The sequence below is a fragment of the Schistosoma mansoni genome, chromosome 5, assembly GCF_000237925.1.
Source record: "Schistosoma mansoni strain Puerto Rico chromosome 5, complete genome".
Lineage (NCBI taxonomy): Eukaryota > Metazoa > Platyhelminthes > Trematoda > Strigeidida > Schistosomatidae > Schistosoma > Schistosoma mansoni.
Genome location: NC_031499.1, coordinates 68,921 through 135,380, shown reverse-complemented (window position 1 = coordinate 135,380; position 66,460 = coordinate 68,921). Strand labels below are relative to the sequence as shown.

The following is a 66,460-nucleotide window of genomic DNA, read 5'->3' as shown; positions in this document are numbered from 1 at the left end:
GAATATCGAACAGATCATCGATACCTGTTAAAGCCGAGGACAACAAATGCGCATCAGTTAGTCGTACACCATAGGCTGACCCGTGCGGTGGTGGCCTCACTAACATCTCTGTACACATTCTTATTAATATATTTACGTAATAGCGTACTTTGTGTTACACAGTCTTCAAAGTAACCATAGTACATTGATATGTTGAAGGAATAATCCACGTTAGATGCTGATCACGAAGTGTGACTTCGAAGTTAGCTGGTTGGTCACACCGTTCCCGTCTAATTATAGTAGGCCTCCGATCATTCGACAGAGATCATCAACGTTGACGGTCTGGAGGACTTTCAGAATTCAGCCTGATCGTTGACTTGGTGTACTGAAAAGTGAAGTGCCTGAAACGACACCTCTCTTGGCACGGATATCGTTCATTCTGCTAAAATGAGGAGGGGCAGCTTTAATCCTGGAAAATCCGCCTGGCGTGATGTTCTTAAGTTCTCCAAGTCGATGCACACTAATAGAAACTTGGACGCTGGCTCCCACCACACAAATTTTCAAGGGAGTTCGACGAAACGACCCTTTAAGCTATCAACCGGTCCCACTTCTCTCTACACCCTCAAAAATTATGGAGTTCCTGATAGGTGACGGCCTACACAACTACTTACTATCGATAAACTTTGTTTCACCTTCAAGAGCACGTTTTCAGAGGTCACTCGTGTATAACCAATCTTCTGACCGTGGTGGACAGATGAACAACCATCCTTGATCGCAAGGGGAAGGTTTAAGTCGTACACCTTGACTTCTCAAAAACTGTTGATAGGATCAATCATATATATGTCTTTTTAAGAAGCTGAAACGATCAGATATCACTTACTTACTTTACCTACTTACGCCTGTTACTCCCAATGGAGCATAGGCCGCCGATCAACATTCTCCTTGGATCAGATATAAAATCAACTTTAATTGATCGGCTCACTCCGTATCTTAAACGTCGATATTTTGAGGTTTACTTCACTTTCAGGCTATGATATGTACTAGTAGTGTCCGGCAGTGTTCAATGCTAAAAATACTAGGGAGAAAATTCGAATGAGAAACAGCTAGATTAGGATATTTGTTTCAGGTAAATTAATCAATTAACTAACTGGTTAATTGAGCAAATATTTGGGCAGAGTGAGGTGGTTATGGAAAGAATAACAGATTTCACATAATGGGGCTCTGAATATTCTAGCAGTGGATCACCTAGGTAGGTAGCGGCAAAGAAATCCACAAAATCAATATCTCTGTAAGTCTTCGGCATTTGATGCCGACCGGGTTTGTTTTGTCGAATTCACCTAGCTCAAGGCGCCCGGGCATGCATGCCCACAAGATAACGAAAGGCTACGCCGTGCTACACATCTACTACGTCTGCTAGCCAACTTAGACTAATCACTTCTCGATATATCGATAGCCTCCCAACTATAGCTTTGAACCGCTTTATTTCTAACTTCTGACTTGACTGGTTAGGTATACTTCGATCATAAAGATATCACTTGTAAAGGCATTGTCAAATTCCGAATACCTGTGGGAACTTTAGATTTAGCAAGGTAAAGCTAAATATATATAAATTAGAGTGGAAAACTGTCCTTAAACCCTGATAATATACCAAGCTTCTTCTTGAAGGACTCCAAGGATGTTAAATGAACAACATTAACCGGGAGGCTATTTCAGTAAATGAATACTCTTGATGAGTACGTGATTAGAAAGTTCAGTGCGACAGTATAAATATATCGATATTTTTTCACTCATTTCAGGTTATTCTGCTACGATTGTGAATCTTTGAGAAATCGAGATTACTTCCTCTTGATATTGAGTGTGGGTTTAAAGGTAACAAGACGATGATAATAAGCGCGATAGCAATAACTCGATGATATGTAATGACAGCAATAGACAAGATACGAGATACGAATATAGTTCAGCAAGTTCAAGCAGGAGAAGGCAGTCCGTAGGTGAATGTGCATTTAACTGGTCTCCTCGACATGTTTTCAACCTCTTCATTTGTGAAGACATTCCGTATGGATTAACCCTCAAAGACAACAAGTGTGGGTACTTTAGTTGCCTCGTGGAGCGTAGTAGTGAGGTCCTGGTGAGATACACGTGTTGTGGTGGCTTGTTGTATTTATTAGGTTGAGTGCCACTATCAGATAACCTTTTATTCTTTTATTTCTCGGTGAGAAAACTTTTTTCTCAGCCTGATTACACACTTTGTTGCTTGTTTATGCATTTGGTCTAAGGAATTTATGTTTTATGGATGGTGTGCAACAAAATTATGAAAGTTGGGGTGAAGCCTTGAGTAAGTTTTAAACAGTGTCAGAAACAAAGCTGAGGCAATTGTGCTAATTTTTCTCCGTATAAAAGAAAGATTTATATTAGCTTAGGCTGCATCCCTTATGTAGTTCGAGCTGGTGTCCAAGCTCTCTTTATTCCTAGATCGCAATCTGAATACATATTTTTAAAAGCGTTTTTATAAAGGATGCAATTTGTTTGTGTCACTTGGGTCTGATTATTCATAACATGAACTTTTGACATTAAATTTTAAACTAGTGTTCACTGCCCAATCCTCTGTTGTTGCAAGGTGATCTCGGGGCTCCAATAAATCCTCGTCGTCCCTTACAGACATCCATATCTTGGCATCGTCAGTGTTGATGAGGGTCAGTGAGTCAGTGTTATCTGGAAAGCAAGTACTAAAGACTTTAGAGAAAATGGGACCTCAAATGGTTCTCTGACGTTTCCGGAGCTGGTTTTGGGTTTCATGTAGAACATTGTTTTCCTTCATTTATTCCATCATTCTGTCATTGATCAATCCTTTCATTACTTAGAGATTTTAGAACTTTTAGCTTCTTGCTTTCTTTTAGAGGTTTCTGTGACTCCAGTGAGTGCTTGCACGGTGTATTGAATGCTTCTGCACACTGTTTTGGAACTAAATTTTGGATGTCGTCGCATCTCAGTGACGTTCTAGCCTGTAAGTGCTCTGTTTTATTGGTATTAACCAAGGAGTAAGACGGCTATTTTCAAAATCACAAGCTGATACCAGGGTCATAAGGTATTTTGCGCTCGTAGGTCAATGGTCTGATTCACTGTTGAAGTTGACAGTGCAGATTTCCATTACCTCTAGTTTGGCTACGTACTTTAAGAGAACAGAAACACTGACTTGAAAATTTTTATCTAGTCATAAACGCTTTGAGTTGTTTCAGTTTGGCTTGTATTTGGTCTACTAACTTGATTTGAAAACATCTTCAATCGTACGACACTTTGTCGTTACATCTCCTTCTCAATGCGGTATAACAGCTGTGGTCAGAATCCTATGGAGTGTATCGGATATGATTCTTCATGGCTATGTGGTCTGCCCTTCTTGAAGAACCTCATTTGTGGAAGTGTTAAGTACGACTGCTCTATGATCACTACACATAACTTGTGCTTGGACTGGGGGCTAGTCATTTGACGACAGATAATCTAGCCTTCCAGCCTTTACGTCATTCCCCCACTTCATGGAGTCTTTAACATGTTCAGTCATTCATGAACCTATGATGGCCAGGACTAACACAGGCCATCAAGCCTCCTGTCCTTTCCAAACTGAAACTGAAAATGAAAACTTGCTTGTCAGACTGTGGTGACGTCGGTTGTAACCACAAAACCAAGCAAAGCTGGTTAACGAAACGTCAGAAAATCTAATTTTTCTACTCATTGGGATATTACAGATATAATAGTTTATTTAAAAGATTCGACCCAATGCTTAATTTATTTGAAATTATCAAATCAAAACTTGGTAATCATACCTACAAAAAACTGTTTTTTTTATAATAATTATATAAGTGTGAGCATGTTCAATTTTTTTATAATATATAGTACAAGGGAAGATCGAGAAAAAGCTTGTGTCTTACGTGTAATAAACGTTCAAATGTTCCGGAAATCATACTTTTCTTCGAGAACGCGTTGCCTTGAGTTTATTTTCAGACGCTGACGAAGTATCAACGAGCGTGCCGGCTGTCAGATGAGGTACTATAAATGTAGGAGCAATGTCGTTCGATTGTACTGAAGGAAGATAGACATGGATGGGATTTCCTTCGGAATACGCTGCTTTGAGGCGATCAATACTGATGCTATTGTTCGTGCCGTTCCTATCGACTATATATTACTTACATCCACGTTGAAGAACTTTGAAAGGTCCTTCGTATGCTGATTCGAGAGGTCGTCGATGTGAGTCTCGACGAACGAAGAGATGTGTACTATGTCGTAAGACAGGCTGAATGAAAACATAAGTTGATTGTGGTCGAGTGTAAGCAGGTTTAACTGAAGGCATTGCGTTTGCAAGCCTGTTCGTGTAGGAGTTCAGATCCATGTTCATTGAAGAAGACGAAGGATCCACGAATTCTCCTGGAAGTCGGAGTGTCGTTCCATAAACGAGTTGAGATGCAGTGTATCCAATGTCAGCTTTCGCTGCATTGCGGATACCTAGCAAGACGAGTGGAAGAGCGTCTGTCTACTGTGAAATGTTCGTAGCTGATAGAGAAGCTTTTAGTTGTCGATGATCGTTCGGAAACGAGTGATTAATAGTGTGGTCAAATAACGGAAAAGTCCAGATTCGAACTGGCGTCCGCGGTCTGTAGTGATGGTTGAAGGGCAGCCGAAATTTGCTACCCATCGTTCGACGAAAGCGCGAGCCACTGTTTCAGCAGTAATGTCCTTAATCGGTACTGCTTCTGGCCATCGAGTAAAACGGTCTACGCATGTTAGGAGATATGAGTATCCGTTCGAGTCGGGTACCAAAGTCGTTCTAACAACAATAATTATAACAATTACAAAACAAACCTTCAATTTTGTAGGTTCCCGGAGCAAAAAACTCCCAAATACCAAACCAATGACAAAAGAAACCAAAATGTCCGAAAGGAATGATATAAACAAACAAGTCCAAAGGTTAAGTAAAACAAACACATCCAAAAACACAGTAAATTTGATGTACGGTAAAAAGGTTTTAATCAGCCAAATGTCTTTAGTTCTCCCGTAACACTCCCGACCAAAAGAACCTTGGTTCTTTTCACAGACAAGTAAATAGGTAGCAGGAAGCGAAGTATATACATCACAAACAATCAACAACAAGCATTCAACACACTAACAACCTCGTGATCCCTAGGACTTACACCAGTACGCCTAGGGATCCGAGTAGCTACTTACCGTCTATAGCTTCAAGAAGACACAGTTTTTTAATATCTCTCACTAGGATCCCCTTTCTTGTCCTCAGCTCTACCTGCCTCACTAATCCATCCTTACTTGGTAACACTCTCTGTACTAGACCTAAGGGCCATTTGTTTTTCTCGGAAAACTCAGAACATATCATTACTAAGTCACCCTCCCTTATGTTCCTCTCGAGTTGGGTCCACTTGTATCTACGCTGCAAAAGCGAAACATATTCCTTAGACCAACGTCTCCAAAAAACTTGTGCTAAGTAATTCGCTTGCTTCCATCTCTTAGAATACCTGTCATTAGATAGAACGTTAGTAAGTTCTGTAACGTTCTCTCTCAATAGTAACAGTTTTGCTGGTGTTATTGCATCGAGATCACTCGAGTCGTCTGTAACCGGGACCAAAGGTCGACTGTTAATTATACGCTCAGCCTCTATCATGAAAGTTTCAAGGCATTCATCTGTTAAAGGTTGTTCCTTAACAAGAGCACCCAATACTCTACGTACAGAGCGAATCATGCGCTCCCATACTCCTCCCCAATGACTGGCAGCCGGAGGACTGAAATGCCAGTCAATCCCTTTTCTTAGCAAATCAGAGTGTATACGTTCCTGCACCCAATTCTGAAGACATTTTCTTAGCTCGCGTTCAGCCCCCACCAGATTTGATCCATTATCACTGTATATCTCTTTCGGATAGCCTCTCCTGCTGATAAACCTCATCAATGCCATGATAAATGAGTCTGTGGTAAAACTATATGCAACTTCCAGATGCACAGCTCTCAACCTTAAACATGTGAATACACAACCATATCTCTTTTCGGTACTTCTACCATGTTTAACCATAATGGGTCCAAAATAATCAACACCAACTGATAAGAATGGATAGGCACCATCTTCTATTCTGCTCGGAGGTAGTGGTGCCATCAGTTGTTGGATGGGGCGGGCGTTCCTTCTTTTACAATAAACACAATCCTTTATTACCCTCCTCATGGCTACACCACCCCTCAGCACCCAAAATTTTTCTCGAACTGTTGCCATTACCTGTGTAGCCCCAACATGTCCTTCCAAAATATGATAATACTGTAGAATCAAATTTGTAATTTTATGCTTCGATGGTAATATTATAGGATGCTTCCTCGACTCGGGCCAGGAACTAATTTGAAGTCGGCCGCCGACACATAATAATCCGTTTATCATCATTGGATTTAAAGTTCGTAACGGTGAATTTGTTATTTTCACCTTGCTAATGGTATCAGACGACAACATTTCAATCTCTTTCCGAAATAGTATGCGTTGGACATATCGAATTAGATTTAAACAAGCTAAATTTAACTCATCAACTCTGAGCCTACCCATCTGTAGAGACAGATCTGTTCTACCAGAATGCATTATCAATAAATATAGCTTAAATCGGGTCAACCATGCAACAGCCTTAAGTAATCTAGTCCAATCTGAATAATAATTGATAAGTAGATCGACAGTGGATTCTTCAACCATCACATGCGTGGACATTGTTCTCTTTAATTCCAAAAGGTGGGGTTCAGGACCTTGTATATCAACAGCAGGCCAACACTCCTTCGGCTTCTTGAGAAAACTTGGACCCTCCTCCCATACCTTGACATCATCGATGTTAAACTTAACCCCTCTGGATGCGAAGTCTGCTATGTTTTCTTTAGAAGGTACGAATCTCCATTGGTCCACTTTAGTAAGACTATGAATAGTCGAAATCTGATTTGCTATGAATGTTTTAAACTGGCTTTTCTCATTTCTAATATAGTGCAAGACAATCATGGAATCCGTCCAAAATTTAACCTCTGAAAACTTAATATCTAATTCTGACTGCAGCTGGGATCCCATGCGAGCTGCTAAAACTGCTGCCGTAAGTTCCAAGCGTGGTAGAGTTTGGACCTTTAACGGGGCTACTCTTGCCTTAGCCGTAACAAGACGAGAACATACCTCAGTGTCAGAAATGTAAGAGCGGACGTATGCCACTGCCCCATATCCATTTTCCGAGGCATCACTGAAAATATGAAGTCCCAGGAGCGAACGATCTGATTGTGGAAACAATACACAACGTGGAAAACAAACGTTCTCAACCCTCTGAAATTCACTTAAAATCTCTAATCAGCGTTTGCTCTCATCATTTGGAATCTCTTCGTCCCATCCTAGTCCCAATTTACCCAAACGTTGAAGTAACTGCTTCATGGGAAGTATAAACGGTGCTAACAATCCCAAGGGGTCGTAAAGTGAGGCTACACTCGATAATATACCTCGCCTAGTGAGGGGACGTTTTGGTATGTGGACTTTAAATTCAAACGAATCGACCATAGTATTCCAAAATAATCCCAACGTGCGTTCCGTAGGAAGTCTTTCAAAGTCAATCTCTCTTACGGCTTCTGCTCTCTCTTCTGGATGAATTGATTCGAGAACTTGCAAACAGTTACTTATCCACTTCGTAAGTCTGAACCCACCTTTTCTGAGAAGCAAACCAAGGGTCTTTGCCAGCTCAATTGCATCCTGTACATTATCAATGGAGGCTAAATAGTCGTCGACATAGAAACTATTATCTACGACTTCCTGGATATCTCTATTAAATTCCTTACCGAATATATCCACCGTCTTCTTAAGAGCGAAATTAGCGCAAAAGGGGGAGGACACGGCTCCAAACGGATGAACTGTTAAACAATATTCCTTAGCCGTTCGTTTCATATCACCATCTTCCCACCACAATAGACGAAACGCTCCCCTATCTTGTCTCGGTATCCTTACTTGAAGAAACATCTCTTCGATATCAGCGGCTAATGCTATGTTACCTAATCTGAATCGTAGAAGTACACCAAATAAACTATTGACGGTATTTGGTCCTCTTAAAAGCTGATCATTAAGAGAAAATCCTTGATAGACAGCTGCACAATCAAAAACAATTCTGAGTTTTCCAGGCTTTTTAGGGTTGATAACGGGATGATGAGGAATATACCAACAAACAGCATCACGGTCAAATCCCTCCTTGCTAGCTTCAATGATGTAGCCCTTACTTAAATGTTTATTCATCACAGCTTGATATTTCTGCAGAAGACTATTATCTTTCATAAACCTTTTCCTTAAACACTCTAGTCTGCGTTCAGCCAGTTCCAAATTATTCGGTAGACTTGGCCTATCATACTTCCACGGTAGACCAACTTGAAAATGGCCGCCTTCCAGTTTAAAGGAATTACTAACTATTTCTAGAGCTCTTTTATCTTCGACAGAATATCCATTACGAGACGTATCTGTATCCTCGAACTCATGATTATATAATCTTTCTATATCTCGCAAAATATCATTAGAACAATGGCACCACTGAACTTGATGTAGAGACCTTGATGCCCCCTTGGGACCTATAATCATCCAACCGAGATGGGTTCGCACAGCAAACGGATGCTTCCTGTCCCCCAGACGTTGTTCCAAGACCCAATGTGCATCTGGAGCATCACACCCAATCAATACCCCCACAAAATTACTTTGCAACCTCGGAAGGGTTATGTCCTTTAAACGTTTCCACCTTTTCAGTTGGGGTTCGGTTAAAGGTGCTGCATGATCAATCGGAAGTTTCTTGGTCGTGTAAACTTTGTTGATCCTTATAGAACCCTGTTCATCTAATGAAAATACCTCTAAATCTTCACAATTGGTAGTTCCGTTCACAGTCGCCACTCTTATCGAAGTCTCTTTACCTTTGATACCCAACTGATTAATTAATTCTTCACATGCAAGAGAAGTGTCTGAACCACTATCTAGAAGTGCATGTGTTTCCAAACATCCTTTGGGACCGTATAGTCTGACTGGAACGATGCCCAAACAAACCCTTGAGGAGTTCTCATCCTTAGCTAGGTTCATCACATAGTTATCAGTACCATCAATATGCAATAATGAATTATGTCTAACCTTGCAGTTCTCGACGTCGCACTTGAAGCCTGAGTTGCATGACATAGCTATGTGACCTTTCCTCAAACATAAGTAACATAGACCACGTCTTCTTATCTCCTGCCTCCTTTCTCTTACACTCATTTTTGCCAACCTTGGACAATCTGTCGCCTCATGATCACCTAAGCAAATTGCACAACTTGATACCTTGACTGAGTCATTTGGGTCTCGTCTGATTGCATGAAAGCGTGATCTATCAGCTTGGCCTTCAGAATTCCCTTTAACGGACCTTGAGTTACACTGTACTCATCTACCATAACGGGTTCGGGCAATTCTGGCCCTCTCTTCTACAAAGGCCACAAATTCTTCGAAGCTCGGCTCTTTCCCATGCATCATGATCTTATCAGCGACTTCAGCCCACTTATTTTGCAATTCTAGTGGCAGACATGAAACTATTATCTCCAAATTAGCCGTAGAATTAACGTCAGACATGTATCCCATTTCCTTCAACGTTATACATACATTACGTAACTTAATGGCAAAGTCAGTTAATACGTCAGCTGACCTTCCGACAGACTTATGGTTTAATAACTCAGCAATTAGTTCCCGCGCAACAAGGTGCTCTTTACCAAATAAATCATATAAAATTCGTTTAGCCCTATCATAGCCTAAATGGCTGGGCAAAGAAATGCAAGACTCAATTGCCGTTCTGGCCTTTCCTTTGCAATAATATAACAAATACGACAGTAATTGGCCCTTATCTGACAGTTTACTCTCTATAAGACTATTGAATTGACTAATGAAACGGTAATACTGACCCGGTTGTCCATCAAAGTACATCATATCGATCTTAGGTAAAGCCATGTTACCGACCAATATATGTAAAGTGTCCCTCAGTTCATCAACCCAATCGATTTTTGAAATGTTACATACTTCTCCTGAGTGATTATTACCCCCCGTTTCACCATTCAAATAATTTTCCACCTTAGCATTTATTTCACATTTATCTACGGGCAATCGTTCATCGTCCTTGATGACGTTGCATTCTAATTCGGCCATATCAACCTCTTCTTGAAGATCTAACATCTTAAGTTGCCGTTCCAACTCAAGTCTCTTTTCTAAATTCTTTTTCCTCAGTAATGCTTTGTCTAACTTTAATCTAGAAGTACTTAGCTGGCTAGAGGACATACTATTAAGACTAATATCATCACATTTATCATCGTTAACGTCATACATACCACAAACAGCTCTGGAAATTTTACCGTCCAATTCGTCGTTTTCCTTCTGTCTTTTGCTTCGAGTTTCCATAGTACACCTTCGTTCAGTAGAACCAGAATTTGGACCCAAATTACTGTCCAGACTAATCCAGTGTGAACACAGAACCAATAATTGAAGAACTTTATGTTACGTCCAATTATGAGTTTTTGCCCGTTCCAACTATTGAAGTACTGGCCGTCGATATTCGCAAATTACGAACCCAAGTAGGCAAGAGAACCAAAACTCCAAATAAGATACCAAGTTTATTCGCAATTCACAAATAATCGACCAAAGTCGTTCTAACAACAATAATTATAACAATTACAAAACAAACCTTCAATTTTGTAGGTTCCCGGAGCAAAAAACTCCCAAATACCAAACCAATGACAAAAGAAACCAAAATGTCCGAAAGGAATGATATAAACAAACAAGTCCAAAGGTTAAGTAAAACAAACACATCCAAAAACACAGTAAATTTGATGTACGGTAAAAAGGTTTTAATCAGCCAAATGTCTTTAGTTCTCCCGTAACAATAAGTTTGATTGTTGCACGAACACCTGGATGAGAAAGATTGTGCAACGTATTGAAGACGTTGCGTTGATAATGTTTTGGTACGATTGGACGATCCCCACCTGTAGATGTGTCGCAAAGTAAGTTTTCCTTACCTGTTCCCATCTGTTTGATACGCAGTTTTAAAGTTGTTTAGGATAACTCGTGCTAAAGATCAGTGTCTTCTTTTTGAAGCTGGGCGAGTTTAAGAAGGTCGATTCCTTGGAAACTGTTCGAGGAACTTATTCGGGTCAAAGCGTCTGCAACTACATTGTCTGCTCCAGGGATGTGTTATATATCTGAAGTAAACTGTGAAATGTAGTCCAGTTGTAGAGATTCTCGAGGTGAGTACTTGTCTGAAGATGAACGTAAAGAGAAGGTAAGAGGTTTATGATCAGTAAAAAGTGTGAATTCTCTTCCTTCGATGGAATATTGGAAATGTTGTACAACACAATACATAGCTAGGAGTTCCCTACCGAACGTGCTGTACCTCGATTCAGTGTCTAGCAACCGTCTCGAGAAAAATCCCAAAGGTTGCCAAGAGTGGTTAACCCATTGTTGTAAGGCTCCTCCGATTGCTGAGTCGGCGATATTAATGGATACTTGAGTGTTCTGATGTGCTAGCAGGTTTGCCTTTGCGATGAGTTCCTTAATTGTGGAGAATGCTTTTCGCGCGGTGTCGTCTAGATCAATTGATTTCGCATTTTCACGAAGTTGGTCGGTTAGCGGTTTCACGAGGGACGCGCAATTAGGTATGAAACGTCTGTAGAAACTTACAAGACCGTTAAATGTGGGCAATTGTTTGATAGTGGTCGGTTCTGGGTAATCCATAATGGCCGCCACTTTGTTTCTAAGAGGTCGGATGCCTTGAGCATCAATAGTGTGTCCGAGGAAGTCTAAGGATTTGGTTCTGATTTGGCATTTTTGAATGTTTACAGTAATGCCATGCCTTTGGAGTAGTTCGAAAACAATGTCCAGATGTTGATGATGGGATTCTGTGTCCGGAGATGCTATTAGACAGTCATCAACATACGCATGTACGAAGTTGAGACCTCGGAATACGTCATCTATGAACCTTTGGAAGGTTTGAGCCGCATTTCTTAAACCGAAAGGCATTCGCGAAAATTCGTAGAGTCCGAAAAGGAGTTGTGATAGAAGTTTTCAGGATATCGTCATCAACCATAGGGATTTGGTTATAAGCTTTGACTAAGTCGATTTTCGAAAAGACAGTTGTACCTTTCAAGGTAGCTGTCAAATCGTCAATGTGAGGGAACGGGTAACGATCGGGAATGATTTTCGCATTCGGACGCCGATAATCACCAGTTGGACGCCAATCATTGCTGTCCTTTTTAGGGACCATGGGCAAAGGAGATGACCATAGGCTATTTTATGGTCGAATGATTCCTGAGTCCATCATGTGGTAGAATCCATTTTTAGCCAACCTAAGCTTTTCGGGAGCCAGTCGGCGTGCTTTCGAGAATACAGGTGGTCCTGTAGCCGAGATGTGATGTGTAACATTGCTGGTTCCACACGGCAATTTTCGGTTGCGTTGATATATCCCGAAGTATTTATCGAGTAATGGTTGATATAAGGGGTCTATAGTGTGCTTAATTGTGACTGGTGATAATTTGCAGCCAGAAAGAGGAGTTGCGCAAACAGATAACTTAGTGTTTCCGTCTATTATTCTTCGTTTGCGTGTATCATTGAGTAGATTGGGGTGTTGTAGCAGGTCTATGCCAATGATTGGCATAGAAACATCTGCAACAACGGAAATCCAGTGAGTGAGTTTGCGTAAACTCATGTTCAGGTAAACGCACCTTTTCCATATGTGGCGATCGGCTTTCCGTTGGCCGCCTGTAAGCTTACAACAAATTTGTGAAGTCTGTCGTTGGAATTCGCGGAAAGAACGCTAACTTCTGCGCCAGTGTCGACGAGGTAGCGAACTTTCGTTGTCACATCCGTGACGTATAACAGGCGGCTATGTTCGCCGGCTACGGTTGCCGTTAACACGTGCCGGCTGGGAAGTTCCCCGACTTTTTATTCGTGTCGGTGGACTTGGATTTCGGTTAGTTGCAGGGTTTCCTGCAATTATTAGAAGACTTGCCATACTGGTTATGATACCAGCACCAGTCGGGATTATCCGTTTCTCGTGGTCGAGAGACAGATCGCCTACGCGAAACACTCCTTCGTGCGGTTCTTGACCGACTACGGTCATTACGAAATCGAAGATAGTGTGTGAGTGTATGACACAATTCGGTGACGTCATTCTGGGTCGTTTGAAGTTTTTCTTTGACTGAAGAGACCTCGGCGCTAATAGATTTCGTGATTTCTAAAATGCGATCAGCAGATGCAGCCAGTTCGTCTACGGCGTTGTTTCGAAACGAGACGAGGACTGCTTGCACCTGTTTCGGGAGTTTGGATAAGAAAAGCTGTTTGAATCGGCCATCGTCGAAAGTTCTTTGGCCTATCACCTCTCTCATCCTTAGCAACATATCTGTCGCAGAACCATGTTGCAGGTCGATATTGTTAAGGAGTTGACCCAACCTTTGTCGATCGGTTAGATCTCCGCGCCTAAGAATCGACCGTTTTAGTGTTTCGTAAGGTTTCGAAACATCACTAGTAAACATATTAGGTGTTACGTACCTTTTGAATTCACATGGTAGTGCCATAACAACCACGAGGAACTGAGTGTGTGAGTCAGTAGTGCCGTGCTCGTAAAAGTTGGTTTTTGCGTAGCAGAACCAGGCTTTGATATAGCCCAGCCAAAAATACATTAGTTGAATCGAGAGGGGGATAGTCTTTAATCTAAATACTTTGGGTGTCTGTTCCGTCATTGTGAAAAAACAAGTATTATGATGAACGAAAAATATATAATTGAAATATATCTGAAAACTCGAAAAAAATATATATATATCACAATATATAAATGTGAAATAAAGCAAAACAATGATTTATGAAGTTCCAAAGAGGAACAGACTCACAGTTTATCGTTTGGTGTACCAGATCACGTCGGTCTCACCACTGAAGATACCACCAGTATTGCACTTTGACAACTCTTTACCTGTAACACCTATAATCCAATCGAGCTCATCCAGGTAAAATCAGAAGTCAGAAGCGAGGAGGTTGGAAGGTATATTTGATCGGTTATCAATATAGCGAGAAGTGACTGATCTAATCTGGCTAATTATTGGAGGAGATGCTTCCCACGCCGTTCTGAAACGTAATCTTGTACGGATGCATGACCGAGCGCCTTCAGCAAAATGAGTCCACTAAAACTAATGTGGTCGGCATCCAATGTCGAATACTTACAGAGCTACTGATTTTGGGGATTTTATTTACAGCTACTCCCATATTATGGTAAATTGGCTTAACCAAACCTATTTCCGTTGTCGTATAGCATAACCAGAGGTGACCAGAGGCACCTGATATGCCTTCATTTTTGTTGTATTTTAAGATAGAATATTCACGAGGACACTGAAAAGTTCACAAACCCAGGGCGAATTACTCGTCAGCTTAGTATTTTTTTTTCATCTACACATCAACGAGTGAAATTCATTACTGTCATCTGTCGACTCTTTTAGAAGAAAGTTCAATCAACTGAGAGACTACTATTGCCAAGACTAAACAGGGTACCTATCATATTGTACTTTCGAAAGTTAAATCGATTTGGCGATTGATTTCATCAACTGGTGCTCCTCTGCAATAGCCCCGATTTTCAGAGTGATGGAAGGGCTGCGGTTCCTGTCAGGATAATAAGCTAGGATTTTGGAGTAATATTAATCGAATTTGTAGTTAGGGGGAAACAAACGGACACAACCGTGTGTCATGAACGAAAAGACGAAATCCACCACAGTTGGTCTGTTAGAATACCACCTAAGATATCCTACTAGCAACAAGCGCTGGAACTTCAAACGGTTGAATGTGTTAGCTTTACAGGACTATTTACAACAGGTGGATTGAGATGTTCACCCTCAACTTGAAGTGGATTTTTTACTGCACACGATCTTATGTGCTACTGAGCATTCAGTTCCTCAAATGGTCCCAAAAAGCTACAAACAACCTGCAATCATCAAGGACCGCACTCGTCGTTTGCTAAGCCGCAAAAGGCACTGTTGGGCCGAATATAAACGAACCGACAATAACGACGCATACAGGCAATATAAACGCATAAGGAACATATGTTCAAAGGCAATAAGAGAAGACAGGCTTCAGTTCCAGACCAAGCTTATCGATAAATTCGTCTCCAATCCGAAAAGCTTATTCAGTTACGCAGTTTCTCTTCGACAAGGCAAAACTGGAGTTTCCCAACTGCTTGGTCCTAATAGCCCGACCAATAACGACGGTGATGCCTCCAACCTTTTGGCTGAACAATACTCCCAGACATTCCAGCTGACGCACATCAACTATACTGACGAAAGCTTCACCTGCACCTGTGCAGGACTTTCCGAAGTGGACCTGAGTGCTGACCTGGTGCTCCGTAAACTGCAGCACCTAAGAAAAGACACTTCTCCTGGTCTGGATATGGTACATTCCGCCGTTTTGAGGGAAGCAGCTTCAATCCTGGCGACACCACTTAGCGTGATGTTTGCACACTCGCTAAGCAGAGGCAGACTACCGGAAATTTGGAGGCTGGCTCACATCACACCAATTTTCAAAGGAGGTCGACACAGTGAACCCTCAAGCTACCGACCAGTGGCCCTTCTCTCCATACCTTCTAAAATTATGGAATCCCTAATATACGACGGTATACAAGAATACTTACCATCCTTAAAGTTCTTCTCACCTCAACAGCATGGTTTTAGAAAAGGTCATTCTTGTATGACCAACCTGCTGACTGCGGTGGATAGATGGGCAACCATCCTTGATCGCAAGGGGAAGGTTGACGTCACCTACCTGGATTTCTCAAAAGCTTTTGATAGGGTCAACCACGCATGTCTTATCAAGAAGCTTGGACGATTGGGTATAAAACCCCCTTTGATTGATTGGCTCTCTTCATATTTAGAAAACCGACACTTTAAGGTCAGAGTTAACTTCACTCTCTCTCAGGCTATGGAATGTCCTAGTGGGGTCCCCAAGGGCTCAATACTAGGAACTCTTCTCTTCTTGATTTACATCAATGATCTTCCTCAACAAGTTTCATCTGACTTATTGCTTTTTGCTGATGATGTGAAACTTTGGAGAGAGATACGTGACCAAAAGGATATACTAGCACTTCAGGAGGATCTGACTCGACTTCAATGTTGGGCAGACGACAACGGACTTACCTTCAACACTTCAAAGTGTAAAGAAGTCCATGGGCGACATGTTGCAGACTATAGTTATAACTTAGGTAACTCCCCTCTAGAAGTTTCCCAAGTCGAAAAAGATTTAGGAGTGTTGGTACCCTATGACCCGAAATCGTACGCGAACTGTGACAAAAACGCCTCTCAAGCAAACCTTGCACTGGTAACATTGAAGCTCTTTTTTGGCCAGTTTGATGGAAGAACGTCCCACATAATCTTTAACAGTTTTATTCGTCCCCATTTAGAGTACGGAAACATAGTATTTCCTCCCTCCCTCCCTCCCTCCCTCCCTCCCTCCAAAAGGATAAGGACACTCTGGAACGTATACAACGTCGAGCCACGAAATCAGTTCGAGGACTGAAATTCAAACCTAATGAAGATCGCCTCCAATCACTTAACCTTTACCCGTTAGAGTACAGGCGTCTTAGAGGTGACCTTCTTATGACTTACAGTATCCTTACACTTCTGTTCATCCCCTTAAACATCTACTTAAGCTTGGTCACAACACTAACCTAAGAGGTAACACCCAGAAATTGGAGACCCAACATAGCAGAACAGACTGTAGACACAACTTCTACTCCGTTAGATTTGTCAAGTGCTGGAATTCGCTGCCGACTGAGCTAGTCCAAGCGACCTCCCAGGAGTCCTTTAAGAGGAAACTTGACTTATTCTTAAGGACTAAGGATAACATATTATGATGATTTACCAAATTCATTTTTTTCCTCTATTATCGTTCATATACCTAGGTTCTTGCCTGGAGGTATTGGTGACTTACTGCTACTAGACACGGAAGCCCGTTAAGCGAAAGCTTCTTCTATTCCGTCCTCAACCATTTGAACCATTTGAACCTGCTGAGCATTGCCAAAGATTCGCAACCGTAGCAGAATAATTTGAAATGAGTGCAAAGATATCAATCAAATTAAACAGACGTGTTATAAATATATTGGCTATTGGATAAAACATGCACGTTGCATTGGAATAACATAATAAAGAGCAGTAATTGGATTTGTGCGTTACTTTTTCTTAATGAGTTGGTGTTCAACTCTTGCTAGTAGTTCTGTGCTAATATGGCGAAGTGCAGTATTTCAGGAGAAAAATTCATTAACTTTGTGTTCAGCCCTTGTGTTGGGTTGCTTGTTAGTCCTGATGTTAATGAACTGTGTTTGCGAGATAATCTGACGTTTGAGGAGTTATTAAGGCCATTTAGCCAACTGTCTAAAGATGGTTCGTTCCTAATGTTTGCCTCATTGTTATTTTTAGTAACGTTCAGAGACAATAATAACGTCGTCCATTCTGTGAAAAACTTACAGCTAAAATTTTTTGATATCAGTTCATGTCTTTCACCCAAACACATAACACAATCTTGGGTGCGATATTTTGTTAACATGTGTTCTACAGATAATACTGTCAGGTCTCAAAAATTTTGTGATGGAAGTCGGTCTGTAGTCGTTCCAAGTATGTCTTTCTGTTCACAATAGTTTAAATAAATTTTGTTGTTATTTTAGTGTTTGTTTAGAAATGTAATAAGCACACCTGGTCGTTTGTTTGACAGCTAGGCTGTTTAAATTATAGTTTAGTTGATTTGCCTATTCATGCTATAGTGTTTACTTTTAAATGACTCAAATACTTTCCTTTTTGGGATTCGCTTGTCCCTGCATAAGATATCAGTCTAATTTTCCATAGACCCTCCTAAAACTAAGCTGCATTCATAGGGTGTCGAGTTTGTTAGGTAGCTTACGATAAGTACTTCTACTGTTCACGAAAACTGGGATGATGTTCTTGTAAGATAATGCACTGCTGATCTGTTTCTGATGAAATTTGTGTAAACCTATTTTTGAATACATAAAATAAAGCAGACAGTCTTGAATTATTTTAGGATATTGTCTCCATTCAGATCATATAATCTAACATCATTTTGAAAGACCCGATCACATCGTCTTCAGAACTCTAAATCATCATGATTAGAAGTTTTTAATATGTCACTGTAAGACATTCTCAGCTACCTTCCTGCTAACACCAATAAACAATTATCTGTAGAATTGTCATTTAAGTCTTGATACTAACGGAGTAATATATGTCGTATATTTTCCATGGCGTTGAATGGGATCAACGTAGGACTCGGAAGGGTTGTGTCGTAAATATGTGTCAGGTGAGAGGATGTAAACATTTAGGTGGGTTAAAGTAAAGCGAGTTATCTTACGGTTTCTCAGGCGAGAGTACTTTATTGATGCTAACGTCACAGATGCAATTTGATAAGAGGTGATAGCCTGTCTGTTACTCACGTCCTAGGAGTGGAGTATACGTAGTTGATCTTGCTGTACTACAAATTACTAGTTAATATCTGTTACTTTTTAAACAATTTTAACTATTAAACCCTCAAGTTTCAAAACCAGTGCTTATAAGTATGCGTCAACCAAAACCTGAGTCGTTTTCTCTCTACGTAGGTCTATAGGGATATTTGTATGAGTTAAATTTCTTCATTTAAGTTTATTATTTATTTAAACAAACATTTTAAAATAACACACCAAACATATGTGCGCCACACAAATGACTTCTGTGAGGGCTGGGAACCTTTGTGCCAAGGTGATTTAACCTGGTTCTTCTGTAAGATCGGAAAAAGATAAGAGCTGATTGTTTTTGGATTATATTTATATATATAATTTAAAAAGTAGTGGTTTCTCACAGATATTTCCCATCAGAATCATTGGGTTGCTATGTTTTTGTATTTTATCATCAAAGAACAAATTGAGAAGATTCTCATCGGAATGTCATACAAACTAGTATTCTTATAAATGTGTCCTTACTGTTGAGGTTTATTGGAGACTATCGTATTTCCTCTCGGTCCATATTCTATATTTAGAAGATTCAAATAATCTACTGTGGTCAGAGAATATTAGGAATCGGAGAAAGTAACAATAGTACGAGAAACTTGCTTTACGGACCGAGAGTTAATAGAAATTGATATTTATTGCAGTCCAGATCATTTTTGAAAAGGAATAACTCACGCCTATTACCCTTTGTAGAGCATAGGTCGCATTTGTTGTATGTGGGATAAAAGATCCATGTCATATGCGAAGTTCGAATCTTCCAGCTGCATCGAATCTCTCCACCGTATTTAGTGCTTCCGCTAAGATGTGGTTCTAATAATTCAGTCAACTGCCGCAAGAAAGTGAAAGGCGAAAGTAAGCAGCCCTGTCTGACACCGGTCCTCACTTGAAATGTATCTGTGAGCTTACCTTCATACACGGCTTTGCTGTGTAGTCTGTTGTATGGATTACATATGATGGTGACAATTTTCTCATGTACACCATAGTGTTGAAGATGGTTCTATGAGGCCCAGCTATCCACAAGGAAGTTGACGTATGGTGATAATTTTCATCCGCTTGATTGTTCAATAATGACCCATAGTGTTGCGATTTAGTCCGTACATGATCGGTCTTTGGGAAAGTCATCTGGTTGAACTCACTATTGGCTGTCTTATTTTATTATTTATTATTTAAACACATAAATATTGGTACAAGGAAGCACCAGATAAATATGCGCCTCACAAATCTCATTCGATTTGTGTGAGGGCTGTGATACTGCCCAGGTGTCCAGACTGAAGCAGGTGGTTTTCTTAGGGGGCCACACCCGGAGCTTTTGACCTAAAGGTCTAGTCCACAAGGCAGTGGAGCATCGTAAGGAGATGCAGTCCCATGGTAGCCGGTGACCAACAGTTGGTTCATACACCATTCGTTCCTTCAGGATACTGGAGCCCATATGCACCATTGGTTTGGAATCAGGGTTTTCCAACTCCCCTAGGTGGACTTCCCGTGTCCATCAATCCGGTTAAAGCGCCGGACATTCGCTTTTCGTCCTCTCACTTTTGTGAACAACACCCCCGCGACGAGAAGGCAGTGAGTAGGACTTCCCTGGCAGAGGTTATATATTCGCTGGCCATATGAGAGCATTTCGAGAGGGAGATCGGACTCTCCTCACTCTCGGCCGTACCAGGGCATTTTGGGGGCTACCAGGGCACTTGGGGGCATTGGCTATCTACTTAATCCTCCATTCTGTTCATCAACACCTTGGAAGACTTTGCCAGGTACGGGTAGTATTTTGATGCCTCTATAGTTTTCACGTTTGCTGAGATCCTTCCTTAGTATCTTAGTGAGGTATCCTTTCCAGTCTGTCAGTGTTTGTTCTTCCTTTTAAATCTTCCTTAATAGGACGTGAAGTATCTTTGCAGTTACTTCTATATTTGACTTCAATGCTTCTGTTTATATGCCGTCTGATCGGGTTGCTTTGTCATTTCTGATTTGTTTGATGACTTCCATAGATTTTATGAACCTTTTACTGATGCTAGCGTGATCAATCTGGTTCTCTGTTGTGTGGTCCAGCGAAACCTGTATAACTTTGTGTATGCGTTCTTGAGGGAATGTGGTGCTACATTTAACCATGTCGTTGAAAGCATAGTGATTTACAAATATCTCATCATTTTTGATCCTTTCCTCAAGTTCATGTTGTTCCATGATATCTCCATACATCGTTCTGTCCAATTCAAACTTGACGTTTAGGTCTCCTATTAGTATTAGTGGGCCTCATGACTTCAGAAGAACCTCAGCTTTTGTTATATCTTGTGGTCGAGTGGATGCCTAGTTAATGTGTGACTTGATGAGACCGCCAATCAGGGAGCAGCGAATTGTCGGTTGGAACAGTGACACGAAACCCGTACGAGCAGACTAGAGTGCTAACCGGTCCTGCGATCTGCCTAGCCCAGCCAGTTAAGTCCAAAACACTAATAACAGCCTCAGTGATATGAATCATTGTATTTCAAACATACTGAGTTTATATACCAACCAAACAAACCATATCGACCCATAAAATAGATAATAACATTTGTACAATATTTAGCCGAATGTGGCTGTGAATAGTAATCAATAAACTGATGATAACTCAAGGATCGTATAATAATAGTTCAAAGGTCAAAATAAAGTTAGTGATAAGAGGAAACGAATATGATTAGGTTAATTACAATAGGAAATATACATATTATATTGACCAATAAATAGTCCTCAAAAGTTACCATTCGTAATTCTCTTCGGGATACAGCAGTTTTTGTCATGAGGCATCATAACCCTTCCAAATAAAGAACCTTCAACTCAGGGCAGAATATAGATAGTTAAAATGATTTTTCTATGGTTAGTGCTTTTTTGCAAGGTTTCTTCAAGGGACAGAGTTGCTAACCCCCATACTTATTACTGATTTATCCGTGCTTAAGACTGGGAGTTCATTCCCGAAGTAGGCAATAGATGTATATTCGTCAGATAAAATTTATCTAATTGTTGTAACTTGCGGCCGCCTGGATGCCCTGTTAATGTATAATGTCATAATACCGCCAATTAGAGAGCTAAGAATTATCGATCAGATCAATGACACGAAAACCGTACGAGCAGTCTAGAGCACTTATCGGTCCTGCTTTCCGCCTAGCCCAACCAGTTAAGTCCAGAACACCAATAACAGCCTCTACAATATGAATCCTTACATTTCAAATATACTGAGTTTATATACCAATCAAACAGACCACATCGTACCATAAAATAGGAAACAACATATGTACAAGACTCAGTCAAATGTGGCTGTGACTAAAGGAGATAGTAATTGATAGACGGCATAACTCAAGAATGGTAAATCGTATAACAAAAGTCCATAGGTCAAAGTAAAGCTCCTAATAGGAGGGACATGAATATGAATAGTTTAGTTATTTTACAATTATACGATAAAAATATACGCATAGTATTGGCTCATAAATAGATCCCAAAGTTACCGTTCATTACCCTTATCGGGGCATAATAATAATACTCGACATTTTTACTGATTCTTAGCAGGATGTTACTTTTTATAATATCACAATTGAACTTCACATTTTTGATTTTAGTCACTAAGATATGATTTTATTCAAATCATTCACGTGGTAAACAAATTGGCAATTTTTATTACACTATTTTTTAGCATCTCTTCCTTGGTTTGAAGCATGGCGTTATCTGTTCATAACTAATTTACAGCCATTTGAACATGAATTTAACAGTCACAATCTAGCCTGTATATTTGTTTTGACAACTTCCCATCCTGATCCGATTCGCGGTTTTACTGAACTAACTCAAAGCCAGTCCAATCAACAACATCATCTTCCAGGAAGTCGTCCGTTTTGGTTTACAGAAAATGTGCTTAAATTTTATGTATTACTACATGATGGTTCGTCGAATATCAAACAGAGCTGGTTAGTCAGTACTTTATTACCTATCTTTTTGTGTATTAACAAGTATTAACAAGGCGGATCGCGTATACCGTACTAAGAGGCCTCATAGTATTAATGCATTCGGTAGACTTGACTGCTAAACTTTTGGCTTATACCATTACATTGTCCTCGTAACCATTTTTGTGGCGGATGCCGTTAGTGGTATGAAAAACCATTCGTATGTACATACGTATAAATATTCTGTGAGTATTAACGATCGTTCACAAAGTCAACTAATGGTATAGGTCCCGCCATTTAATTCTACCAAGCAAAGTTTTTAATTTAAATTCATTGGAGAAATTGAGGCCTTCCTTTTAGTCACGTATTAATCGTAACTAATAGGAACCGAATTTACCGATTGCTAAGTTTTCATTTGAGAATGGTTTTTTGAATTGAGTTAGTAGTTCTTATAATAAGCATGAATGAATGATGTGAATCAGTCAGTCATCATCAGGCAGCTATCATCACGCGGATCCCAACCAGGTAGTCTACACCTACCAACATGGCTCAGTCCAACTGTCAGTGACTTCATGGATTTGTGCTATGTTTTGGTCTGGCCGACCCTAGCTTTCTTCCAACCTACTCCTACACCATAAAACATTGCACGTCGGGGCAGTCGGTGGTTGGGCATACGTAGCACGTGTCCCAGCTATCTCAACTGATGAAGTTTCACTACTTCATCAGTCGATTTGCCATCCTTACCTAGTACCCGTTTCCTAACAACTGCATTACTTACACGGTGATCCCAGGATATACGAGCAATGCTTCGAAGACACCTATGATCAAATACTAGCAGCCCACGAATATCTTCTACTCTCACCGGCCATGTTTCACTGACATAAAGTAGGACGGAACGGACTGCTGCACAGTAAACCCTTCCTTTAGTTGCTAGACGAATATCTCGCCTACGCCATAAATGACGCAAGTTGGCGAAAACTAGACGAGCCTTCTGTATCCGTGCTGAGATCTCGTCACACACCAGACCAAAAGGGCTGAATTACCTACTGTGTACCTGTTTTCCTACCTGTAATAAGCCTCTATGAGCTAGATAAGAAATTTGTTTCAAGCAAAATCCAACAGCCATAAAATGATTAGTGTACGTAGAACTTTAAAGAATGTGTTCAATCTAGAAGCAACCTATTGTTTTTGAATCAATATGTGTAATTTTGGTCGTTTTGTCACCCGTGTATATAATTGTACTATGGTTTAGATCAATTGTACTCTGCCTTTGGTAAGTTGCAAGGACAGTATTGTTGCCTAGGGGAACGTAACAATCCTGATAAAAGTAGGGTCATATTTGTGTCTGTTTTTTATACTCATCAATCATTTTTCAACTATTAATAATAATACTGATATAGCAACTGAATTAAAATGTTTTCCTCTCCACGGTATACCAAACGTTTCTGCGATAATATGGTCAAAAGTCTAGACTGGGTGGCCAAATTTGTACTATAACTAGATTAAATACTCGAACGATACACTATGCAAAGACCAAATCATGTTATACCAGATACCCGATTTAAAACTAAAATATTGGGCCAGAGTAAAACTAGGCAATACTTTATTCCACACCATTACAAGCAGTCACTCAGTGAGTTTGTTGTAAAAATCAATAAGAAGGAAGAAAACCACATATTTGATGGTTAGTAAGCTGTATACCTGTTTTTCTACACAGTGACCAACTCAGAACCAAACTACTGCGAACAATGTCATGTGACAGCTCATATAGTCGTGGTTATGGGGATGGAGATAAACTCCTCGTCTTCGACCCATTTAATTGTATCGTAGTCAGTAAATATGCATATATCTTCGTTTATTTAGTCACTCAGTTGTAGATATTTTGGAATAACTTCAATTATAGAATCAATCGGAGGTATAACTTTTGCTGTTGTAATTTTTCTTTCATCATGACTGACTGCGCTGCACTTGACATGTCCGCAACATGATGAAGTGGTGTTTTTGTTGTAGAAAACTCTACATTTCTCACGTAATTCAGCGGAAACTACAGAAAATGAGACACGCCCTCCATCATGGATTACGATAGTGTAACTAAGAATTCTTGCTTCATTTTGTTCGGCTGCCGGGTGAAAGGTCAAAATGGCGAACAAGAATGTAGTTTATCGTCACCCGGTTACAAAAGCATATATGGATTAGAATTCATTAGGGTTTGTCTCATGGGAATAAGTTACTTTCACTTCCATTACAGTACTAATAATGTCTATCAGAGGCTCTTTTTACCTTATTGGTCAAGCTAACTTCAGCATTAAGTATTTGGTCGGATCATTCGTCAACAAGTTCATGTGCTTTGCCGAATGGTAAAAACATTTATTGAATTACATTATCTATTTGGTGTAAAGAAACTACCAGTGTAGTGAACAAGGAAACGAGTGGGGATAATCGAATGTATTTCAGCACAAAATTACGGAATATCTCACTAAAATCTGACAACCATACAGTAAACAGTTAATTTGTGAACTATCAATCAATTGTCTCAATCTTATCCGTTCCTTCTGCAAATATCAGTCCATTGTCTGCGATTATTATTGTACATGTATTTCCATACCAATTGCGTTTCATTTCCGTTCTTCCGTTATCGATCTTCTACTGAAATACATTCAATGCCCGACCATCATTATCTACTACTTATGTGGATATAAGTAGCCAACACCACACTAGCATCTGGCTAATGAACTCCATTATTCAATAACTACTTATAGGTGGTAGTTCAGTAATATTTAGCTATCGTAAGTGTTTACTTGTTTTAAATTGTTATTATATCGTAATTGATGTTGTGACCATTTTTTCTGTAAAACAAAATGAAAACTCTTCTAGTGTTGACGAAATATTCAACCAAGTGAAAACTACATTTGGCGCTCTCAACTGTCATTTGTTAACCATCTTCACTTCATCGTCTGGAAATGAACTATTAGGTAATAACAGTTGCGTACCAAATCACTTATTATTTAACAACCCTTATCAAGCTAATGGAATAATCAGTCGACCGAACACATCTACTATCGTCCATACATCAGAAAATGAACCACACTCCGATCCTTGGCTGCATCATTTGCTACCACATGGCTATAGACCCCAACTGGATCATAAATTATTTCCACCCAGAGATACATCGATAAAGTCGTGTGATAATCAGATAACAAATGATAACAATGATCCATTGACAGTTGAAGACTCTAGGGAAGCGTGTAGCCAAGTATTTGGTAAGGAAACTGCAATTTTTGTATGGTGATCGTAATTTCCTCATACATTTTTGAATATTGTTACCGAAATCCTTGGTCCAAGTGTCTATAAGTTCTTACTGGTGCTTTATTTGTTATTTTCCTCTTAATACTTTCGTCCATCTGATATCTACGTTTCTTGTATTTGATTTCTCACATGTATGAGTTTTATTGTATTTTAACATTTTGCGTGTTTCTTTTCTCTTTGTTCATTGCACTATAAAGTATGATGACGTGAATTATTGCACAGGTTTTCCAGGTCCTATGTCTCAGTTTAAATTCCTCCCATGGTTTTAGAGAGCCCGAACTTCCTAGATTCGTGAATAATATGGAGTCAGCAATTATACATACCAGTGATGGAGTAAGTTGGAAGAAGGTTAGGGTCGGTGGCCAAATTAAAACACATCGGTTCATGTAGTAATTGGCTGTTAGCCTGTTTTACGTTGGCAGGTTCAGACTACCTATTTGGGCTCTGTACAGCATCAGGGACTAATGGTTCGAGAAATTGAATTTATTCTATGTAATACACATAAAATCTGGTACACCTAGGTACCATATGTAGAATACTCTGTACTAAATAAAGAGATAATGTGAAAAAGTTATGATAAAGTTAGTACAATCGAAGAGAGGACAGAAAATAAATGTTCAAAAATTGTTATATAATGGAAGACACTGTTCAATTCAAAATACAGCTGAGATGACCTTTCAGTTAAGAGAGTTTGGCTTCCTATTTATGAAGACTGCGAAAGAAAACAACATCAGGTTCCATACTGACTTCTGATCTGAACCCTTTTTTGATATCACCAGCCAATGAACTTCACTAACTCCAAAATACTAAACAGAGGATTAGTTACTTATGTGACAACTACGATTGTTTATTGATTGAATATGTGAAGGGTTTTTTTGTGGATAATATAGTAATTTTAATAGTTGAGATAATGAGTCAATTGAAGCTAGACCACCATGGAAAACCTGGAAGCACTGTTTGACGGCCGTTTCGTCCTATTGTGGGACTTCTCAGCAATGCGCATCCACGATCCCGCCTCGCGAGATTCGAGTCCAGGACATATCAGTCTCGCGCGCGAGCGCCTAACCTCTAGACCACTGGGCTGGCATCCAACGTTATTCATGTCTAACTTCAACCAGTTAACGAAATTGAGCAACCGTCCACCATTGTCTTTAGTGAGTTACTATCTCATAACAGACTCGGTTGAACTCCACTGGTCACTGCTTCTCACTAGAACTCTGGGAAATGCCTGTTGGAGCCACTCACTAGTGAGCATATGATTATTATCAGGAGAAATTATGAAAATATAGAGAAGGGGGGAAGAGAAGAGTATGATCAAAGACAAATAAGTAAAAATAAACAAACAAAAATAGTGTATATGGAGATACAGTTTAATTAAAATTTTCTTTTAATTACTTATCTGTAATTGTTGAAGCATAACAGCTCCAATGTTCCCAATAAATAGTTGTAGTTGGAGAATTGAAAACCTGGTGAAAATTACCAAAATAAATTTTCTTGAATTGTGCTTTGCAGGAATTAACGATTGTGATTTTAGCTGCTATCTACAGGATCTTCATACTTTGTGAATATATTTCAATTAAAATAGCGTTTTTTGGTTGTGGAATGCAAGTTATTTGTTTTTTTCTTTTTTGGACTTATCAGGTGAATCTACCTAGTTTGTTAGTTCTTTTATTCCTCATTGTGACATAAGCACGCTACTTGATAACCCATATTGTCATTCATTAGACTACTAAATTGTGATGACTGTGCTATGTTCTACCTTTTTTATCGGGATAAAGCCTTCTTAAGAAAAGATCAAGGTTAAGGATCGTAATTGTTTTGGGATGGCTTCGTGAAACACGATGAAGCCTTCAGAGGCTCTAAATGAGCCAAAGGTGTTCCATTCAATCAACGTGGCATGGCATGATCAGACAACTGCATAACTTTCCTACTTGCAGATTGGGTGGATTATAATGATGTTATAGCCCATACTAAAGAACTATAAATACCCCTATTTTCCTTTACGTTTTAGACTCTTACCCAATAAGCACTTCCTCTGCTTCCTTACGTCTTTTGATTTGCGGCTATCGGGGTTCTACACGTTCGAGTGCTGATAGTTGTACACCGTATTTTGCTGTAATCAAGAAGACATAACGGGTGGTCCATTTTCAACCAATAAGGGCTGCGGGATGAATTGGAAAGTTACTGAAAGTCTTCTGTCTAAACCTTGTATAAACCCTGGCGTTTTCACTACACCAACGTTTGCTTGTCGCTTTGAAATATCTCTTTGTTTCCTTCCAATTTTTGTTTTGCTTCACGACAAGACGAGTGAAGTAATGTGTCCAAATAATACTAGGCGATAGCAGATATAACAACGGGTATCGGTTCTAATTAAAGTTTAAGTTTTTTCAGAACTAAAATGACTAGTCCCCCATTTATTTCAGTCAATTGTTTATATTCGTTTGATAAATTGATGACTGTGTTATCTGTTCTGATTCAATTGGTGTTTATTTTCTGTTTTTAGATGTTGGTAAAACACCACTTATTGATACATCTTGTTTACCTGCTTCAAGCATAAGCTCCTATTCATCGTATACATTTTTACCCAGTCGTTACAGCGAACCACATGGACAACATTTGATACAAGCTGATCGGGATCGTATACACATGTTTGTTTATGATTTTAGTGTACGGGCTCTTCTCCCTTGGGTAGAGAAAACAATGCGTAGTCTAAACGATCAGGTGATTTTGTTTGTACCTTCTATATATTTATGTATATTATAGACATATTATTTAACGGATTCACATAAAAGATAGTTTGTTCTAGGGGCTTAATTTTGTAAGGAAATGTGTCTTGGTATCGTATGATTAGAAATTAGAGATCACTGAATCTTAGTCTTCTCACGTAAACCAGTACGAGATTAAACCCGAGGCTTTCAAGCCTTAAGGTTATCGTGATACTGTTTACTTCGTTCTTAAGAAAATTCCCCAGTCCATAATTAACAATTTCTGTGAATTTCTGACACAGTGTAACCAACTTGATTGATACTGTTCGTCTCAATGTAAATATTAAGACCGGATTATCATGCTTTTAGACATGGGGAAATATCTGGAAATTGAGTAAATTTACTCATTATTGAATGTCTAGTCATATATCAGTATTTTCAATCAATTCATTAGTACCTTATAGTAGCGGACCTTGTTTATCTATCGCAATAATTTATTGTAGTCAAACTGTAGGAAGCACTTGTTTATTCTCAGTTTGTTTTTGTATGACGATTCATCAGAAAAATGCAAATTCGAAGACAACTAAAAAAGTTTTGATATGAAGTTTCATTAAAAGTGATATATGTCTATAGGGTTACTGAGTTTGTTTTAAGCGTGATTGGTTTTTTACAGTTAAATATAAGGTAAAGGAGTTTTATATCTCTGTAGCACAACAAGAAATTTCTTTCGAATCAATTCTGATAATGCTTTGAAGTAGATTCGATTACTTTTTATGTTTAAATTGCTGTTGGCAGATGCGTTTGATCAACTTACTACTTGTCATTATTTGATTGACTTTCATAACAGATATAAACTATAAATGATATATAGGCATTTACAATATGTCCAGTCTTAGGACTTAACACATGTGCGTCATACCACACTATGTCATCACAGAGAGATGAATTTAATAAGATGGATGTCAAAGAATTTAGTTTTATAGTAATGTTTTAATGCTATAACCGAACATAAAAAACACAGTTTAGAAAGAGACAATCTAATAACGAGTTCGAAGCATGAAGTAAAATTTAAGTCAAAGTAAGTAGTAAATGCTGCTAGGCTAATACGACCTTATTTCATGTAGTTCTTATCATTTACGAATTAAAGAAAATAAGAGCAATATGAATTTATTTCTTGGCTAACTGTAGAATTCGGGGTACGCGTTTGTCCTATTCGAGACTCGTCAGCTAGATGTACCTGCATCCTGCAGTTGATGTTTACTTTAATACTGAGTTCGTGTCCCGAAGTAAACATTGACGCAGGGATGCAGGTACATCCAGCCGATAAGACCCAAATAGAATGAAACATGCATCTTGAATTCCACTGGTAGCCACCGTCCATCTCTGCTTACAATGCTTGTGATTTAATGACAATATCGAGGTAGTCTGCACAGAATGTAAATATGCAAAAAAAATTAGACTTTCAACTTTTTATCAGTAAAATCTTGACTAAGACTGTGATTGACATGTAGATATAGCCCAATAAAAAGTCAATGAGTATAACGTAGTCAACAGAATTATTCATGAAATTGATAGTTATCGGTTAACTGTCTAAATCCCCTAGAAGTGTGGACTAAGAAGAGCATTGAGATAAATTCTACAGAAAGACGGTAATGTCGTAAGTTATGCAATACAAAATACGAAAAAAGTTGAATAACTGTATAAAGCTTGAAAAAAAGTTAAAATGAGGATTTTGAAGAAAATGACGTTACATAATCAATTCTTGAAGTTATGGCTACAAAGGTAATGCAAAATTGACAACGTTATCATTATAAACTTGTCTATTCATTTACATGTATGTTTCAGAAGTACAATAAATTGAAAGAATACAAAGGAGAGTACCCTTTCACATTTAGTACATTTTACCAAGTTGAGATAGGTGTTAGAAATTGTAACTGCTTATCATTTACAGAATAATTATTGACCAAATAATTTAAATGGTACTAAGATTTACTGGTATGGCAACTCGAACTGATGTACGTACGTACGAAGTTCTACGTTGTGACTGACTGACTGAAGTCAGCTTTCTCTTTTAGGATATTCATATGGCTAACATAATATAAAGGAACAACTTTATTAAAGATAATTTAATTCTTGTACGATTGTCTTTTTATTAAACTAAATCTACATATCAATCCTAACTTTAATCAAGAGTTTGTTTTATTTAACAAAAAGTTCAATATTTGTTTATCTTGAATGATCATTATTATTGTTTCGGGGTTTTGAACAGCTAAAGAATATCTAAGAAACAAAATAAATTCATATTGTTCTGCCTAGATTATTGTTACTTTCGTCTTAGTTTAAGATCTATTGGTCGCATTTATCATGAGTACATCAACCACAAAGTCTGCATAGCAAAGCCTAACAGGTACAAATGTCACTTTATCTGTTATGTCTATTGTCACGGTCATTTGATCATAAAGTAAATCAAGGTTTCGTCTATTTCAGAGGCTTTTAATATGTATTTCTGTTATAACCCTCAAGGCCATCTCGTAGTGTTCTTCATCTCTATTTTTTTCTATCTCCCTTACTTTCACTATCATCATCGCTCATAATCACTGAGTAGAAAGTTTGTCAGTTTATTTCTATGTTGCCTTTGGTTCTCACTGTGTTTCGGGATCTTTCATAGATCTAGTGGTTTTTCGACCTTTTGAATCCACACGATTCGCTATGTACTTAGGTAGTGTTTCCTAAAATATGATTTTACTTTTTCGTCCCAAAGGAGAACTTCAAAAGATCTTCCCGTTGTTACTTCTCTTCATCCGTTAAAACACAAATAAACAACTTATTACTAGAGTTTTGACAGAGTACACTTGTTTACTTTTGGATGAGCAATAGTCTTCTATCTAACCTAAAAGTGATATGATTTATTTGTGTCCATCATTTACTCAATTTTGGTTGTTTCCAGGTAAAATTATACCTCTTTGTCTCTATATTTAGTTTTTCATGGGAAGAAGGGGTTACCCAATCATAGTCATAACGGACGGGCTCTGTCATTTCACTGGGCTACGATGCCGAAAACTCACGTACCTTTTAACTCACATTATCTATCCAAACGTTAAAATCACTTACAACTGTTACTGTACCTGAGTCTTTAGCTTTTTGGAGTAGGCCAATAGGCTTTTTGTAGAACTCTTCTTCAATGTCATCAGAGGTGCAGTTCTATGTAGCATAGACAGCCACCAAATAGATAACATGATATGTATTTATTCTTTTTGAGTTTTTACTGTCTTATTAAGTCCAAAGCCACACAAGCTATTGCTTGTTAAAATTCAATTCGAGAGTACCTTAAAAATTAGTACTACACCTTCAAAAACAAGATAACGAGAAGTTTCGGTCAAGGTTTTTAGATACGTGTGGGGTAAATCGTGCTAGTCCTCTATATTGACTAGGTGAGATCAGGTGAATGATTACACTTGCATGTAGGTTTTGGAGACGCAGTACAAGATTTGAATGATTTTCATGGGGAGAAATTCTTAACCCAATCAATTTGATATCTTCATACTTACAAAAGGAATTCGAAAGTAATGGAAAGAAATGAGGCTTTAAATGATGCGTATTGACATTCGAAATCAGTTAGTTAACAGTTCAGTAAATTAATATCACAAAAACGTAGTCAATTATTCAACTTTAGAAAAGTAACGTTTGTACTGTTTGTTTTTTCAAACTCTAAAGCAATCCAAATGTTCATTTAGTTGAATGATAAGGTTTTTTTCTATGTAGCGTGAAGCATCTCAATAATCGTGAATAATATAAAACTGCCACTGTTTATTAAATTTCACTGAAAACAGTCACTAGCATTTCAGTTCAGTGTTCATCTTCAAAAAACCATGGTGAAAATAAATCATTAACCATAAAATAACTATATAATAAAATGCACATATAATACAAGTTTGTACAATATACTTTGTATTTTAACTCCATTTGTAGATTGCGCATCGAATGCGTCTTTCACGTTCTTTCTTTAATGCCACTAAGAAATTTTTTACTCAAGCTGTTGGTGGTGGTGGCGGCAGCAACAACACTACGGTTAATAGTACAAATAACTTAACAACTTTAAAAATATATTCTAATCCATCACCTATTGAAACGTCGGCGAACAATATAAGTAATCCATGTAGTCCAACAAATCCTGTTATTGTAAATAATTCAAAGGGAGAATTATCTACCAACACTACATTGACTCCTCAAAGTATTTCATATGCAGGCCCAGTCAATCACTCCACAATTGTGTATAGCCAAGATTCACCTGAATCACAAATGCGTCGTCTAGCTGATTTAGCATTTCTGTTTCAGCAATATGAAGTAGCCTATCAGACGTATAATGTATTAAAACGTGATTTTCAAAATGATTCAGCTTGGTTACACCATGCTGGAGCTCAGGTGATTTGTGTTGATTATTTTTTTCATCTTTTTATCCTTTTTGTGTGAAAGCAAACCCAATAAATTTCAGCGTTGTGTAATTTCCTGAAGGATATTCCATCCAAATTTCTTTTAGCTCAGTACCATCAAAATTATACATAGTGTATTCTTTGTCCAAAGCTTTTGAATAAGACAAATCGACAAGACGTTTGACGTATTTGTGTATTAATCACTTATTTATAAAGCGAATACTAATGGAGGGACTGCCTAATTTGGTAAAGAATAATCCTCGACCAAATATCAAATCTAATAGAATACTAAAACTTTAGCATCGCTATTTACCCCATTATTCTGTTTGATAGTTTTCACTCCGATGTGAATTGAGGTAATTACAAACTTTAACAGGATGTTGTGTGGTTAATCGTATTAAACGTTGTTATAAGTGGACGTAACTTATCGTCCAACAATAGGTTATGTTTTTGGAATGATTATAGGACTTTGAAAACGACTAGAAAAAGGTGATATGCACTTTTCGAGTAACTATTTTTTCCCCTGAATTATAACACTCTCTGAGCTATATTGCTCAATTATAATAAGTAGTGTGGGTTGTGTTTGACGTTTTTTTAATGTATATGTTTTACTGAATAACATCACGTTTATTGACCTTATTTCTGATCGTTTAGCTAACATAACATATATCCATTATAGAAGCTGGAAGTTTAGTTAACGCTAGGACGTTTAGTGGTGTATAAAAAATTGATGATCAGATACATCTGAGCCATTTAAAAAAAACCTTGAAGTGAAACTTTATGAGCTTCTGGTCATCAAATCTGATCGTTTTGTGGATTCTAATCAGATAGTTTATGTGAGGATGGTCCACAGGTGAAGTCAAGGATGCTCTAAGAAGCCCAGAAGGAGCCCGACATGTTCCATCCAATCAGCTGTTGGAAGAATATTTCAGAATTGCCACGTGAAGCTTCCCTATTGAACAATGCTGATAACTCCCTGTCTGCGGATCGGATAACTATAATGATGATTTTGTTTCTACTAAAAACTATAAATACCTGACAATTTTGTACTATAATCGACACTGTTTGGAATAACATTCCTTCTACTTGTCTTCTGTCTTTTGATTTTGACTTGGGAGGGTTCCAGCGTTCGAGTGCTCAAGTATTGTGCGATAGACTAAGAAATCTAAGTTCGAGATACAATAGTTTATTTTCATAAATAGTTACGTAGTTCGAAATCGTGTATTGATCTTCCAATTATCAAGTTCTCCTAACAAACTTACTTCAACCAACATACCACCTTTTAGTATGTGAATTATGAACTCGTAAAACATTGTCATATACTTTCTCGCTCGTGACAGTTTAGAAGTTAAATGAAGTCATTAATTTATGCAACTACGTCATTACTCGTCCAGTACTGTTGTATGAAATTCCCGTAGTGCTCTGACGATATCCTCTACCTGTTTTCGCACTTTAAATAAGGAATACGGTTTTCGATCTTTCATAGTTTGTTTATTTCTGTTTATTTAACATTCTAGGAAATGTCTGCCTTATCTGTTTATCTTCAAGGTGCGACAAGCCAACGTCAATACCCATATCATCTCATGGATTCAGCTGTAGCTACTTACCTTCAATCACATTTGTAAGTTTTGATTGACTTCCTCAATTAGTTTGATGTATTCCTATCGTAATTTTATAACAGTGAGTCAATAAGCCATGTATCTCTTATTTTACACAGATTTCAAACTACTCTTATTACTTGAATATTTAAAATTCACTTTGTTTTTATGAAAATATAAAGAAACTTTATTGAAAGACAAATCTGACACTCAATAGTTAGAAGTTGAGTATTTGGAATTTCGGATATAGGACATACGTGTATCACGGAGAAATCTAGACTATGTTATATGGTTTAAAAAGTTTTGTGTCATAGATTAGTTTAAGATTTAGAATCACTGAAAATGGGAAGATCGGTGTACGTAGTTCCAAACCATTGGTGTTCGGTAGCAAATTTTTTTATTCCAAAAGATTGTTACCTTAGTGGTTGTGACTAAATAGCTCCCGACAGGGATGAATTTACCACGATAAAGATAATTCGTCAGAAAACGAATGTATGGTAATAATGTTTATGTGATTTTTACGGTTTACCGATTGTTTAATGATTTTAACTTATCAGAACCATTTGGCTTCGTGGTCTCAGTTTAATCGACTAAAGCTGTCCTTTGGATTTAATGTTACTAATTTGGTCAGAAACATTTGGAAAAAGGCCACTTCAACTCTCGGCAAAGTTAAAGGCGCTTTCAATAGAAGCAAGAGGTTCGGCTTGTTAATTAGTTCTTTTCAAGTGAGCATCCATTTGATATATGAACGGTGTAATTCGCCTTATTTGGGACTCAAGGCAAATGTTCCAAAAGAGACTTATCAATTGTAGTCCTATAGCTCAGTAGGGAGATTTAAACAAAAAATGTAATTGGATTGATTTCAAGTTAGTTCATTCATCACATATAGATTGAATGAAGATCTTATCCCATGCTAAAAATCTGGCTATTATAGTATCAATGTTCTTTCTTGATGTATATCGGATATTTAACGTGAAGTATATTTCTTTCAGGTATATATATATATATATATATATATATAATTTTGTTATATGTATGTACATTCAGATCACCAGAACTAGAACTTGCTTTGCGATCAACTCTGTTAAATTTTGAAGCATTATGTAGTCGTGGTCTCTATAATGAAGCTGCTGTGGCACTAATTCGATTAACTTCAGACGTAAGTGAAGGAATTTGAGTAAATAATCATTTCATAAATAATCCTTCTGTAGTTTTCTGATCTATGCATGATCCAAAAACACCAAACTTTCATGAATAATCAATGTTTTCAAAACTGAATAATATTTGAGCGAACGGCTGTTTTGAATAACATCATCATCAGGCTCTACAGTTATAAGTCCATAATTATGATATCATTATTATTATTATTATTATCGACTCCATCAAACCAAACTTATGTATTCAGGAAAGGTATATCCAGCCTCTATGTTTACCTTGGAGTACGACTGGATCATCAGATACCTAAACTAAATATTATAAATCTCCTACCCCTCCTTTTTTTGTTGATTATCCCTATCTTACTCTTCACATCCATCATTCCCAATTCGTTTATGGTAATCACCTTGATAACACCCTTGTTATTACATATTATATTCACACAACCATATTACTATTGTTATTATTACTGTTGCTATTATCATTATTATCTCAAATGACAAGATGAAATTCTCCTACTATGCTTTTTATTTACACAATTTTTTTTGTTTTGCATTTTCATTTTTGCCGTAATACTATTCTACCGATTGTGACTGGACTCTTTACTCCAAATCATCCTGACCTTTATAAATTACTTTTCTAATTCGCAAATAACACAATTCAGATTAAGCATATATTATTCATCTGAGTAGAATGTGTATTTTTGTATTATGACAAATGGAGATGGTGGGAAAATATGGATGACAATTCAGATATCTGATTATCAGGAAACACCAGTTGGTATGTCATGATGACCCGACCGAGCTATATTGGCTGGAATACTCGTTTCTTTAGGTCATACTGTTCTAGAAACGTCGTTTAAGGACCAGTAAGACTAAAAGTAGCAAGTGAAAGTCTTGAGGTGGAGTCATGCTGTCTAGTGTACTAGGGGGTGACTGAAGTAGGGTGCTTTCCTCACATTATCAAAGTTTGCAACGATGCCACTTTTTTTATAAGGTGGAGAAAGTTAGAATCGGTTGTCTTTAAATATAGCATACTCCACCTTACCACACAAATTTCCCTCATCGACGGTAATATATGAAATGTACTGGGCTAACATATGTAACATTACTCACAAAAGACTGTATGTGATTGACCTCAAGTATTTGTTCCTTAGACTTTGTAGATGTTTATTGGTTGATACGGTTATAAAACGTGTTACGCATGTGTATGCACCATCAAATCCTACATCCGATCATGTGTGATGTAGAACTAGATTGTCTAAAACGCTAAGAACCCATATTTCAAGTCATAGTATAAACCCATGAAGTCATTGTCTACTGATCTGAACTATGTCGTTAAGTGCAATTATCGTAGTTTGAGGCTAATGAAATGTTTACATTTATAGTTGGACACGCTAATTGACTAAATAACACAAAATTTTTTTCCATTGGCACAGTGGTTTTAATTTTACATCTTAAGTTTAATGTCATTCCCATCTTTCTATTCTTCAATTCTAATTGTTCTTTTCCAACTATAACATATCTCATATGTAAACTGTAATTCCATTCAATTACTTCTCATCTTGTTAGTTTCCTCTATGCGCTGATGTGAATTAATGCAAATAATATGACATATATATATTCTAGCCATGTGTTACATCGTTGTTAACTGGCTAATTGTTTGACTGATCTATTCATTGTATTTGTAATCATTAAATAGTAGCTATTTCTGAAATCTATACACCTACCTCCAAGTTAAAATCAAAGCAATTGAATGATTAAAGTTTGTTCAACAACAAAAAGTGTATGATTAGTTCATAATTAATCTTAGCTTCATTTGACTCTGCATCAGTATGAAATTAGTCCTCTTTCATCGATTTGTACTGAGCTAAAAAGTTAGATCTTTTTCGTGAATTTGTTTAGTCTTCTATTATTTTAGTTGATGTACGTTTATACATTTTCGTTGAGCTATCAATTCATCCGTCTTGTACTATTGAAGAGAACTATTCCCACTAGCTACTTTCTTTTGCTAATTCATTCGGTTATATCTTGATACAGGTTGTTTCTCAAGCGTTGACATGATCGATAATGGTTTAATTGCAATGTCATAGGTAAATATTTTACGTTTTCATAGTCATGTGCATATTAAATCACTGAAAGACAGCAACCATTGTCTGAGTTATTGTTATTAACGCTTCGTAATACAAAGTCGTACCGTTGTATCGTTAGTTGGCTTTCTTTATATTAAACATCCATCTATTCTTTTTTCAATTGTCAGAATTTTCAGTATTGCTTTGATGTAATTTTATTTTATTTAGGAAGATGATCTTATCAGCGGTCTCCTCATAGAACAAGTAGCTCATTGTGTCCTATCACTGAAACGTCCAATGTTAAGAAAGTTTGCATTTCGTATGGCATTAGCAGCACATCGATATGCCCGGGCCAAACAGGTTATTTATGATATTTCTATTATGATTGTATTGTACAAATTAATTTTTTTTTATATCTGAGGTAATTTTTTCGTATATTATGTGGTCTCCAAGACTCCTGATTAACTGGTTAAATCTCATTACTAACACGTGATATTCCGTATTTGGTTGCCAGCTACATTGAGGAGTTGAAATCTTTCTTTTTTCCAGTCAAGCTACATAACTGAGAGGATATCGTAGAACACTATCGATTTTGCTAAAAGGGTACTTATTACATGTTTTATTCAGTTACGACTTACATTCGTCTTTTTCATTTCAATAATCATTATCGTTACCAGAAATATTATTGCTTTTACGGAACTTTACAGTAAGTATGAAGCTAATCAATGGGAATGTTTAGTTCACTAGTTTGATCAACACTTAGCTTATTACATTTTGTATAGGCGAATTTGGTATGCCCAAGTTCATTGACTGTCCAAATGACTCATTTATTTACGTCTGTTACCCTTCATGAAGGAGCGCTGGTCGCTCACCAACACTCTCCATCGACCCCTGTCCTAGGCAATCCTTTCCAGTTCTCCCAGTTGCTATTCATCCTTTTCATGTCTGCTTGCAATTATCGATGCAGTGTGTTCTTTGGCCTTCTTCCTCTTCGTTTCCCTTCAGGATTCGAAGTTAGCGCTTGCTTCGTGATGCAGTTTGATAATTTCCTCAATGTGTGTGAGCTATCCACATCCATTCGTCTTTTCCTTATTTCCTCTTCAGATGGGAGCTTGTTTGTTCTCTCCCATAATAGGCTGTTGCTGATGGTCTCCGGCCAACGGACATTAAGTATCTTACGTAGGCAATTGTTTATAAATACTTGTACCTTTTTGATGATGGTTGTAGTAGTTCGCCAAGTTTCATCTCCGTACAGTAGAGCTGGCTTGACGTTCGTATTGAAGATTCTCACTTTGATGTCTCCCATCAGGATGGTGAGGTCGTTTCCTGATGACTTTACTATCACTAGTTGCAACCTCTCATATAACTGATTTTCATGGTTGTCTTTGCTATCATTGGTTTGTGCATAACATTGGATAAAATTCAGTGCAATTCCCTTCTCTGTTTTGAATGATGCTTTAAGTGCATTACGTGTTTGTTTGGACAGCATCAGAACAACTTCGTGAGTGTGTGGAGCATTTTCCTCTTTGTGACCGGAGTACAGTAGCATCTCTCCTTATCTAGCCTTTGCTGTCCAGCTTGGGTCCAATAAATTTCGCTGATTTTCAGTACTGCCAAGTTGTATCTCCTCCTCCGGGTCTGCCAGATTGTCCGGGCGTTCCATGATGCTCTGGTTGTTAGAATTGGCGTTTCGGCCTCTTGACTTTCGAAGAATTTTGTCTATCACGATTAGACGTCACAATTGTTTTGAATGAATATCCTTCAACTCTCAGGACAGTGTTTAAATGGTTTGAATTGTTTATTCTGGTTAGCGTTTTATTTTAACAAGTTTGTTTTTTTTACGGTATGTAGTTGCCAACCCCATGCCCAACCCTCCTTTACAAATGCTTGGAACCGGTAATAACAGTTTAAGGTCCACATGAGTTGTCCAAATTAATACTGGATAAGATTCATGTAAGCTACTTACGTTGTTAAATATATGAAACTTATCTTATTATTCTATCGATATTTCAAAAATTGTTTTTCTCCAACTTCTTTCCCCACCCCGAAATTTTAAATTATTTAGCCGATTTTGGCAATACGAAGTTACAAATCAACTATGCCAATTGTTATGGGTCATGGATGGAGTTTATTAGAGGTATATTTAGAGTATACGCTTTTTATGTGCTGTGTTTTGTCTTATCTTTTAAATCTGGTAAAATTATTTTCCAATGATAAAGGGTGAAGATTGTCGAATTGTCATATTATGCGAGCTTGATAGTATAATCATGATCATCCAACCTAGAAGGAACTGTTATATCTCGAACTTCGATTTCTTAGTCTATCGCACAATACTTGAGCACTCGAACGCTAGGACCTTCCCAAGTCACAAATCAAAAGACAGAAGACAAGTAGAAGGAATGTTATTCCAAACAGTGTCGATTATGGTACAAAATTGTCAGGTATTTATAGTTTTTAGTAGAAACAAAATCATCATTATAGTTATCCGATCCGCAGACAGGGAGTTATCAGCATTGTCCAATAGGGAAGCTCCACGTGGCAATTCTGAAATATTCTTCTCAAAGCTGATTGAATGGAATATGTTTGGCTCCTTCTGTGCTTCTTAGAGCATCCTTGACTTCACCTGTGGACCATCCTCACAGGAACACAGTCAACTTAAAAAATGTACTTTCATAATTTTCAGTCGTGCTTTTTTTCATCAGCAGCAACAAATTTATTATCTTCATAGATGATTTCCTACCACCAATTCACAACCTCTCTTTTGAAACATGTTATTCAGTGTATATTTGTGAAGAGAAAGAGCTATGATTCAATGACTTCAAGTACTTAACGTTAAATTAATAAATTTCAGGTTCAAAATCTACTATCATCTAATCCAATAAAAAAGTTTGGTAATATCTAATAAATAAATTTCAACACAAGACGTTTTAATTGATGACTAGTAATGATTAAAATCCTTCATGTTTGTCATGCTCTTATTAACAGTACTCTAACATGCAAGATTATGTAAACTTGCTCTAATTAAATGATTCAAGGCTTTACTATCTCTTTATTTGAGACTGAATTATATCAAGACATCTGAGCAATTGACTTTACATACTGACGAGAACAACAATAATATTGATCATCTTGGTATAATTTCACCAGTAACTGGTTTCGATTATTTACGTGTTTAGTCTATCTTATTTGTTTTATTTTATACTCAATCCCTTCTATCAGGATCATATAAATTTCAGTGTTGGTAAACAAGCTTATCTTATTGGAGATTTAACTACATCTTGTAAAGCTTTAGCAGAAACATTGAAATCATCTAGTCGACAGTCTGCAGAACGTCAATTGATATTTGTTAAAGAATATTTATCAACATTAACAGTAAGTAGATTATGTTGTACATTGTTTTTTTTTCCAGTTTCATCTTGCTCTTTTGAATAATATGTACATGTATATATATTGACGATTCACATCAAGTACACTTTGTTAAAATGTTCACAGCCAACAGTTGAATACAATCTATTCCTTTGAAGTACTTCATTTGATGTTTATTCTATTTTGATGAATACACAATGAGTATTGTATTGTTTTAATCTGTGTTTCCATTTAATACGTTAATAATAACCTTGTTCATCTTAATTAGTATACAATTTAGTTGACTTAATTAGATTAGAGTAAATATGATTTTGATTAAATATTTTATCACAATAAAACTCATTTTGTACGCAGTTATATTTAATTCTACTACCTTGTAGTTTATGCTTAAACGAGTTAAAGATAAACGTATTTTAGTGTATTTTATATGATTCTTTTGACATGAATATGATTCCTTATTTGATCAATAAGTTGACTAATGTAAGAATACTAATAAATAGTCACTAAGAATTGTTCTTTTCCTAATATTCACAAAATATGATATGAAACATCAGTGGAATTATGGTGCGGTCTACTTATATCTATATAAGTAGTATATGGCGATGGTCAGACATAGATTTTTGCAGAAAACCGATAAGGAAAGAGCTCAAATGAAGCGCAATTGATAAGAAAATGCATGAATAATGAAATTAGAGAAGATGAAATGATATTTACAGGAGGAACAGTGTAGATTGAAACAATTGATCGTTATATTGCAAATCAACTGTTTGCTATATGGTTATTTGAATTTAGTGAGATAGTCTGTAATTTGTGCTTAATTACATTCGATTGTCCCCAACCGGTGTTTTGTTCACTACAGAACTACTCTATAATCTTTTTTGTTATAATAAATATAAAACAACTGTTTTCTATATGCATCATTTCATCTTTAGAACACATGTTGGTGTTATCTTAAGTAAATGCTTTTTAAATATGGGACTGAGAAAGTAAACTTAATTTACTTCATGTATACATCTTTTGTGAATGGTTTTTTTTGTGTTAGGGATGTTAAATCCCCAGAACTTACTTGGTAAATGACTTATTTTTGTAATTTTATTTTGAAAATTTGAATTTCCTTATTTTCGCACCAAAAGCGCTCCTTTCATCTTCGAGTCGTATTTCCCACTTGGAAATATCGTAAACACTATTGGTCCTTTTTACCTTTTTAGTGTGCTATTTTGTAACGCTTCTCAAGGACAATCTTATATTCTATAAATACGTTTGATTTCTTCCTATTGTGATTGCTTGTACTTCGGCTACTTACGGAATATATTTTTCCCTACTTCGTCTTGGACTTCTTCCTCTAGTTAGCGGGGCCTGGGAAAACGGATTAGATTAGCCTATCGTGTCACTGTGTCATTGACTTTCGTTTGTTTACCAGGAATCGTAATTAGCATCAAGCATATTATTTTGACAAATGTCATCTTCCATCTTTTATCAAAAATATCGAACACGTACTGTGAATAATATCATTTCAATACAATGAACTATTGAATAAGCTTCTCATCAGCTGATATATAAAACTTTAACGATATACTCAGATTTTTTCGTTTGTAAATCAAACAAATCATCATCATCTCTTCATTAAGGATTTGATTATGTAACAGGCAACTTTTTTTAAAGGTTTGAATGAAAAATTCTGTTCTTTGGCTATTTCTATTATTTGGTGATTCCAGTCCAAATATAGAATAAAAATGAACGTATAAAAACAATTGAACTTTGAGAATTTAATCTATGAAGTATATAATGTCTTTATAAGACTAAGGGCAATTCATTATCTCTATTGTTATTCAGGTTATTAAACTGTTGCAATCTACATTACGTTCGAATTATGAAATTATTCAGCAGTTCTCATCTTATCTCCCCTTTTTATGATTGACCGTATATTTACCATTGTGGCTTGTGCTACTTATGTCGACATGAGTAGTATATAATGATAGTCAGAATCAGAAGGTCGAGAAGGAAACAACGGGAACAGAAAGCATTTAATATGAAAGTGCAGGAACAATGAAGTCTGAAACGATTGACTGATATTTGCAAAAGGAACAGTCAAGTATGAGACAATTGATTGATATTTTGCAATTGAAGTATTTACTGTAGGATTCTCAGATTTTACTAAGATATTCTATAATTTTGTATTCAAATACATTCGATTGTCCCCACTTGTGTTCTCGTTCACTACACCACTATTTTATATCTTTTAATTACCACATGATTGTTAAAATTCAATTCACTAGGAATATGAAGGAAACCAAAGATATGTTAAGTCATCTCTCCGGATCAAGTCGAAGTGTTTACGTTATTGGATATCAATATTGATGGTTTACCACTTATCACTATGATATCTATTTCATTATTTCTGTTTTGAATGTACTACTAATCAGTTTTAAATCTCATCGTAATTATATCAGAATTCCATATTCTACTTGTTTTTTTTCTTTATAAAAAAAATCTATTTTCAGAAATATTTATCTACTAATCGTGATAAAGAACAAACTTTGCCAGAATTCCCTCTACCAGTTATTGATCTTCACAATTTTAAGATCATAATTGGTAAACCATCGCAACGACATCAACAGCAAGCTGGTAAATAAAATGACTATTTGGTTGTTTAATATTATTCACATTCAATTGACCCATCTTTTGCTCTACATTTAAATTTACTACTAATTCTAGTGAATGTTAGTCGCTGTTGATAATTCTGTGTTCCTGAATCTTTTCATGATTGACATTTAGTCTCATGAATAACTTGATATTGGTTATCTTCTTATATTAATATCAGAATTAGGAATTGATGATTGGTGAACTTGTTTGTGAAAGTGTCACCTGTACTCATTTTTAATTGGCTATAAAATGTGCATCTTTGTTATCTGTTTAGTTCAAATTGAAACAGCATAAAGTGCTTTGATTCGATGTGAGGATTTGCGTTTTTACATTCGAATTTTATTTATGTCTGATTGTTCTATCCGAGTTTTGATAAAAAAAAACAACTTTAACTTCTGAAAAAAAACTGGACACTTATTCTCTTTGAATACCCTACTATATTCTTGTTAATGAATGTATATCGGGATCAATTTATTTTTGATCAAGATGAAATGAAACTGAAATTGTTAGTTATCATGACAAGAGAAATTATATGCATGTTATGAAAAGAGAATTATGGAAAAACTGATAACCGTTTTTAATCGTTGATAGGGGTGAATGTCTAATACACAATTAGTAAACAAATTATCATCTAAGTATTTTCATTAGTTTCTGTTTTAAAACATGGTATGTTATTTTAATACACATTGTATGCGTGTAAACATACGAATCAATCATGATGGTGAAATAATGAATGGGTCTTGTATAAATTACGCTAAAACCGTAAAGGATCTATAAATGAAGCAACGTTTACGCTATCTCAAATTAGTAAGAATTTCTCAGAAAGAAGTAAATAATCTTTATCATTGGGTTATTTTGCAAACACTAATTTCTAATACGAAAAAAAGTTGTTTAGTTTAGCTTTAAGAGGGGTCTCATAAATAAACGCAAAATTGTTATTGCGTTTTTTGTCTGTTGTTGTTGTTGTTGTTGTTAATCCATTAAAAGCATCAATTTCTTTTTTACCTGTACACATCTTTTGTAGTTGACCAGTTATTAATGATGTCAAATTTCTATTCCATTTTATCCTTGAAAACCCATTTTGCTATTTGAAACTTCTCTCAGATCTAGTTTTATTACTGCATCTTGTTTTGTAGAATTAGATTATATCCACTCTTTGGGTTGACATTAATATCACGGCAGTATTATCCCCTACCACCCTTTTTTTTAAATGAAGGATGTGGACGCCGACATAAGCCGTGAATCGATGTTAGGACGTTTGTCTGCCTGACTTGTACCTGTAACTCATTGTCAATCGTTACGCTGGATACGTAGCTGTTGGAATGCAGCCATCTGTCACCAGTGCTTTCGCTGTTAACTTACAAAAGATGAAGGTCGGACATTGAGTGTCCATTGAAGTCCTCAATGAACAATATAATAACACTAATCAAATTACCTCCGTCTAATCGGCTGTGAAGAACCGCCAGGGGTTTTATAGCCATTTCTCCAACATACAAATTTAATATACGGCTTCCGATCTCCATGGAAATGAGTATCTCTCACCGCATAATGGCAGTACGTCGCTCTTTCATAAGTCCTAATGGCGCTCTATAGCACTTCAAGTGATAGGAACACTACTAGATGCAATGTATTTAGAAATACATTTTCCGTTTCTGTGACTACGTGAGGAACAATAGAGCCTGTAGCTTGCACGTTACTGACGTCCATATTGTGAAGAAAAGAGAAGTAAAGAGCTTTTATACAAATTTCAAGAATTACATAACCAATTATAACGCATTTACAACTAGGAATTTCATTGGACAAAACGGATTGAAAAAAATTGGAAAATGGAATGAAATTTTTTTTTGAATAAGGGCGACAAAAAAATTTAAGAAAAAAACCGACGTGACTTTAATGTTATTCCACTCTTTGTGATCATAAGTTAACTTGTTCAGTTTAACTAAGTGGTTAAAGTGTCTTTTCATAATATCGGTGCAAAATCGAAATTTATCAATGATAGTTTCAGATCGTTTGTTACGAATCAATAGGTTGTGTCGCAGCCTTGATTCATTTACAAGACGTTTGTATAGTTAATAAGTAAGTTAACTATCTTGGAAGTCTGATCAGCCCTAATGGGTTGGTGTCTGAAGAAATCTCAGCACGGATTCAAAAAGCTCGTTTCGCTTTTGCCAACTTACGTCACCTATGGCGTAGACGAGATATCCGTCTATCAATTAAGGGACGAGTATACTGCGCATCAGTTCGTTCTGTTCTACTTTACGGCTGTGAAACATGGCCATTAAGAGTAGAAGATACTCGTAGGTTACTAGTATTTGACCACAGATGCCTTAGAAATATTGCTCGCATCTGCTGGGATAACCGGGTAAGTAATAGTGAGGTTAGACGCAGGGTATTAGGGAACGATGGTAAATCAGTTGATGAGGTGATGAATCTTCATCGACTGAGATGGTTGGGCCATATGTTACGTATGCCTGAACACCGATTACCACGACGCGCTATGATGACTAGTATTGGGGACGGTTGAAAGAGAGTTAGGGGCGGCCAAACCAAAACATGGCATCAGTGCTTGAAGTCACTAACTTCTAGTCTGAGCCATGTTGGCAGATGCAGACTACCTGGTTGGGGTCCGCGTGACTATCGTAACCAATGGTTGGAGACTCTGTGTGACATGGCTCAGAATCGATCACAATGGCGTAGGTGTATACACTCTTTATCTTCCCTTAAACCTTGAGACTAAAATTGCTTCATATCTCTCTTCCTTCCTATACTATATCCTCATATACAACCTATAATTTATATACTACTACCAACACTAAATTAACTACTATTAATCCGGTGTTGATCTTGTTGTGCTAACGAGGTATGGCAACTTGGACCGATGCATATATGTGCCTGGTCCTACGTTGTAGCTGACTGACTGAGTTAACTAGTCTCCAATCTAAATTGATAGCTCACGGCGTATTTCACAAATCGAGATATGATTGTTGTCAGTGAAGTCACAGTTATCTGAATTAAGTTTGCTAGATTTACGTAGAACAAATTGTTGACATATTTCCTTTTCAATTTTTAATTATACCTTCATTCAATGAGTATTTTACCCTAATTCTGATAGTAACAATCCAAGTTTATTGACAATAATAATCTTTGACTATTATAGATAATTATAATCAAGCAAATTTACATTCCGGTAAGATATCTAGCTTTTGTGTGTGGGTGTGTTTCTGTATTCACCCTATTTATTATTATCATTATTTTAATATTCGTCTATAGTCAAATAAATTTATTCACAATTGCACCTATGCTTCATTCTTAAAGATCAAATGTTTTGTTTGTTTTTTGTCTGCACGGGATCTGTGTGGGAACACTTCATGAAATTCCATTTGCTTGTTATGCCGATTTTAATTCTGTGAAATTTTTTTTGTTTTTCTGCTAATCAAATTATTACATGGGTACTTTTTTTGTTTGATAAACTACTCAATTACTATTTCACACACACACACACACAAATCATTAACAGTGCTCTCAGATCAGTAAAAAAATGAAAATAAATTTTCTCGTTTGTAGCGTTTTTATGGGTTATTTTAACAGGATACAATTTTTTGATTAAAATATATTATCAGAAAGGGTTTGGTGGAGATGTTAGTAACTTTATAGAATTGAGATCATGAGTCAATTAAAGCTAGAGCACCATGGAAAACCTGGAAGCACTGTTTTACGGCCGTTTCGTCATATTGTGTGACTACACAACGTTGCGCATCCACAATCCCGCCTCGCAAGATTCCAACCCAGGACCTATCATTCTCTAGCCAGAGCACTTAACCGATAGACCACTGAGCCGGTATCCAACGGTATTAATATCTCACTTCAACCGATCCACGAAATTGAGCAACCATTCACCAATGTCATCAGTGAGTTGATATCTCCCAACAGACCTGGTTGAACTCCACTAGTTACTGCTTCTCACTAGATCTCCAGGACATGTATCTTGAAGTCAGTCACTAGTGAGCACATGGTGCGAGACTGGTAGGTTCTGGGTTCGAATCTCGCAAGGCGGGATCGTGGATGCGCACTGCTGAGGAGTCCCACAATAGGACGAAACGACCGTCAAACAGTGCTTCCAGGTTTTCAATAGTGGTCTAGCTTCGATTGACTCATGATCTCAATTCTATAAAATATATTGATCAATTTTATGATTTCTTTCTGATTTATCTGCTCAAATCTTTACTACTTATTTTATTTTTACTCATATATGCAACATGCTCTGTATCGTTTTATATAAAAAAAGGTAAACTCCACTAGTTTTTTTTTTACTTCATATGCAATGCATCAAACCATGTAACTTTTCTCGCTTGGATATATTATTTCTATTGTGTATATTAAGATTTTATTTAGTCTTAGTTTTTTTTATTTATTCATTTTAAGTAATAACATGTTAACCGGTTGAGCATCTCATAAACAGAAGACAAATACTAGAGATACTTTAGTTTGTAAAATGACTGAATTGTTTGAAAAAGACAATAGGCCTTTTCTTCACTTGTATTGTGTTGGTTTCTTTATGTAATCGAACCAATCAAAAGACGATGAATAGATGTCGATCAGTTCTTGATTGTACTTTGTTCAATTGCGACTTATGATTCATGCAATAATATAATTTAGATATCTGATTACACAGCAACATATTTAGAAAATTACAATGTGTATATAACTTAGTAATTAATAATAATACAAAACTAGAGTATTAGGGAAGTAGTTAACTGATAATAAATCTGGAGTAATAACAAAAACGATTTATAGATTAAACGCAAGCTGGGAAATAGGTGAATATAAAAACAGAAATAATAATACTTCCTATAATAGTTTCAAAAATTATACTTTGGTAATACTCCGTTCATTATATCGCTGGTGTATTAGAAAACTAAGCTTAGCCAATCACAATTTCTGCTCTGCACGAAATTATATGGTTTTTTGATACTTCTTCAAATTTCCTAAATAAAAAATTGTTTAATATACAGCAGTGATTATTAAACGATATATTCAGTTACTCATTGTAGGATATGTTTCTAAGTGAAAATAAATATGACTCATAATGCAATAAATCAATAATGAAGCAACGAGTATAGTGAGCACATTTCTTATATTATCATTCACCCCCAAATGCCCTGGTACGGCCGAGAGTGGGAAGAGTCCGCTCTCTTTCTCGAAATGCTCTCATATGGCCACGCGAATATATAGCCTCTGCCAGGGAAGTCCTACTCATTGCCTTCTCGTGGCACCGGTGTTGTTTACAAAATTGAGAGGACGAAAAGCGAATGTCCGGCGCTTTAACCGGGTTGGTGGATGTGGAGGATCCACCTAGGGGAGTTGGAAAACCGTGATTCCAAACCAATGGTGTACATGGGCTCCATTATCTTGAGGAAACAAATGGCGTATGAACCTATTGTTGGTCACCGGCTAGCATGGGACTGCATCTCCTCACGATGCTCCACTGCCTTGTGGACCAGACCTTCAGGTGAAAGGCTCTGGGTGTTGCCCCCCAAGAAAACCACCTGCTTCATTTTGGGCACCTGGGCAGTATCACAACCCTCACACAAATGAAATGAGATTTGTGCGGCGCATATATATCTGGTGCTTCCTTGTACCAATATTTATGTGTTTAAATAAGTAAATATTATCATTCATTGTAAGTCATACTACCTATCGTCAGCCAGGTATTTCCCATTATTCGTGCTTTTACAGTATGGAAATCTATCTCTTCCTACTCAACACTGACTAATAATTCACAATTTTTGTTTTCTTCTGTTAAGTCTAAGTCATGCTGATTTATTTTGAAATCAATCTAGCTATGCCTCATTTAATATTGTACAAGGAAGTGATATAAGATGACATGCCCGTAAACTATCACATAATCTATTCATCTTTCTTAATAACAATTTTTTGGTCACAAATTATTAACTATTGAAAGCCCGATCTTACCACAGACTATTATGACAGTTGAGAACATATAAACCTTCATTTCAAAAAGCATATAATTAAACATTCTACTTATATTTCATTTAATTCTTCATGACTTATATTTCGCAGTCTATTTGAGTGACTAGTGAATGAAGTTTTGTATAATTTTCACCTTATATTTATTTTTATCATTATTCCATATTTATTTTCACAGTATACCGATGTGAAAGACTTTGCTAATGTATATTTCTATCTTTATGAAACTATTATTACTTCGTTTCCATCTTATTGTTTAAAGATCTATTCGTTGAAGCTCGTGGTGTACAATTTTCGGATACTGAAGAAGATGAAATAGTGAATGAAGATATTGGTGATGAATTACCACCTTCATCAATGTCACAAGTCATCGAGTTGGAGAATAATACGGATCCATTCAATAATGTAGAATTTCAAAAATTCACTAAACACTATCATAATTGGATGGAGGCCACAGATGTTAGCAGTAGCAGCAGTGATGAAAGTTTGGTAGACGGTCAGCAAGTTGATACTCGTTACAGAAACAGTGATTGTTATCCTTATCATGTGAATGACAGTAATGATGAATCTAGTTATCGTGTTACTCATAAAAAAATTATATCATCCCAAAGTATGATGTGTCAAAGACTGGAATATATTCTTTTGCAAACAACATTAGCAACCGATAAGTCGAAGAATTCTCGTTACTTCAAACGTGATAAAATTATTTACACACCTCGTTCAAAGTATAAACGAATGCCTACATTCCCTCTTGGTGGTAAGTTAGTAGGTAGATCATAGTAACTTCTGATCGATTACACCTACTGTTTTCTGATTTTCTGTATACTCACTATTAAATTTATTTCACTAATGTTGATTAAGATCGATTATTAAATTAACCTTTGATGTATACATAGTAGACTGCAGCTACCAAATAAACAAATCCTTCGCAGTGTTTAACTTTAAAATTCAGCCTAATGGTTATGATGCATATAGAGATATATTACGTTTTTTTTGTTAGTCCAACAGTTCTAGTATACATTACTTTCGAAAACATTGGAAAAGGTTCGGTCTGACACATTTTAAAGAAATAATGCTCAAATAATATACTTTGCTTACTCTCGGAGAACGTTGTTTATAATATGAAGTGTGAGTAAAATATGGTGGGCATCTGGAAAGTTAGGCTTGAGGATCAATTAAAATGATTACAGTAGCGCTAAAGTGAAGCTTCTCAGTAAAACAATTGTTTTCGGTTTATAAAACCAATTGTTCCTTAAGTCAGTCAAAAGTGCATTAGTGCTCTTCTGAGGTTACCTTCAAATGTATTTACGAATTTAAATATACTTGTAAAAGCGCGTAAATTGGAAGAACAGAAAGAAGCGTATTTGCAATGCTTTCCGAACATAGTCTGAAAGGAAGTAAAATGTTCACAATTGGGATCACTAGACATTTAATGAGTAACTGATACAACGTGGATATAACGAAAACGTTCAAAATAATTTACAAGCAGCAGATACCACTTTTACTTCGTTTCAGAGAGGCTTTTACTACCAAACGCCTTCGACGTGATATTTATATACTGAAAGAAAATATGATAAATTTCATTCATTTGCGTGGTAAGATGGTTATATTAAACTCAACGTTTGTCACTTATATTATCTCTTTATTATACTTTATCATTTAAATTATATTTTGTCAACAAGCTTCCTTGACTATCATTCATTTGTTAAAAATTTGCATGTTATTCTTTGCCTATTGACTATCATTACAACTTCATCGCCTCCTCTCATTTTTCTTTTATAATTCATTTTATCTTCACTATTTGAAATACTTATTAATCTTAATATTGTTGAATTCATGAGTTGATTTTTAAGCTAGACCACCATTGCAAACCTTCAAGCACTGGACAGTTGTTTTGTGTTAGTATGGGACTCCTCAGTAGTATGAACTATTGTGCTAAGTATTTTGTTTTGAACCAAAATTCATCTATCATGGTATATAATAAAACTTTTTCATCAGCCGTTTAAAGCTTATAAGAAGCCTTGAAATACATTGAATACATGTTATTCTGTAAACTATGTTATCACTTTATTTACATTTTCATAGTTGAAAGCGTGAGTCAACTGAACCTAGACCACCATAGAAAACCTGGAAGCACTGGAAGGCCGTTTCGTCCCATTGTGGGACTCCTCAGCAGTGCGCATCCACGACCTCGCCTCTCGAGATTCGAACCCAGGACCTACCAGTCTCGCGCCAGAGCACTTAACCGATAGACCACTGAGCTGGCATCCATGGTGTTAATGTCTAACTTCAACCAATCCACGAATTTGAGCAACCATTCACCAATTGTCTTCAGTTAGTTACTATCTCACAACAGACGTGGTTTGAACTTCACTGGTTACTGCTTCTCACTAGAACTCCAGGATTTACCTTTCGAAGTCAGTCACTAGTGAGCATATGATTATTATCGGAAGGGGTTTTTGTGGAGATTTAGTAGTTTATCGGTTAAGTGCTCTGGCGCGAGACTGGTAGGTCCAGGGTTCGAGTCTCGCGCGGCGAGGTCGTGGATGCAGGATGCTGATGAGTCTCACAATACAATCATCATAATTTCGAATCTATAGTTGTACAACTTGATAAAGTAATCATAAAATACTATTGTGTCGCTCTAATAACTAATTGCTTTTGAGTATTAATTTGTTGTCTTATTCAAAGTCTACATGTATTGACAATAGCTTAGAAAACATTTTCCGTTAAAAACTTAAAACTACAATTATTCTTTGAACAAGGAATAAACATGATGATGTAATAGAAAGATCGTAATACTAGATTACATAATTCGAATTATAATAACAAATGAATGTGTGTGTGTGTGTGTGCAAATAGAAAGTCTTGTAAAATTAACAACGTATTATAATGTGAATGAAGTAAGATGGGTAAGATGCTCTTGTGACGATAATTAAAGATAATCGAGGTATAAAATGAAATGAAATGACATCAGGAACAATTATGAATAAAATCATGACGATATAAGACATACGTAAAGAGAGGGGGGTATTTTCATATTCGGAATGTAATAATAATAATAATAATAGATGAAAATCAAGGTAACTAAGTGTTTCTGATATCGACTCATTTCATTTTACCCCCCCCCTATTACCTTTTAATTATTGTAACAAAAACATTTAAACCATCTTACTCCATTTTCGTTATAATTCCGTTGCTAACTTATTAATTTTACATGGCTTTCTATTTGCACACACACAATATTTTGTTATTACTACTATTATTATTATTTTTTCTCAAATTACGCAATCTCGTATTACAATTTTTCTGTTACATCATCATGTTTATTCCTTGTTCATATGTCATCACGTAGTTTAATGAAACAAAATATTCTATATGAATGATTATCTTCCATTTCATTCAATTTCTAATTTCTCCTACTTCTTTTATTTACAAGATTTGTTACTTAATTCTTGCATAACTACTATAATATTGATGTTTTATCAAAATATTTTGTTCGTTTCTTTTTTACCTATTCAACATAGCAACTATTTGATTTTTCTAATATATATCTACTTTGATTATAATTAGTCTCTTCCTATTACTCAAGATTATTTTGTTATCAATGCGTCATTATATAATTATTACATAAAGTAAGTCATTGATGAGTAGCAGTGTTTCAATGGTGTGAATCAAACATATACGTATGTTTGTATATGTTAGTGTAGAGACATGATGGAAAACTAATTGAAAAGGAAATTCTTTAGTCAATTCGTTCTTTTTATAATCAGATATTCAGAAGGGGTTTTGTGGAGATTTCAGTATTTTTCAAAGTTGAAATCATAAATCGATTGATTATAATCATATGCTCACTATTGACTGACTTCAAGATACATGTCCTGGAGATCTAGTGAGAAGCAGTAACCAGTGAAGTTCCACCAGGTCTGTTGGGAGATATCAACTCACTGATGACATTGGTGAATGGTTGCTCAATTTCGTGGATCGGTTGAAGTTAGACATTAACACCGTTGGATGCCGGCTCAGTGGTCTATCGGTTAAGTGCTCTGGCTCGAGACTGTTAGGTCCTGGGTTGGAATCTCGCGAGGTGGCATCATGGATGCGCACTACTGAGGAGTCCCATAATATGACGAAAAGGCCATCAAACAGTGCTTCCAGGTTTTCGATGGTGGTCTAGCTTCAATCGACTCATGATTTCAACTTTCAATAATTAGATATGTAAATTTTAGACTGATAGACTATTTTGTGACTATGGTGGATAGAGCTTATACATTAAGTGGAAACATTGTACATGGTATTTTACTCCCAATAATGTACTTACCAATACAGGTTACACTGTTTAATTTATTTTCAACGGGATATTATTCTGTTCATAATTGATTTACAGAATTTCAATGACTTTATCAGCATTATCCACTTGTAATTTATGGGTTATTCACAAAGTTTTCGATTTGAGTACTTCTAAAGTTCAATTTTGTATGGATTAACTTTTTTGTGTTTAAATATTAATGTAGTTGATACATTCTGTTATAGGTTCAACAACAAACAAAGTAAATATATTTTCTTTAGAAATATTGAATTTGGTTCAAAATGATGATAATTCTTTTCTATTTGATTTCTTATTTACGTTTCTATTGTATTATCAGCAGGGGTTTTGTGGATATTATAGTAATTTTATTAGTTGAGATCATGAAGCTATTTCCTGGAGTTCTAGTGAGAAGCAGTGATCAGTGAAGTTCAACCAGGTCTGTTGTGAGATAGTAGCTCACTGAAGACATTGGTGGATGTGTCGCTCAATTTCGTGGATTGGTTGCTGTTGGACATTAATACCGTTGGATGCCGGCTCAGTGGTTTAGTGGTTAAGCGCTCGCACTCGAGACCGATAGACTCCGGGTTCGAATCTCCCCAGGCGGGATCGTGGATGCGCATTGCTGAGGAGTCCCATAATAGGACGAAACGGCAGTCAAACAGTGCTTCCAGGTTTTCCATGGTGGTTTAGCCTCAATTGATTCATGATCTCAACTATCAAATTTTCTATTGTACTTTGCCTTCACATTTGATTCATTAGTATTTGATATTGATGACATGAATGAAATGCCCCCCTCCTTTTTTTTTCTTATAAGATTATATGTATCTGTTTATCATTCATAAGTACGAACCTTTTTTGATAATCATATTGATTTTTATTCTGTCAATCTAAACAGTATACATATTTATTTTCTTTTTGGTTTACTTCAATTTTAGAACATTTAACTGTACGTATAACACTCATTAATCCTATGCGTATTCCATTAGTTTTCACTAATGTTCATTTATTATGGATATTTAATTTGACAAATTCCATTACAGAATCATCATCTTGTATAGTGAATACAATGGACTCAAATGTTAATAATAATAATAATAATAATCCATCTTCTCATAATCATATAAATAATGATCAATTCATTCATATAACAAATGAAATTCTATCTCATTCCATTTATTCTTATTCTCATGATCAGTATGAAATGATTAATCAATTTGTTTCTGGTGAAATTATAAATGAATTTATTATGTTACCAGGAGAACGAAAAAATGTAAATTTTTTTAATCATATTCTTTATCATAAGTATTAGAAGGGGTTTTGTGGAGATTTAGTATTTTTCATAGTTGAAAGCGTGAGTCAATTGAAGCTAGACCACCATGGAAAACCTGAAAACACTGGACGGCTGTTTCGTCCTATTATGGGACTCCTCAGCAGTGCGCATCCACGAACTCGCACTCGCGAGATTCGAACCCAGGACCTACCAGTCTCGGGCCAGAGCCCTTAACCGATAGACCACTGAGCTGGTATATTTCTTAATTTTAATCAGTTATCAGTGTTGTTTAAGCGCATTATCATTGATTATATCTTAGGGATCAATAATCTATTAAGTGTGTAAATCTTTTTATTTTATAATCAATGTTCTCAAGATTTATAGGTTATCAACCTTGCAGGAAATCTTAGTTATTGTGTATCATTGAATAAATGAATGAACAAGATGGAAATAAGCACTGGTTATTCTGGACTTATGAACTCATCTCCAAAGTTTCATGTCTAGAACTGTTAGCGATTTTTAATGTTTAAATGTGTAGTTTACTCATTGACTCACAAAGTGCTAAGATGAGTTAGATGCAATAGGTAAGAATTTATCATAGAGTCATGATAAATCTAGTCCTTAGCAATAATTCATAGTAGTTTATTTTTTTTTTGTTTTCACAGATTATATGAAACTCTTTTAAAGAGATTGAGTAGATATGTTATGAATATTAGCTAAATAAGTCATGAAGAAATTGTCATATTAGTAGTCTACTTTCAGAATAACAAGCCAGAGCGGCTTATGCAAATCTGGGCCATCTTTGGCATCTTCGTGATGTTAGTCTGGCTGTAAAAAGTCAGATCTTCAACGCGTCGGTGAGAACGGTTTCGCTCTATGCTTGTGAAACCTGGCCTCTCCGAGTTGAGGATGTTATACGACTCTCTGTGTTTGATCATCGTTGTCTCCGAAGGATTGCTGACATCCAGTGGCAACACCATGTTAGTAATGCGGAGGTTCGTCATCGTGTGTTCGGGCACAGCGTCGATAATCCAATTAGTGTCACTATCTTGAAACACCGACTTCAGTGGCTTGGACATGTCCTACGAATGTCGTCCCAGAGACTTCCACGTCGTGTATTATTTGCCGACTGTGGGACTGGTTAAAACATACGGAGAGGAGGTCAGTGTATGACATGGTGTCGTGGTATGAAAGAAAGATGCAAAGGGCTGGCTTCTGTTGGTCCTTCACGACTCTCTGGCTGGGGTCCGAGAGATGGTGCAACACAGTGGCTAGAGACGTTGTCAGGTATGGCTCAGAATAGAACCCAATGGCGAGCCTGCTGTAACCTTCTTTTACTTTCTTCATAAAGAGTGGTTATAACTTTCTTAGCTGAGAGAGTTCTTCTGGTTGTATATTTCAATCCCCCTTATCTTTTCATCCTTTCTATTCCTATTTTCATTATTTTGTGTGGCGCATATGTATCTGGTGCCCTTTTGTACCAATATATATGTGTTTAAATAAATAAATAATAAATAGAATAACTTACTGACATAAATCATGATTTACATTTTATATCAGTTCAAATAAATATTCTCATTGTTCTCTTTTTTCAATTACTTTTCCTTCATAATTTCTAGCTTCAACTTAGTATAATTGCTAAACAATTGGGTCAGATAACTATAACTGGCCTAGCATTTGAATGGAGTTATTTGTCACCTCATCAAAATAATGTTGAAAATCACATTAACACTGATCATTATGTTGCTAATTCACCATCTATTATTGAATCTGCACCAAATGTATGTTTATCTACCACCACATCAAATTCATTCAATAACAATCTGTATATTGATGGCAAAAATTTATCAGCTACTACTGATACAATGTGTACTAATCTCCCACCTCCTATTAGTAATAATAATGACGGTGTTCCAGCTTCTATTAGTGAACGTAATTCTGTAAAAGGTAAAATTTTATTCAATCATAAAAAAAATAACAGTATAAACGATAATTCCGTGATACGACTACCGTTGGATTGGTCCATTACTCATCCTGTTCCTTCTTTAAGAGTAAGTTGGGATTCTTTTAACAAGTTATGCTTTTCAGTAAATTTTTACTAACCTTGCTTTATATATATATTTATATATATCATATCATATCATATCTTTGTTTCTGTTCTTGTTCTACTCTCCGTTTAACATTAACGAATCGGAAACTAAAACTGCCCTAACGTTCAAATCTAAAGCAGTGTGTCAATCATTACGTGACTTTTAAAAACTCGAACAACCTTATTTAATTAAACAAGTGTTTGAGTTGTTTTCATTCGTGGTTAATTAGGCTGAAACCCTTTGGCATTTAATACGACTGAACTAGATGATGAATACCTCAAGAATCGATTTCATTGTGATAAGCTTAGCATCTAAAAAAATTAACAAATTAATGCTGTATCTCACTTCATCAAGTTTTAAAGTTCGCTAATTTACATTTCATACCCACTTAGTTACTGTTCTTTACGTTTAAGCTAGTCTTTGCTCGTATTTATGATCATTAGTTCATGACTCTTTTTTGACCTCAAATTTTAAAATTGAAGATGTGGCTAGAACCCCATTTCTGCAAAAGATCTTGCCCACTATTTGTGCATCATAATTCAGTTTCCACCGTGTATATAAATTTCAATATATTCGCTGAAAGTGAGCCATGGTTGGTTTATGATTTCAGGGAAATTGATTTATATGAATTGTAACCTACTGTACTTGTCATAATTTATCTTAGTTCTGGCAAATGTTGTGTTTTTTTTAATTGGTCTTCGTACTAATGTTGTTAGAAGGCAATCACGTTTCCAGGTAATTCGTCCTAAGCCAGTAAAAATGTTCTAAAGCTTGGCATTGATAGACTCGCAGGTTTCCGAAACATATGGAGACCGATACGTGTCGACAAGACGTTCGTTTATCTCACCTCTGGTAAATTCTTTAAACTGCTCTCCAACCTGTTCTGAGTAAAAGTTAACACCCAATAGGGTCGTGATGTAATTTTTTTCTATTTTTTAAAAAGAAAATCATATTTTCGTATTCCCTCTACTATTTACAACTTGGCTCACTTTTCTGTCTATCACTTTATTTTATTAAAATAGCTCTTATTTTACTCAACTCTTCAGTATAATATCGTTTTCACGATTACTTTCGTATTACAAAAACAATAAGAAAATTATTTGACTGTTAAAACTATATCGTTAGGATATATTTTTAACGACGATAGAGGACCCATCACGTTCGAGTAAAGTCACATGTCTGAATGTTAAGTCCATAAGAAAGGTTGTGGTTCGTATTGATCGTTTATGTATACGATTTAACCAAAAAAAAAATACACAGTGTACCAACTTTATGAGAATATTGTTTGAATAGATCAATGCACTATGCCCTAAACGAGTGGTCTAAGTTGATATTATTTGAGTCATTTGGTTACTCATAGATACACCCGAGTTCCCTAAGCTACTATTCTTTAGTGGAATAGATCATAGGTTAATAACTATATGTGTCGGACTTCAGGTCGTATTAAATAATTAAAAGGAATTAAGGTTTCAAGTGATTTTGTTTATTTTATGATCTGCTATGTCATGTGTAATTTATATTTTCATATGATTGATAAATTTGCTAAATACCTTAGTGACGTTGTTGATGGTATTTCAAATATTGTTTTACTTGTGTTTATTTTATGAGTTGCGATGGAACAAGAATTAATTGGACATTTTCACCTTGTATCTTTTGTTATGGACGAAATATTTATAGGTATTTTTCAGCTCATTCCCAAGCCAACTCTATGAAGGTCAAATATGTTCAGTTCAAATTTCACTAACTAACAGCGGGTTAATACCACTGACTAATTTGCGTATTGCATCAAATTGTCCAGGTTTATTTGCATTTGGTTCAGTACCATATGATCTGTCACCAAATAAACATATTCAATATCTTTCAATTCAGGTAGGTTCTAGTATTTACGAAAGTTTGTATGCTTTTATTGTTGTTTTTTTTATATACACAACAGTCAAATCTTCCTGTGTTCTTGTGTGTGTGGATATTCTAGCAATATTTTGAGTTACTAATGTGGTGGTCGGCAAAATGGATGTTTCAATTATACTGATATGTTTCCGTTCAATCTTGTTGATCTTGAAATCCATATTCACCTTTAAACTGATTATGCTCGTCTGAGTTATCTAAGAACAAACAAGTAGATAGGTCTTTGATTTTTTGTAAACATCCAAACAGTTGCATAAAATCATAAATGGGGTTGAACAAAAAACTGCTAAAGTTAGTTGAAAGGGCATGGTGATATTCGAAAAGATTTGAAATGATTAGTGGTCGAATAATCCAGATAATTGCAAATTTATTGAAATAGTACCATACACTTCATAAGTTACATGATTTTATAGATTGTTAAATGTTATCGAGATGACGAACTGTTCTAACTTACTGTCTAACTTCAGTTCATGATCCCAATAATAAATTTCCTCTAGCTAATAATAATGGGTTTTTGTAAAGTGCAATTCCAGACTTCATCTTATTCTTCAGTCCACAATGTACTTGATATTTCCGAAGGTTGGATGCTAGCTCCAAATCTCAGTGAACAAGTATCTTCGTTCTTAACTTGTGTATCATAGAATCCAATGTATAAATAGTGTAAGTTACGATTATGTGAATAATACTGTTTAGGTGAAGAAGTTTAATTTTGATCGACAGATGAATACAGTAATGGCTTCTCGTGATATTTAACTACTGACTCAACTGCAACTTACTCCACTTACTCTATTGAGTGGATATTGAAGACAAGACTATTAGCCAGAAAAATAGAACCACATTCTAATATAATTCAAGATTCTATCGATAAACCCTCATTCCTAACTCTCAGTCCAATAAACAATTTTCTGACATTTTATAAATTTACTGGTTTCACTCAAAAGTCTTAGTTCTCCCAAAGTTCTATGAGCTCTTTTTTTGAAGACTGTAACAGTGAAACTGTAGTAGCTTACCCAAATAAATTTCTCATAGTTATTCAGTTTCATTGGAATTCAATTTACTGACTTAAAGTCTGTTCGATAGTGTATCATATTGAATAGCGTTGAAGCATTCGTTTGTCAGTCAGTGAACCAGGGAATTAGTCATGATAATAGTATAGATAAGCATCTGAGTAAAAAAGAATAATGTGTAAATGCATGATTTTTTTGAACAGGAATTGATAAAACCTCATCTTATTTCTTTTAAAAAACTTTTTTTTAGCCATTAGAGCCATGGATTGACGTTCCTTGTAGTCATTCTTCTTTAAACAACAGTTACTCTACTGGTAAACAACCTTCTGTACTAATGCCAGGTACAACTATTACTCAAAAATTATGGTTACGCGGTCCATACTTAACATATCCATATTCTCGTAGAAGGCATCGTAATTCTTATTCACATCGTTATCCTCAGCTCATTTCAGCTTTACCACCATCATCATCAACATCATTATCTAATCAGAATAGTTATAGTAGTAACACTTCCGGTGTTGTAATTTGTGGTGGTTCTCCTACTGTTACTGCTACAGCTCCTGTGACTTCTACTATAAACACTAATACTGGTCTTTTACCTCATATACAACAAAAAACTGTACATATTGTTTTCCAATATGAATCCACTAACAATTTACGAAATGAACAACGGCAAAAACCATTTACCGGGTAAATTTCTTATTTTTTAATCAACGATGTTCCATTTTAGACATATATTATAAATAAAACATTGAACAGAAATTTCATCATTACTACTTTATATTGTGATTTGCTTTAATCAGTATGACTGTTTCACTGATAACTTAAAGTGAAAGAGAAAATTTAATTGTGAATTTTGAAAATTCTGTAAAAGCTTGAGAGTGGACAGTGTTGTTATGTATTAAGTTTAAAATGACATCACTACAATTCCATTTTTTAGAATACAATTCTTGTACACTACAGAGCATAAGGGAGACTTGTTTAGTCAGGCAGACGGATTATTAATCGATCACTGGGTGGTGATCAATGTCATGCGTGTCAAGTCCTTCTTAGTGCTGATCGAATGCTATCGATCAAGTTGCAATGTGGCCACTAGTCTAGGTGGCTCGACACTGGGTGCACTACGTTGAGATAAGATGGTGGTTGGAGGTGGTCAACAGGAAACCCTGGACCCGGGTTTCATCAGCAAAGTGTACCTGTAATCTTGAGGGAACTGGTGCTCCCTGACGGATTCGATCCCATGTCACTCAACTTCACATTCAGAGACGTTACCACTGAGCTACTCGGGCCGTGACCGACCTCCTGTAGGACTGGGATGTAATCACAATTGATTGATCACTGGGTGGACTTGACACGCATGACATTGATCACCACCCAGTGATCGATCAATTGTGAAGACGCATTATCAATCCATAGACAGTAGGATGAAGTTTAAATTTATAATTTATAAGGAATAATAGCTTAATATCATAACAATTTCATCACAACACTTTCGTTTTTCTACAACTCTCTCACTTCTATCAATTTGCTGTGTTGAAGTTTTTTTTAGAAGTTTAATATACTTCAACCGGAAAACATCCTTCATTTGTTGATTGTTGAAAATGACTGAACATGTTTGTGATGAAAAGAGAAAAGAATTTGAACATCTCGTTTTTTTTCATAGATATCGAAGTGATCTATTGGATGTTAAATGAACGAATTTTATTTATCGTCTACACTGTGTAAATAAACACTGTCTATGATTATAAGTATCAATGTTAAAGTTGAACTTGATAGTTTCAAATAAATTGACCAATGAGTAGATAAACTGTATATCTGATGTTTCGTAACTTGATTTAAGCTGCTTCTTCAAAGTGAATAAATAACAGTATTCATGTCTATGATTTATGCATATCTTGATCAACTTCATATATGAAATATTTTACATTACTTAAACTGTATAATGCAGTTTAGTTATGATCATTTATTTCATTAATTTATTTGAACACATAAATATTGGTACAAAGGGGCATCAGATACATATGCACCACACAAATCTCATTCGATTTGTGTGAGGGCTGTGATACTGCCCAGGTGCCCAAATCGAAGCAGGTGGTTTTCTTAAAGGGCCACATCCGGAGCCTTTGACCTAAAGATCTGATCCACAAGGCAGTGGAGCAACGTCAGTAGATTCAGTCCCATGGTAGCCGGTGACCAGCGATTGGTTAATACGCCATATGTTCCTTCAGGATTCTGGAGCCCATGTGCACCATTGGTTTGGAATCACGGTTTTCCAACTCCCCTAGGTGGATTCTCCGTGTCCACCAACCCGGTTAAAGTGCCAGACATTCGGTTTTCGTCCTCTCAATTTCGTAAATAACACTGAATAACATAAGAAATATTTTATTCTCATAATATATTTTCATTATTTTACATAGATACATTTGATATCATCATCATTGTCAGTTTATTTCATTGTATGCTTATTTCTATACTTTTTTTTATCAAGCTGTCGTTATGTTCGACATCGTTCTGAACTAGAACTTAAATCATCATTGAATTTTGAAGCTGTTGCAAATTGTTTAAATATAACCGATATCAATGATCTATTGATTAGTGTACAAATTAAAAATGTTGTCCATTCAACAGTAAGCTAAATTTCTTTTTATCCAATTTTCGTAATGAAAGAGATGTTAATATTACTATTATTATGTTTGTGAGTAGAATGTTACTTTTCGATTGTAATTTAGAGTATATATGTATGGTAGATGTGTATACACATCTCAATGTATAATATGCTTATCTTTGCAAACTTTAACATAATTCTGTATATGGATCTTAACACTTTATTCATTAAACAATGACGTTTCAATAGAATAGAGTGTTACTTACTTACTTACTTACGCCTGTTACCCATCGTCGAGGAGCATAGGCCGCTCAACAGCATTCTCCATCCAACTATGTCCTCAGCCTTCCTTCCCAGTTCTTTGCAGTTGTTATTCATCTTTTTCATATCTGCTTCTATGTGTTCTTTGGCCTCCCTCTTTTCCGCTTCCCTTCAGGATTCCAAGTTAGGGATTGCCTTGTAATGCACATTGGTGATTTCCCTGATGGAACTGGGCCTGTAGGTCTTCTAGAGTTACTGCCGGTCCCAAGACCGGGTAAAGGAGGAGGGTTGGGCATGAGGTTAGCGACCCCATCCAGTAGAAAAGCTAACTCACTAAAAAAACGCTAACCAGAAAAAAATAATTCAAATAGAATGTTAGGCGATCAGAAAAACTTTTATCGAATACATACGCATTCATCTTTGAAGAAAATAAAACATATTTCTTCTTACATTCTTCTACAACACTATATAATGTTCAAATGTGTTAATATATAAAATTGTTTGATCTCAGGTTTGTGCAATGGATAAACGATTAGATTAAATTAAGTTGCTAAACACTTATAGAGAGGTCTTAATCAAATGATGTAAAGATTTCATTTATTTAAATGCATTGAATTATATGTTTAACTATTTAAAACAAAATAAATAGATATATATCCACTTACATTTAACTGTATTATTTACTCATGCCAATTTTTGACATTCCAGTTTATGATATCGATTAGATCATTCAATTGTCATCACTAAAACAATCAAATAAACATAAACTCCTTATTCCATTTTATCTATCACTTATTATCTGAATAACAACAATTACATTCAATGATTCTAATCAATTGTCTTATGTGAATATATTCAACAAATAATTGAAACAATGAAAATAACACAAACATTCATTCCTTTACTTGGTGTTGTTAACTTGTATCTTCCTATTGTTATTTAGGACTGCAATTGATCAGTCTCTCGTTGGTATATGTGCTTCCTCTGCGGGCTACCACGATATTGCCTTAAGTCATAAGCTATCTAAGAAAAGATGGACAGTGGCTAGCAGTGGAATCTAGGATGCACGTTTCATGAATAACGCGATGGCGTTTGAAGCGAATGGAACTGGGTTTGAGTCCTAGAGTGAACATCAACTCTGAGATGTAGGTAAATCCAGCTGACGAGTCCCGAATAGGACAAAACGCACGTCCGGGATTCCACTGCTAGCCCCTATCCATCTTTTATTCATTTATTTTGCTTATTTATCATCATTTTATGCATGCTGTGACATGTTTGATTCATATCATGTATAGAAATTGTATGTTTTCTAAATAAATAAACTGACCGATCAGTTAATATGTAGTGAATGAAATTTCTTCTCACACCGCTTATGAATGAATATACACAATCTGTTATCTTAACAAAGCTTTCTTTTCAAATCACATGTTTCTTACACACTAAAGCAAATATCTACTTTAAACATTGGATGATCTATTTTGTATACAGGTAACCAGAGAATCATATGCTTATTTATATTCGATAATTTTGACGTTTGAAGACGTTTGGACCAGATCGACAGACGAAACGTTGAATGTACCTCAAATTCAATTCTCTGAGATTTTACAAATGCATTCTCCTTCCTTAATGTCTTACATCAACTCAGCACCCAAATAATGTGAAACTATTTGATAACTGATAAGTCTTATCGATTAAACGCTATATTCGTTTTCCCAAGCTATTCTGGTAACCGACTCAACAATAACATTTAGATGGAAGTTCTTCTATCAATCAAAATTTTACTTTTGAAATTGTTCTCATTTCATTTATCATGATCTAATTCATATGAATTTTATTTTATTTATTAGGTTCCTATGAATTTTCAAATTATGCAAATTGCTTGTATTAGTCGTTATTGGAGTATAAAACCTATTCAATCAACAACTTGGAATATTGGTAAGAAATAAAAATCAGTTTAACATTTTATTATTTTAATACTATTCACTTTGTTAGTATTTTACAAAGACGGTACTTTTAATGGTCAAAATAGTCTTTCCAGGTTGATAATTGCTTAGTTTTTGGTTATCTGACAATTAGACATTTACCTATCTAGTAATGGTCAATCTTTCTAAAACCTCATATGCCTATTGTGTTTACGTGTAGATTATTAAATGAGGTAATTAGTGCTAGTTTTGATAGACTTTTAATCAGTTTTAACTAAAAAAAAACAATCTATTGAGTGATTTGAAAAGATACACTTCCTTGGAGTTATAGCTTATCCACTGAGTTTTTTCCCATTTAACCATTGTGACTTAGAAACTGTTACCAGTCGGTGCGCCATCTAAAAATAAGTTGGCTAAGTTAGTAATATATCATCGACTCATGAAGCCATAAACTAACTTGTAATCCTTTCATGTTTGTTTAAAAAAAAGAGTTAAATGGTCATTCAGGTATATTACATGATGCAATTTAAATAATAATTTAATCACTCTTCCATTTGATCTAGATGTTTTGTTCTATCAATCTCTCATTGAGAAGAAAATATCTCTATTTTCTGATCCTTCATGAAAATGACTTCCACTTTTATTTAATTTACCACTGAAAGAAAAGATAATTACACTTAAAGGTGTTATTCAATTTTTGTTGAATTCTTCATGTTAATTCATTTTTTTTCATTTGCTCTATTCACTTCATTTATCTACTGAGAGGTTATGACATTACTGTATTTAATCATACAACTAGATTGAATAAAATCATTGGATTTGATCAAGCTCTACATAACCATAAATACATATTACATATCATTGAGATATCATGAATCAGTTTAAGCTAGACTATCATGGAAAATATATCACAGAAGACAAAACAACACTGTTTATTACAGTGTCCCCAAATGCCCTGGTACGGCCGATAGTGGGGAGAGTCCGCTCTCCCTCTTGAAATGCTCTCACATGGCCAGCGAATATATAGCCTCTGCCAGGGAAGTCCTACTCACTGCCTTCTCGTCGCGGGGGTGTTGTTCACAAAATTGAGAGGACGAAAACCGAATGTTCGGCGCTTTAACCGGGTTGGTGGATGTGGAGGATCCACCTAGGGGAGTTGGAAAACCGTGATTCCAAACCAATGGTGTACATGGGCTCCAGTATCTTGAGGAAACAAATGGCGTATGAACCTATTGTTGGTCACCGGCTAGCATGGGACTGCATCTCCTCACGATGCTCCACTGCCTTTTAGATCAGACCTTTAAGTCAAAGGTTCTGGGTGTGGCCCCTAAGAAAACCACCTGCTTCAGTTTGGACACCTCAGCAGTATCTCAGCCCTCACACAAATCAAATGAGATTTGTGTGGC

At 36.2% G+C, this 66,460-nt stretch overlaps 2 protein-coding genes across 4 annotated transcripts in view; both read left to right on the top strand.

Annotated features, from left to right (window-relative positions):
• Nucleotides 1–17,181: 17,181 nt before the first annotated feature.
• On the top strand, nucleotides 17,182–50,003 carry Smp_026040 (hypothetical protein; the record flags this gene model as incomplete). The annotated part of the gene is made up of 11 exons (XM_018797535.1): nucleotides 17,182–17,643; nucleotides 22,180–22,447; nucleotides 25,298–25,683; nucleotides 28,233–28,450; nucleotides 32,404–32,856; nucleotides 34,382–34,485; nucleotides 35,510–35,621; nucleotides 37,917–38,048; nucleotides 39,754–39,825; nucleotides 40,908–41,064; nucleotides 49,948–50,003. Coding segments are annotated over exons 1-11 (2,346 nt in total), but the record flags the coding sequence as incomplete, so codon positions are not given.
• Nucleotides 50,004–52,593: 2,590 nt separating this feature from the next.
• The window catches only part of Smp_136250.1 (hypothetical protein), a gene marked incomplete at both ends in the record, with an annotated part of 26,303 nt that continues 12,436 nt past the window's right edge, over nucleotides 52,594–66,460 (top strand). For 2 of the 3 annotated variants that reach the window (XM_018797532.1, XM_018797533.1), the window contains 9 exons: nucleotides 52,594–52,597; nucleotides 54,930–55,051; nucleotides 55,190–55,264; nucleotides 56,884–57,315; nucleotides 59,032–59,223; nucleotides 60,517–60,632; nucleotides 60,762–60,956; nucleotides 62,755–62,893; nucleotides 64,980–65,067. In XM_018797532.1, coding sequence (XP_018652564.1) covers nucleotides 52,594–52,597; nucleotides 54,930–55,051; nucleotides 55,190–55,264; nucleotides 56,884–57,315; nucleotides 59,032–59,223; nucleotides 60,517–60,632; nucleotides 60,762–60,956; nucleotides 62,755–62,893; nucleotides 64,980–65,067 — 1,363 coding nt within the window. Of the gene's footprint in view, nucleotides 52,598–54,929; nucleotides 55,052–55,189; nucleotides 55,265–56,883; nucleotides 57,316–59,031; nucleotides 59,224–60,516; nucleotides 60,633–60,761; nucleotides 60,957–62,754; nucleotides 63,155–64,979; nucleotides 65,068–66,460 lie in introns of those variants that run through there. The other variant, XM_018797534.1, reaches the window with a different exon arrangement.